Raw genomic sequence first — 72089 nt, forward strand, 5'->3', positions numbered from 1 at the left:
TAAGGGTAGTTTGTGAATACTGTAACTTTGATTCTTATGGCTTTATACTTTGCCACTTTGTTTTGGTGATTCCATTGGGATTGCATAGATTGGCTCATGCCAATCCTAGCGGTGTCACCGAACACACCACCACAAGTGGTTACCCGGAACTATAGCTAGCTACAGTCCAAAGTTTACAGACAATCGTTTTTTTTTTTTTTCAGTTAAAAAAATTGATTTAAATTACTTTATATATGTTGTGTGCGGTTTTTCCGTTAAGTTTGGAGAAGTTAGAAGCCTATGAGGAACTAGTTTGACCTAGAATCAGTTCGACTCAATATTGGTCCGACTAGACCTGGCAAACAGGCGGGTGTACCCGTGGGTCAACAGGTACCCGTACCCAACGGGCGGGTATGGGTAACACATACTTCGACCCGTGAGAATCTGACCGGTACCCGGCCCACCCGTGACTTTTGCAGATGGACCAGGTACTACCTGCGGGTACCTGCGGACCCGCAAATTTGAAATTAAAAAAAAAAAATTTAAATAAAAAACTTTTCACTCAAAGTCTCACTCTCAAAAACCCTAATCTAAACCAAAACTTATCACTATCAGTGAAAAAAAAACAAAAACGCAGCCGCTCATTCTCTCACACACAGGCCACAGCAGCTCATTCACGGCAGCTCCACAGTAGCTCATTCACGCATGACCATTCCTCTCACAACAGCTCCACCTCCACTCCCTCACTTTCTCACTCTCACAGCAGCTCCACGGCAGCTCATTCACGCACGACCATTCCTCTCACAATAGCTCCAGCCACTCCTTTCATAGCAGCTCCACCTCCACTCCTTCACTTTCTCACTCTCACAGCAGCTCATTCACGGTAGGTGACAGCTCATTCTCTCACGGCAGCATAACTCCTTCTCTCACGGCAGCAGCATATCTCTTGTCTCACGGCAGTAGCAGATCTCTTCTCTCACGACAACAGGCGGCAGCAGGGCATCAGCAGCACGACGACAGCAGGGTACCAGCAGCGCGGCAGGTAGGGTGTTTTTTAATAGATTTATTATTAAACTTATAATTTTATAAAGCATGGAATCAGGGTGGAAGTTGTTATTAAATTAAAAAAAAAAAAAAAAAGAACACAACACTCACACCAGCCAATTAGGATGTTGAAAATTGACAGCTTAAATGTGACGTGAGGGAGGCTTAAAAAGTTTTGTAAAAATTTTTTTATATTTACATATTTTAAAATAGTAATAAGATAATTCATTTTATTCTTCTTTTGTAATTTAAAGAAATAAGGATGATTCACAATTTCACAGCATATACCACATTATAATTTTTTTTTTTTTTGGATGAATTGTTATGAATTATGATTGGTTATACTTATTGGAGTTGAGCGGTGTTGATTGTTGAGTTGGAAAAATCCAGTCATTTGGTAGGGCTGGCTTGCTTGTAAAATATATGGGAGTGTTTTTATTTTTTTTTTGGGTGAATTGTTATGAATTATGATTGTTTAATTAATTTAAATGTAAATACTTTGTTGTGTCCTTTAGATTGGCTTGGTATGGAGGAGTCTACAGATTTAGGAACGGGTCGTAATGTAGCCGTAGGTCAACTTTCTTCTACTGGTTGTACTGTTTGTCCAAAAAGACATAAAGTTTCAGATGTTTGGGGTCAATTTACAACATATACAGAAGATAAAGGGGAGGTGAGGGTAAAGTGTATGATTTGTGGTAAGTCATATGCACATGGTAGTTCCAGTCATGGGACTAAGAATATGAGGCGTCATATGGAAGGTTGTCGTAAACGTACCATTACTAGTAGTGTAGATCAAATGATGATGGATTGTGATACTAAATTAAGACGTATGAAGATTTCTCAAGAAATTTATCATGAAAAGATGGCAATAGGAATCATAAAACATAACTACCCATATTCAATAGTGGAGCATGAAGGAATTAGGGATGTCCACATGTATTTGAATCATGAAGTTAAGCATTATACTAGGAACACCGCTAAGGCAGATTGCTTAGAGATATATTACAGGGAGAAGGAAAAGATTAAGCTTGCTTTAGAGAGGTTTCGGGTAGAATATGCTTGACTTTTGATATTTGGAGTTCTTGTACTACTGATGGGTATATTTCTTTAACGGCTCACTATGTTGATAAGAACTTGGAGTTACAAAGTAGAATTCTGAATTTTTGCCATATTCTTCCTCCACACTCAGGGGCTCTTTTGTCAGACATAGTGTATGATTTCTTAAAAGATTGGGGGATTGAAAAGAAAGTCTTCTCTCTTACATTAGACAATGCAAGTAACAATGATAAAATGGAAGACATTTTAAGGAGTCAACTTTGTGTGCAAAATGTTTTATTATGGGATGGTTCTTTTCTTCATGTGCGATGTTGTGCACATATCTTGAATCTCATAGTCCAAGAAGGGTTAAAGGTGAGTAGCATGGCTTTGCATAAAATTCGTGAAAGTGTGAAATATGTTAAAGGAAGTGAGGCTAAAAGAATCAAGTTTGGAGAACTTGTTCAAAAAATTGGTGTGATAAGCTCAAAAGGATTGCGAATTGATGTTCCCACGAGATGGAATTCCACTTATTTAATGCTTGAAAGTGCGTTAATATACCGTCGTGTGTTTGTTCATTTGGCACTGATAGATCCCAATTATAAAAGTTGTCCTTCAGATGAAGATTGGGCTAGGGGGTGAGGATTTGCAAGTTCTTGCAACCATTTTATGAGAACACTACTTTTTTTTCGGGTTCCCAATATCCAACAGCAAACTTGTATCTCAGAAATGTGTGGAGAATTCAAGTGCGTTTATACGAAGAGATGGAAAATGAGGATGAAGTTCTTAGTACCATGGCAAGTCAAATGAAAGGAAAATTTGACAAATATTGGGATTCTTACACTGTTGTTTAGCAATTGCAGCAATTCTGGACCCACGTTTCAATTTTGAGTTTGTTGAGTTTTATTACAAAAAAGTTGATAGCCCAGTAGTTGCAACAAGAAAGTTGGAGTTGGTCAAGCAAGAGTTGTATAGGCTTTTTGCTGCTTATGAGGGTCTAAGTGGCAATGAGGTTCAGGTTCCCAGCGATCCTTGCATGCAAGCTAGTGATCCTAATATCATTGGAGATGATATTTGTGTAAGTCAATACTCCCTAAATATTTTTATATTCTTGTGATTAATAAGGTTTTCTTTATTTTATATTCTTGTAATTTTGTATTTAAATGGTGCCGGAATTTGACTACTACAGGAGTGACTTTAGTGCTACTAAGAAGTCCGAATTGGATACTTATTTGGGAGAGGCAAGGCTTGATTGCATCAAATTTTGCAATTTGGATATCCTGGACCATTGCAAGAAAAATAGTGATCGACACTAGATACTTTCGATGATGGCCCGTGATGTGATGAGTATACCAATAACGACTGTTGCTTCGGAGTCCAGTTTCAGTATTGGTAGCAAAGCGCTTAGTAAATATCGAAGTTCACTTTTACCAGAGAATGCAGAGTCTTTGATATGCACCAGGACATGGATTTTGGATATGAAGTTAAAGGTAACATTTTAACTTATATTTCACATGTTTTAATATTTTTGTTTGTTAATATATTACGATAGTTAACTTATATTTGTTAATTGTAGAAGATGAAATTGATGATGTTCAGCTGCTTGTGCCATTAAGTCAAGTGCCGAGGAAGGAGATTGCATAATCAAGGGCGGCTTTGTTTGTTTAGTGTGTTTGGTACTTTGGTTAAACAATTATATATGTTTAATTGTTTAGTGTTTACTATGTTATGTATGTTGAATGTTAAACAATTTTGTATGTTTAGTGTTTATTATTTCTATTATCTATATGGTGGAGTTTGATATAAATATGAAAAATATTAATATTAAATTAATAATGTTTGGTGAAATCTAATCAAATTTAATTTAATCATCCATTTATTTAATATAATAAGTTAATAACTAATAAGTTTAATAAATAAATTTTATATCAAGTTTTTAAATTAATATAATTTAGTATGCAGTTTGAAATTTTGAATTAAAAAAAAAAGTAAAAAATAAGAAAAATATGGAAAAACAGTGAAAAATATTAAAAATATAAAAGGGTGTTGCCATTTTCACGGGTGACCTGCGGGTGACCCGTAACTGCACGAGTAGCTACGGATCATGAAAATGTCGACTTGTGAGAATTTTCCACCCGTGAACCCGCGACCCGTTCCACCTGTGACCCGTTGCTACTCGGACCATACCCGCCCGTTTGCTAGGTCTAGGTCCGACCCAGCATAAGCTCGTCGACAGTGATAGCTCAACCCAGCACAAACTAGTCATGACCAACCCTAACAGTTGTTTGACAAACCAGGGATAAACTCAAATATAGGATATTTCAGAAGTGATAAGATCAACACCGGTGGCAGCGCAATCTTAGCGCCCAATCAAGAAAATAATGGAATTGCAATTTGAATTTGATTGCAATCTCGATATTCTCTCTCTTTCCTTCATCTCAAACTTGTATAAATACCCCCTCCAACTATGAGAAAGCGGTTAGCAATTTTTACTTTTCAATTGATATACATTATAAGCTCTCACAGCAATAAGATAACAGTGGATGTAGGCTCAAGTTCTAACTTGCCGAACCACTTTAAAAATTCTTTGTGTCATTTGCATTACACGCATATTTATATTTAATTGCTGATTTATTATTAAATCATGCACACATCAGTTCCGATTCCACCAAGGTCAATCGGTTCTCTCAGGTTGGTGCGAATTTCATATCAACAATATAATTACATAATTTTTAATATTAAAGTTATGTTGTAATTTAAACTCCTTATATAGGTATATTTTTTACGTACAAAATGGGCTTTAAAAAGGATTTTTAAAAGCTAGTTAGGTTAACCTTTCAAATTCTTTTATAAAATTGATTATTTACAAAACACTTTTCTTGTGTAGTTTAAGAATGAAGGAAGAAATATTTCTTTAAGTTACAACTCAAACGCTTTCTTATATTTTTTAAAACATTTAATTTTCATACTATAAAATGATAAACATATATGATATAATAATATATTGTACTTTTTTATTCATAAATAAATAAAATTCCATATATATGTTGGTGTATTTCAATACACCAATTAGAGTGATCTGATCGACCTTGACGGGATTGGAATTGATGTGTGCGTGATTATGGAAAGGAAAACTAGCAATGAATAAATAATAAAAGTTGTAAAGTAAATGGCAAGAAACTTTTTTAAGTGGTTCGATGAGTTAAACTCTTTAGCCTACGTCCACTATTTTAGTATTTGCTGTGAGAGCTTACAATGACAGTCTTAGAATAATTTGCTAATCCCTTTCTCATCGTTGGAGGGGGTTTATATATAGATTTTTTACAGAGGAAAAAGTAAAAATAAAGGGGTTACAATTAAGTTTGAAATGCAACTCCGATATTCTTGCGATTGGGCGCTGTGATTACACAAAGATTGTTGTCGATCTGATCTTTTTCGAGATACCTGGGATCCAAAGTTATCTATTAATTGGTTGAACAACTGTAAGGATTGGTTGCAACTAGCTTGTGCTAGGTCAAGCTTTAACTCGACGAGCTTATGTTGGGTCAGACAATCGGTAGAGTTGAGTTGATTCTAGATTGAGCTGTAACCTTGCAATTCTCCGAGCTTGAAGGAAAAATCACACACAACATATGCCCCCAAGTGTTCGGTGCTTGTTTCAAGGTTCGAAGATTATTGCTCGATTTGATATCAAGCTCAGTATCCACCGGTAGGACACTGAATGCAGATTTGGTTGAGCTTCGTGAGTCGGACTCATCCCTAGTCGATGTACTCAACACTTGATGACCTTTTCTCTTCTGTGACATTCTTGACAAACTCGGAATTTGAAAAGAATCGGTATTTGTGTAAATTCCATGCGGTCATGTCGCATTAAATGCGACAGCCTTTGGTAGTTACTTTTTGTTGTGCATGAGCAAATACAACTGTCCACATGTGAAGTTGAGGCAACGTACGATGACAGTTATGATTGTGGCAGTCTGACTACTAATCGCCCATTGCGAATGATTGACATGTGGCCATGTCCAAGGGTCGAGATTACTTAATGAATAGAGGGTCGAGATTGCTTGACGAATGGAGGGTCGAGATTCACTGTAGATCGATGGCTACGATCAAACCCTGCCCTTCCATCTCCCATGCAAACCACTATAAAAGCGGACGAACTCGTCAGAGAACTTTCACACTTTGCAAAAATTCTCAGGCTTTTCTCGCTTGTTCTGTTGCTGCTCCTTTGTTTCACAATGCTTTTTTCGGCATGTTCGTCCCATTCTTTTACTCTGGTAAGGTTTCTTTCCCTTCTTTTACTTGTTTTTATAACTTTTGTGGTTGTGCGTGTAAGAATTCATGCTTAGAAAGGGTAAAATTGGTGTAAAACATGGTATAAGGTCATATGACATGTTATTGAAACTAAAAGGGTGAAATTGTTACCTTTTATGCTTTACAACTTTTGTAACTTCAAAAGGAGTTCAAGATCATCAACAAATTTGATGAAAATCCTCAAAGTAAAGTCCATCCCAAGATGAACAAAAGAGAGCCGGCCATGAAAGCTCAAGAGAGAGATTTTCAATCCAAAATGAAAAATTAGATTAAATTTGGGAATATCACTTATTTATACACAAGGACCATTTTTTAAATTGTTCTCAAGTCCTTGAATTAATATGAATCATATATTAACACTTAATACAAATTCAATATTATCTTCAAGTCCTTGAAATAATTTCAATTTAATATTGACTCTTAATATTAAATCATTATTGATCCTAAGTCCTTGAAACAATTTCAATTTAATATTAACTCTTTAATATTAAATCCTTGATTAGACAAATTTATAATCAAGACATATAAAATAATCCCATTTAATATTTAACCCTTTATTAAATCCAATTCAATAATATATTTTAGTCCATAATTGAATCTAATCCAATAATGACCACATTACTTTATTACCCTTGGTAAGTGCTAGCTTCCCATGAGTAATCATTTCTCACCAATACATAAATGCAGATGCACACGTTTACATCTGAATAGCGTTAACCTTTAACGATATTTATTACTCTATCTTCTCATACGTGGTTTTTAGGTGTGACCACTTAGGTTCATTGTAACCTAGCCGTGGGCCCAATATCACAATTTGATATGTTTCGTCATAACTCTTTATAATAAAAACTGTCACCGATTATGGTATGCATCTAGCAATGCTCCATAACCCCTAAGCCACAATGAAGTTAAACTCCAATGAACATTTTTCCCGATCGTACATTTTATGTAGTAAAATCCCTCCGTTGTCTAATCTTGATTAAGTATAAGTTCATGGTATGTCAAAACCCTTAACTTAATCTTTCTCTGAATTGTCAATCAATACAATGGAGCGTGTCATCATGAAACTCCTTTTCATATGACTATTTTGTACTCTGGCTAGAGATTTCCTTTTTCCAATGTTTATTGACATTCGTTTGGGAACTTGGGACCAAATCATTTCGAGTCAACGGATCCCATCTTGACCATCACTTGTCCTTGCACATGAATAACATATGACCAAATCGGCTTCTTACACAAAACATGACTAGTCTCGTGTATATACACCATATGAATCATATGCATCCTATTTCGAGTCCAACCGTGATATCTTAGGTCTAAGGATTAGTGGTACACAAGTACGATCCTACGATGTATCATTAACCATATTATAAATGTCCATGTGATTCATCGTAATTAGTCATATTCGATAAACAGTTCACCAACCTTTTATCCATGCTAATGCCCTAGTTATATACCTCTTATAATCACCTACACTAATACCATTATATGATATTCAATAAAGGTATTCAACATGCCTACTGCAATGTTATTGCCCAATTAACATTACTTAAGTAGGAAATGCTTTGATGATTTGATCTTTTAAAGATCCGTATCATCCGAACATTTCACATGCATTATAAATAGTATGAATGAAGCAACAAACAACATGTGAAATCATAACTCTTTCTTCCATTCTCAAAAGAATATTTACAAGATATAATGCCCTGAAACCGACAACACGATTGGTTTCTAGGGCATACACTAATAGATCTCCCACTTGCACTAGAATCAATCACTGTGGTATCTAATACCCATCTTCTCAAAATGATGGTCCAACTGCTTCTGTGTCATCGCTCTACTGAGTGGGTTAGTTACATATTTAGATGAAGGTGTCTACTGCACCCAAATTTCTCTAGCTCCAATGAATTCTCTTAAAAAAAAAAATTGATACTTACGTTGAATATGTATGGACTTCTGGTGTGCCCTTGGTTCATTTGCCTGTGCAATAACCCTGGTATTGACACAATACAAGGTTATTTGATAACCTTTATATTGGAACTACACCAAGTTCAGTTAAGAACTTACACATCCAGGTAGCTTCCATATTCAACTTCTGTAGTGGAATTGACAATCGTCGACTGTTTGGAACTTTTCCAATTGATTGTTCCTCCATTACATATGAAAATGAAATCGGATGTAGACTTTCTATCATCCACGTCTGATTGAAAAAAAAAATCCGAGTATCCTTGAATCTTCAATTCTGAATCTCCGTAATTCAAGATTAAATCCTCAGTTCTTCTTAAGTACTTAAGGATTGTTTTAACAATAGACTAGTGATTCTCCCCTAGGTCGGACTGATATATGCTCGTAACACTTACAACATATGCTATATCAGGCCTAGTACACAACATAGCATACATGAGACTACCTACGGCTGAATCATAAGGTATGCCACGCATCCACTCACACTCTTGATCAGTCTTGGGACTCATATCTTTCGAAAGATGAATTTCGTGACTTCAGACGAAAAACCCATTTTGGAGTCTTACATGCCAAGCTGTTTCAGCATCTTTTCTATATACATTATTTAGGATAAGCCTATTAATCATTTCACTCTATCTCTATAGATATGAGTTTCAAGGATATAGGTCACTTCTCCTAAGTCTTTCATAGAGAAAGTTCTGGATAACCACAACTTAACTTCAGTCATCATTCCAATGTCATTTCCCATCAGTAGTATGTCATCTACATACAACATGGAAAATATTATGGCATGATCCTTTGTCCATTTATAAACACAAGGTTCATCCAGATTCTACATGAAACCAAACGATTTGATTGTTTCATCAAACCAGATGTTATAGCTTCTTAAAGCTTTTTTTAACCCATAAATGGACCTATGCAGTTTGCACACCTTATTTCTTTCAAACTGGATACAAAACCTTCAGGTTGTTGCATATATATGTTTTCCTCAATAAATCCATTGAGGAATGCGATCTTGAAATCCATTTGCCAAATTTCATAATCATAGTGTGATGTTATGGCTAGCATGATTATGATGGATTTAAGCATTTCAACTGGTGAAAAAGTTCCCTCATAATCCAACCCTTGTTTCTGAGTATAACATTTCACTACCAGTCTAGCCTTATAGGTCTCTACCTTTCCATCTTTGCCAACCTTTCTCTTGAAGACCCATTTACAACCTATAGGAACTATTCCTTCTGGAGGGTCAACAAGTGTCCATACTTGATTAGCATGCATGGAGTCTGTCTCAGAATTCATAACTTCTAGCCATTTACCAGAATTGATATCTAATATCGCTTCTTCAAAGGTTCTAGGATCATCCCCGTGACTGACTTCTCTAATCATAATAGATTCAAAAATCTTCTCATGAAGATATCCATATCTTTACGAAGGTCGAGATACTATAGAGGATTGACGAATAGGGACCAACATTTCAGGCATTGGGATTTCTTGAAAGATACCATCTATTTGAGTATTTTGGTCTGAGGCTCATCGAACTCTTCCTAGAGCACAATTTTTCTTCCCACACCTCCTTCCTATAAGAACTCTTTCTCAAGGAAATGTGTGTTTTTACTGATCAAAACTCTTTGATCAGAATGAAAGTAAAAATAATATCCCAAACAATCTTTAGGGTATCCAATAAAACGACCTTTCTCAAAACTAACGTCCAACTTATCTGTCATGAAAATTTGGACATAAGCTGGACACCCCCAAATTCTCATACATTTGAGACTTTGAGGTTTATCATACCAAATCTCATATGGTGTCTTCTTGATAGATTTAGATGGTGCCCTATTAAGAATGTGCACAGCGGTAACAAGGGCAAATCCCTACAATGACGTTGGCAAGTCTATGAAACTCACCATCAACCGTGCCATATCTAATAAAGTGCGGTCCCTCCTTTCTGACACACCGTTATGCTGTAGTGTATTCAGAAGAGTCAACTAGGATATCATACCATTATCTTTAAAAAAAAAAATCTTGGAATTCCGTACTCAAGTGTTCACCACCATGATCTGATAGCAGAATCTTAATACTCCTTTTGTTTTGTTTCTCTACTTCATTTTTGAACTCTCTGAACTTTTCAAAGGATTCAAATTTGTATTTCATCAAATACATGTACCCATACCTAGAATAATCATCGATAAAGGTAATGAAGTATTGAAAAACTTTCTCGAGTCATTTAACTAAATGTCCGCATGCATCTGATGTATTAAATCTAACAATTCTTTGGATCTTTCCCCTTTACTCTTAAAGGGAGATTTGGTAATTTTTCCTCGAAGACAAGATTCACAGTTCAGGTAGGGTTCTGAACCCAATGGGCTTAAAAGCCCATTTGCTTCTAACCTGATTATCCTTTTATCTCCTATATGGCCTAATCAATGATGCCAAAGTAATTTAAGATTTATTTCCTTTCGAGTTCTTTTATTAGTAATGGTATTAATTATGTTATGATCATTCAATTCTTCAACATACAAAGCATTTGTATGTTTAGCTTTGTGGTAGCGTGCCGAATGCTCCAAATTAATAACCTTACTAACCTAACTACTAAATTGCATATAGGGTGAGCAAGGGTCGATCCCACAGGGAATGATTCGATTAAATCCTATGTTCTAACCAATAACCACAACGAAAACAACAAAAAAATAAAATAAAATCCTAAACAGTAAACATGACAACAAAATAATGAAAGGAGTTGTAGACAATGCAATCTAAAGTGAAACGAATAAATCTCCAATGGTAGAAAATATCAGACTAAAAACAACCAGTTCTTGGTTCAAGATCCACCTAAACATGCATTGTACATGAACTAACCGTAACATTATTCTATCTCATTATTATGGAATTATTGACCCTAGGAAACAACAAGCTCTGTTACCCGAATTTTCCCTTAATTGTCACTACTGAAATAAGCTCTTCAATTAGATCCTAATCTTTGAACAACCTAGAATAAGCTCTCTAAGTTTAATTCAATGGCAACCTTAAGAATTAGGAAAATAGATCAATCCAAGCAACAATCATGCAAGATCGGATTATTTAACTTAGGTTACGTTATTCAAGGTTACATATTGAGAACTTGTCTGTAATCATCTATCATCATGTGTTACTCATTGAATAGAAAGAGGACAATTACGTATCACAATTACTAATTCTAACAGATAAAATTCCGATTAAACAATTTAACAGGCCATTACTAAATCACCCAAACAAAAATCATAAACAATTAAAACAAAATAACATAAACAATTCCAATAAGAACGAGATTAAGAACAATGTTACTGAAGTTAAGTTACACCAATGACATGAATTCAGGCTTCAAAATCCCCTTGAACTGAAGAAGAAAGATCAGCCCCACATATTGATGTAGAAAGTAAAAAAACTAAAAAAACCTCCATTGTTGTTCTCCTTCCCCTCGTTTAACCTAATAACTCATAAATAAATAACATGTTTTTCCTAAATTCTGCCTCAAGAAAAATGGAAATTACTTTCCTAGACCTTTCCTAAACAATAGACTTCCAAAACTGTCAATTCCTTATCAGATATGAAAAACAGAATTCGTAATCCAGCCTGCACCAGGATTCTCACAGTGTAAAGGAACTTTTCTGGGCTTGGTCACTTCATAAAAGTTGTAGTCCTGGATGTGTAGATGAATTTGGGCTTTTGAATCACCTGCTTTTGATATCTGAAGCTCCAGTTAGGCCCATTCGAAGACTCAATACTCGGCTAGGAAATCCTTCCGCGAATAGGATTCTAGGTCCGGTTTTGTAACAACTAATGATGTCCCAAACGAACTTGGATTCTTGCCCATAATACCTTCCTAGAAGGCTTGATTCTTCTACTTTACTTTTTTCGAAGAACACTTTTGCAACCGAGAAATCTAACTCCATGAAAAACCTGAAAAACGCAACATTAGTCAGAATAACAAAAAATATGGAATTTCCTAATCTTTTCTCAATTATTTCATAAAGTCTATCCAAATATGCCAAACTTACAAAATAAACTCTAATCAACTCAACTAGGCAGAAAACATAACGAAAATCATAATATGGAAGGAATAGAAAAATATATAAATTACACTCTTATCACTTTGCCAACTAATTTATTTCCAAAATAAATTATATACTCATTTCCATTAAACTGTATTTTGTAACCAGATTTACATAAAACAAAAGCAGAAATGATATTTCTGGTCACTGCGGCAAAAAACAAAACTCTGTACAAACACAAACAGAAAATGTGTCTTGATGGCAATGTAAATGGCAAGTCCCTATGGTCTCGGCCACAACTTTTGCTCCATTTGCCATCTTCAAAATGATTTCATCTTTTGACAATGCAGAACTATTCTGCAATGCCGATAATGAGACACATGTGTGAGATGTAGTAGCTGAATCTAATATCCAAGAATGATCATTTGAATTAACACTTAATTCAAATTCTATAACATAAGAATGGAACATACCTACTCGAGCTTTCTTCAAGCTCTCGAGATATAGAGGATGAATCCTCTTCGAATGTCCATCTTTCTTGCAGTGGAAGCCCTACCCTTTATCTCTTTTCTGGTGTGGCATCCGGGACTGCAGAGAGTGGAAAGGGTGCTTCCATAATGTATGCCGCCTTTTCAAAGTTGAGAACAATTCTCGGGTTCCTCAACCAATCTTTGAAATTTGGTTCGATTAACTTCTTGTCATCTAAAATCCTCCAAAGAAGATTATTGCACATTTTCAACTAAATATCACACAATAACTATTTCAAAGAGGCTGTAAGAAATTAAAACATTTTATTAGTGTCTTGTAAATTTAAACCTTTAATGCTAATCTAATTAGCTCCCACTATTTTATTTGAATCCCATACTCTCTTAAACGACGATTCAGAAATTTTGTTGGAATAAATTTCTAGTGGGGAATCAAATTCTTATAAAATATAATAAACCTCGCATAATGGAATTCTTGGTCCATTAAATTCAATAAGTAGGAAACGTTTTCCTTTTATATCACTATATAAGCTATGATTCATTTCCTTGCGTCTAGTTTCAGATACCTCACATAATAGAAATCTTGGTACCCTAGACTAGTTAAATCCGACCCATTATGCTTTCTTAACATAGAATTCCCACTATGCCCTCACATAATAGAAATCTTGAGTACAATGGAAATCTCTATCCAAGAACTAAGACAATTAATTCCATGTCATAAAATTAGCATCCCTCACATAATAGAAATCTTGGGATCTCTAATTTTTATGCCAAATAATTAATTAACCCATAATGGAAGGCATGGACTTAATATTATTCCTTAGGGAGATTTTAAAGATTAGGTCTTGTTTTAGGTTAATGTTTTAATATCTACCCTATACATATCCACCATATGTATCAACTAAATATAAAGCATAAACCCTAAACTACAAACCTAAGACTAAATGTCATGCCATAAAATTAAGTTTAACACTTCATATAAACATTAAAACTTAACAATAAACAATGGCATAATTTCTATGCATAAATCATACAAGCATATTACATGCTTCAATACGGCATCATATGTTATCAAACATAACAACTATGCATTATGTTAACATAACACATATATATCTCATATATTTAATAAATTGCCCATTAATAATCATTAATAAAAAAATTATTAAACTTTACGGGATAATGTAACACTTACATTAAATAAGCAATTATACAACCAACATTTTGCAATGAAAAATTGGTGGAATAAATTTATGCTTATCTTATCACATGGAATATCAATATACATTAATGATGAATCCAATTAATCTTAGCAAAGACATAATTAACAATTAAAATATGTTCACACTACCTTTCCATGTTTTTGGTACAAAGACAATTTTACCCCTAACTCTTTAAGGCAAATTATCTTTTATGCTTTTGCAATATATATGAATTCAAGGACTTATGCAACAATTACATATAAATTTGTCAAAATTAACTATTTCACCGCCCTAACATTTAATGCACTTTAATCTCATTTGTTAATCAAATTAAATGAAATGATTGAAGGCATTAACCACCCATCAACCATGGTTTAGTTAATAAATCATCCTTATCCTATTTCATATCTCTAATTACACATCATTCATATTAATCAACTTAATCAACATGCCATCACCTTAGCACTATTCATGCATTATTTGATTAACATCAAACATGGCCGAATTTTGCAATTAGTATGCATCATCCATGCATTCAATTGTCACACGAATTTCAAGGATAATTCATATAGAAAACATATACACTATTCTCCATTAATCATGGTTTCTACACATAAACAATTCATGAATGAATCACCACTAAGACATGCACTAATCACCATTAAACATGCCTTATTCAACATGAAAATCATGGCCAAAATGCATAATTTCATCTTTAAAATTGTATTCACAACACAATTCATTTACATGCATCAATTATCCATGATATCACATATTATATCCATGAATCTTGCATTCAATAAAATTGATGCACACATCAAGTGTAAGCCGAATTCAACCCATGCTATAATCATCAAATTTTTTTGCATCAAATTGTGGATCTAGCACATACATGTAACAACCAAGAACAACAATTGTCCAAAGTCATGAAATTGCATCTATAATGCAACAACTCATCATACATGTGCATAACCAAACCCTAACATGAAATTCTTTGTTTTAAAAACATAGAACTTCATATACATGTTATCTACCATGGGCATCACATATCCATGATCATTTGCATCAAAATACACCGTAACACATATTTTGACAAAAATTGCCGATTTTACCCTTATTGTTCTTCAACAACTTTGATTCAATTTTTCACCCAAAATTGAACATATAAGCATAGATCTAACATGACTCTGATACCATTTGTAAGAATTCATGCTTAGAAAGGGTAAAATTGGTGTAAAACATGGTGTAAGGTCATATGACATGTTATTGAAACTAAAAGGGTAAAATTGTTACCTTTTATGCTTTACAAGTTTTGTAACTTGAAAAGGAGTTCAAGATCTTCAACAAATTTGATGAAAATCCTCAAAGTAAAGTCCACCCCAAGATGAAGAAAGGTGAGCTGGCCATGAAAGCTCAAGAGAGAGATTTTCAATCCAAAATGAAAAATTAGATTAAATTTGGGAATATCACTTATTTATACACAAGGACCATTTTTGAAATTGTTTTCAAGTCCTTGAATTAATATGAATCCTCTATTAACACCTAATACAAATTCAATATTATTTTCAAGTCCTTGAAATAATTTCAATTTAATATTAACTCTTAATATTAAATCATTATTGATCCTAAGTCTTGAAACAATTTCAATTTAATATTAACTCTTTTATATTAAATCCTTGATTAAACAAATTTATAATCAATGCATATAAAATAATCCCGTTTAATATTTAACCCTTTATTGAATCCAATTCAATAATATATTTTAGTCCATAATTGAATCTAATCCAATAATGACCAAATTACCTTATTATCCTTGGTAAGTGCTAGCTTCCCATGAGTAATCATTTCTCACCAATACATAAATTCGGATGCACAGGTTTATATCTAAACATCGTTAACCTTTAACAATATGTATTACTCTCTCTTCTCATACTTGGTTTTTAGGTATCACAATCTGATATGTTTCATCATAACTCTTTAGGTGTGTCCATGTGATTCATCGTAATCGGTCATATTCGATAAATAGTTCACCAACCTTTTATCCATACAAATGCCCTAGTGATATATCTCTTATAATCACCCACACTAATAACATCACATGATATTAAATGGAGGCATTCAACATGCCTACTATGCAATGTTATTGCCCAATTAACATTACTTACGTAGGGAATGCTTCAATGATTTGATCTTCTAAAGATCCGTATCATTCGGACATTTCACATGCATTATAAATAGTATGAATGAAGTAGTAAACAACATGTGCAATCATAACTCTTTCTTCCATTCTCAAAAGAGTATTTACAAGATACAATGCCTTGAAACCGATAACACAATTGGTTCCTAAGGCATACACTAACAGTGCAAACTCACCATAACTCGTTAATGAGAGCGCAAACTGGCCATAACTCATTAATGAGAGAGCGAACTTGCCATAACTCATTAGTGAGAGTGTGAACTCGCCATAACTCATTAAAGAGAGTGTAATCTCGCCATAACTCGCTAATGAGAGTGCGAACTCACCATAACTCATTAATAAGAAAGCGAACTCGCCATAACTCGTTAATGAGAGTGCAAACTCGAGCATGATACAGTCTGAATATGGAAAAATGTTAAACATAAGAGTTGTAGCCCTTCGAGTAAGCTTTCCAATGATCTAAGAATCGTCCAAATATATCCGAGGTATATAGCTCAAGTTATCATCAAAATACTGAGGTATGTTCAAAACTCATTAACGAAAGTGCTAAGCTCATCGTTTCAGAGCTCATCATTTTAGAGCTCGTCGTTTTAGAGCTTGTTTTAAGAGCTTGTCATTTTAGAGCTTGTCATTTAAGCGCTCGCCATTTAAGAGCTCGCCACTTTGTAGCTTGCCATTTTAGAGCTCTCCATTTTATAACTCGTCATTTTAGAGCTCGTTTTCAGAGCTCGCGATTTTATAGCTCGTCATTTCAAAGCTCACCATTTTATAACTCATCATTTCAGAGCTTGCCATTTTGTAGCTCGTCATTTCAGAGCTCACCATTTTATAAATCATCATTTTAGAGCTCATTGTTCCAGAGGTTTTTTTTTTAAGCGTCGTTTTTGAAGCTCCTATTTTTGAAGTCCGAACTCGCACTCCAAAAACTAGGGGGCTATTGTTGTGTGGGAAATTTGGAGAGGATAATTCCTTATTAGGAGAGAAGATATTTAGATTGGCTCAATTTGGAATGAAGATATTCAGATTGACTTAGCCTAAGATAGTCGAAGATCATACAACTTCCTAATTCTACATATTTGAATCTTACCTCAACTCTATCATGTAAATGGGTGCTATATAAACCCATGATAACTTGTTTTCTGGGGGTTGGGCAATTGTTCTAGGAAAAGATTCATCATTTGTAATTTTCATTCAATAAGAGAAATAGTGGACATATGCTCAAGATTCTAACTTGCCGAACCACTTTAAAAATTGTCTCTTATCATCACTCATTTTTGCTCTTTAACTATTCAATTGCTGAATTTCATTAAATCTTATACACATCGGTTCTGATTCCACCAAGGTGAATCAGATCTCTCAGATTGGTGCGAATTTTTGCATCAACAATACACACACAGATGTGTGTGTGTGTGTGTAGGGTGCGTTAGATCGGGGATATATAAGATAACAGGGTTAATTTTCGTTTATTTTGCAAGATTTCCGTGTTTGTTTTGCAAGTAATAAAATATTTCAGGAATCTTATATTGCAAATAGTGTTTACTGTTGGTAATATTGGGGGGTAATCCGATACCCTACCCCCAGGATAAAAACATTATCGAGTAATCTTATTTTTTTACCTATTTTGCCCTTAATTAAATGCCATTTTGGACAAAATTGCCCTCAAACGTCTACTAAATAACAATTAGCCCACCCCCCACATTTGAGAAATTAGCTAAAACACCCTAGGCATAAAAAAAGTTTAAAAGTTAACAAAATACCCCCACCCATCCAAGACTACCACTGGCTTCGATCGCCATAATGGTGCACGATCAGTAGGATCTGTCCAGTCATGCACGATCGGTGGGATCTAATCAGTCGTGCACCGGTAAGGCCTTTTTTTGGCCATGGATCTATGATCCATGGTTAGAAACGACCAGATCTGGCATTTCTATGGCTGTTTCACGGCCATATTTGTCGCCGTTTTATGGCCACATCTTTGGCCATGAAACGGCCACGGATTATGATCCATGGCTGGAAATGGCTTTGCCAGCGCACAACCGGCTATATACGACCAGTTGTACGCCATTCCGTTGATTACCAGCGGTGGTAGCTGGCTACCGACAATGGCTTGGGGGTGGGAGGGGGGGAGGGGAGGGAGGGTGATTTTGCTATAAATTATAGTTTTATATGGCTGTGGTGCTTTAGGTAAATTTCAAATGTAAGGAGTTAAAAGAAATGATTCAAAAAATAATAACAAAAATAATGATAAAAAATACTATTATATTAATATTTAAAAAGGAGAGCAATTTAGTAATGTATATAACATACCTACCAATTTATCCTCCCAACCAAACATATTATTTGCTAATTTATTTGAACTAACCAAACACATTTTCTAAATATTCCTAGTAATTTTCAAGGTGATCTATCTTTCCGTTAATATAATATCCCTTATAATAAAACATTATATGATCAAAACACCCTCGTATATATATCTCAAAACTTCAGTTGAATACATTAAAGTCTCCTCTTAATTAAAAAATTCACTGTTTAAGTTGGCCAGAAAATATTAGAAACCCAAAGTTGAGTGGGTTGTTGATGAAAATGATATGCCCTCATATATATATATATATATATATATGTATAATATCTCAAAACTTCAGTTGAATTCGTTAAAGTCTCCTCTTAACTAAAAAATTCACTGTTTAAGTTGACTGGAAAATATTGCAAACCCAAAGTTGAGTGGATTATTGAATATATATATATATATATATATCTCAAAACTTTTGTTGAATTCGTTAAAGTCTCCTCTTAATTAAAAAATTCACTGTTTAAGTTTACCAAAAAATATTACAAACCCAAAGTTGAATGGGTTGTTGATGAAAATGATATATTAACTGACTCTTTGTAAATACAATTTGATATTAATTATATATATCTAATCCAATAATATTTAAATATGATTCCGACTGGAAAATTATCGTGTAAAGGTACATATATGTTAAAATTATTTTTCTTAATTGATTAAGTTATAATGATAAAAATATACACATTTTTTGGAACATCAATTTTAAACCTATTTAGACTTTTAGATATTATCTTTGCCCAAAAATGGACATCATGTATGCACATAATTAATTGGGAGAAATATTATATTATACTTCACATAATTAACCACAATTATAATTTTGGTATCTAAAATAAGTATATATATTTTATTATAAAAATAAAATATATATACTTGTTGATACATAAATCTACACCAACCAGAAAATTCTGATTGACCCTGCCAGAAACAGAATGGATGTGCGCGTGATTTAATGAAAATCATCAATGAACAAAAAAGAAAGAGTCACAAATAAGAACACAAGACAATTTTTAAAGTGGTTTGGTAAGTTAGAACTTGAGCATATGTCCATTGTTATCTTATTGCTTTTGAGAGCTTACAAAGAATAGTATAATTCTTAGGAAGATTTGCTTAGAATAATTGCCCAGCCCCCCTGAAAACAAGTTATGATGGGTTTATATAGCACCCATTTACATGATAAAATTGAGATAAGATTCAAATACATGGGATTAGGAAGTTGCATGATCTTCGGCTACCTTAGTTGGAATCTAAGTCAATCTAGATATCATTATTCCAAATTGAGCCAATATAAATATCTTCTCTGCTAATAAGGAATTATCGTCTCTGGATTTCATGCACAATAATAGCCCCCCAGTTTTTGAAGTGCATAATCGCGCTTCAAAGACTCATGTCTTTGATATGGATGGCTGTCACACTATAGGTTGTAGTCTTGAACTGAAGAACTTGAGTTATGCTTGGCACGATCTAAGAGATCTAAGAGATCTTGAACACGTGATCTCAAGCGAATGAGCAACCTTATGAGCTTAATCAGGGAGCATAAAGAGCTCGATCTAAGAACATAAAGAGCTCGATTAGAGAGCTTAAAGAGCTCGATTTGAGAGTGCGAAGAGTTCGATTAGAAAGAGCGAAGAGTTCGATTAGTAAGAGCGAAGAGCTTGATCTGAGAGCATATCTCGATCAGAAAGTATGGAGAGCTTTATTTGAAAGCATAGCTCGATCAGAAAGCATGGAGAGCTTCATCTGAGAGCATAGCTCGATCAGAAAGCATGGAGAGCTTGATTTGAAAGCATAGCTCGATCAGAAAGCATGGAGAACTTGATTTGAAGTATAGCTCAATCAGAAATCATGGAGAGCTTGATCTGGGAGCACAACTCGATTAAAAAACATGGACAGCTTGACCTGAGAACATAGCTCGATCAGAAAAGCATGGAGAGCTTGATTTGAGAGTATAGCTCGATTAGAAAACATGAAAAGCTTGATCTGAGAGCATTGCTCAATCAAAAAGCTCAGAGAGTTTGATATGAGAGTATAGCTCGATCTAAAAGCATGGAGAGCTTAATCTAAGAGCATAGCTCGATCCGAAAGCTTGGAGAGCTTGATCTAAAGCATAGCTCAATCAGAAAGCATGGAGAGCTTGATCTGAGAGCATTGCTTGATCAGAAATATGGAGAGCTTGATCTGAGAGCATAGCTCGATCAGAAAGCATGGAGAGCTTGATTTGAGAGCGTTACTCGATCAGAAAGCTTGGAGAGGTTGATTTGAGAACATAACTCTATCAAAAAGCATAGAGAGTTTGAGAGCTTCAGAGCTCGATAGCTTGGGAGCTCGAGAACTCGAGAGCTTGAGAGCTCGACAACTTGGGAGCTAGATAGCTAACTTGAGAGCTCGACAGCTTGGGAGCTAGAGAGCTAGAGAGCTTGAGAGCTAAAGAGCTAGCTTGAGAGCTCAATAGCTTGGGAGCTAGAGAGCTAGCTTGAGAGTTCGATAGCTTGGGAGCTTGAGAGCTAGCGAGCTCTTTCTAATATGAGAGATTTAAGGATGCGATTTGAGTGATTTGGCCACGTGATCTAAAGATGAAGATCAAAGTGATCTAAGCACACAATCTAAGCGATCTGGCCATGTGATATGAGAACTCTAATTTGGAACAGGCTTTAGGATTTTGAAGATAACTTGAGCTATAGACCTTAGATTTGGATGATTCTTGAATCGTCGGAAAGCTAACTCAAAGGGCTACAATTTTTGTGTTAGACTTTATCCTGCTCAAATTTTCACATTTGATAACGTGATTCTAGAAAAAGAAGCTGGGATCTGCTGAAGAAGTTGAGACTTGCTCAAAAAACATAGAGAGTTGGTGTGAATTAGGCCATCATTTTAGTGTCAAAATATTGATACAGAAATCTGCACCAACCAGAGAATTTTGATTGACCCTGTCAGAATCGGAATTGACTTAGATATTCATATTGACTTAGATTCCAACTAAGGTAGTCGAAGATCATGCAACTTCCTAATCCTACATATTTGAATCTTATTTCAACTCTATCATGTAAATGGGTGCTATATAAACCCATCATAACTTTTTTTCAGGGGGGCTGGGCAATTGTTCTAAGCAAATTTTCCTAGGAATTATATTGTTCTTTGTAAGCTCTAAAAAACAATAAGATAACAGTGGACGTAGGCTCAAGTTCTAACTTGTCGAACCACTTTAAAAATCTCTCTAGCATTTACTTTATTGCATTTATTATTCATCTACTGCTGGTTATCCGTAATCACACGCACATCCATTCCGGTTCTGACAAGGTCAATCAGAATTCTTTGGTTGGTGCAGATTTATGTGTCAACAATACTTATTTTAGAAATTTCCATTGATGAATTCTATATGACTTCTAGTATAGAAATTTGACTCAAAGTCAGTCAAAGAGAGATCCTAATCAAAAGTGTTACTATATATATATAAACTTGATAGGGGAGGACTGAAGTTACAAATCCATCAATTAAGGGACAATTAACAGTTAGTTTAAATTTAACTTTATATGAGGGTAAAGATGTAATTTTTAAATTGTTATTTTAAAAAATAAATAATAAAAATTTAAAATGATAAATAATAAAATTAAATACTAAAAATTAAGAAAAAACTAAAAAAAGTTTTTAAATTATAATTTTATATAATAAAAATTATCAAAAAAAAAAACAACCAAAATTATAAAAAATAAATTAAGAAAAGCTATTATTATTTTCCTTTAATTTTGTAATTTTCTTTTAGTTTTAATTTTTTTTTTTATTCCCCTAAAAAAAATTGGTTTTAATCTTTTCCTATTATTATTATTATTATTTTTTTAGTTTTTAACATTTTTAATTTTAGACTTTAAGAACTAAATTAACTTTTTTTTTTTTGGGTAACCAAGATGTTCGAGTCAGCTTACGTGCACCTCAACTAATCTTTGTAGTCCACTGAACTCCGTATGAGTGACCTAAAAGGTTTGAACCCAAGAACTCAAAGAAGGAGCAAACCTTTTTGACCTAAAGAAAAAAGCAAGGGCATTTAAGTCATTTAGTCATTTTCTGTTGAAAGTTAATGGCAGATAACCATTGAAACATTAGATATTTAAATGGCTCCTTATTTTATGATTATAACTACAATCACATTTTGATTACATTTTCTCTATTGATTGGGAAACAAAAACATCAGGTGAAACTTTAGAACAAATCAAGTATACAAATAATATGTAATATCATTCAATTATTTGCGCATTGCCCTTGCTTCTTTATTGTTAGAAATTAGAATTTAAAGAAACATCCTGGCAATTTCGGTTGTGTTTGTTCTATTATTTTGAGTAGTATTTTTGAAAAAGTTGAGTTGAGTTGTTATTATGAGGTATAATTTAAAAATTAACAAAACACTCCCTAAGTTTGTTGATTTAGTTAAATACCCCCTACAATAAAAAGTTTATAAATTGACAAAAATACCACATCCGTCCACATTTGCCAGATTCTGGCCACCATCGTTGGAAGGTGGCTGAACGTCGACATGGTCTTTTTCAGCTAGATTCACCATGGATCTGGCCGGAAAAAGGCTAGATCTAGCAACATCTAGTCGTCAATGATGGCCAAATCTTGGTTGTTGTTGACAATCAGATGTGGCCAAAGATCTGGCTGTCAATGACCAGATCTTTAGCAGTAGATTTAGCCTTTTTTAGCTAGATCCACGGTTGATCTGGCCGAAAAAGGTTAGATCATCGCACTATTGATTAGATCCAGTTCGTAGTGTGTCATTACGAAAGATTCTGGTAACCTTTCGTTGGTGGTGGTCAGAATTTGGTAAATCTGGGTGGGTGGGGTTGTTTTTGTTATTTTATAAACTTTTTGTTCGGAGTGTTTTGTTCAATTAACAAATGTAGGGTATTTAAAATTAGTTGAATAAAATATAATTAAATTTTAAAAATAGGCAAACAAATATATATTTTGAGTAGGATAAAAATAAGGTAGGGGCAAACGCAGCCGAATCCTCAACAGCACATTGACTTTGATTATTGTGGGTCTAAGTCTATTTTTGTAGGCAGTCAAAGAAATAGACCTTTGAGCTGCCGTCACTGGGATAGTTATGGCTACATATAAGTCGATGAAATTCAATGAATATTCACAACTTTCACTCTAAACTCACAGCATTTCCCAGTGGGAAGATAATCATTTTAATTCACTCTAAAATTCTGGAGTCTCCATCCTGAAATGCTTGCACTTTCATTTCACATTAGTGTATTGCTGAAAATTTAGTCCATTGCTGAAAATTTAGTCCATTGCTGAAAATTTAGTCCACTCCTACTCAAAAAAAAAATTGTGAAGCATGGTTGATGCAGTTGTGTCATTTATGGTACACAAGCTTGGAGATTATATCATCCAAGAAGCAGTGTTTTTGCGAGATGTGAGAGATGAAGTGCAGTTGCTAAAGAATGAGCTTGAATGGATGCAATGTTTCATCAAGGATGCCGAAGAAAAACAAGTTGAAGATGCTATGATTCGCAAGTGGGTTTCTGCTATCAGAGACATTGCTTATGATACCGAGGATGTCTTGGATAATTTTATGCTCAAAATCGATCACAGAAAGACTCTGAATCCAGATCGACCGGCTCTCTTTGCTTCGATCAGGAAGTATTCATGCCTATTTGATATAGGCAAGAAGAAAGATCTGTATGGCATAGGCAAGGAGATTGAATCACTTCAGAAAAGGATCATCGATCTATCTCGTAAACGGGAATTGTATCGCCTTGAGGATATTGGTAATAGAAGGGAAGGAAAGAGCAATAATCTTGAGAGGTTGAAAGATTTAAGAAGAGTCACTTCCTTTGTTGTTGAGGGGAACATTGTTGGCTTTGAGGATGATGCTAAAATGTTGTTGGTAAACTTCTTGAGGATGAGCCACGCCGTTTTGTAGTTTCCATCTTTGGCATGGGAGGTTTGGGCAAAACCACTCTCGCTAAAAAACTTTACCACAACATTGATGTCTTGAATAAATTCAAACTACGAGCTTGGGTTTCGACGAATTATAAAGTCTTTTGAGATCAAAATTAACGGAGTGGAGTTAGAGAAGATGAGCGAAGAGGATTTGGAGAGGTGTCTGTTTAAATCGTTACAAGGACGCTCATATTTGGCGGTGATTTGTTGGCTTTTCAAGGTTCTAAAGTTTTTGAAAAAGGTTATTTGTGCAAGAGCTAAAAACGGAAGAGAAAAACTGACAGCAAAAGCACTTAGATTTTTCATTCAACAGAGAGATATATGGTCATCATACAATACTGTTACAAACACTTCACACCATATATATAACTTTTAAAATGATACAATTTGAACTACCCTTAACAACCACAATAGCATTGGGATTTTGTTGCCTTAATCACCGGCTGTCTTCACCTAAACATATATAAACATCACTTGACAGACAGCCCCTTTAATTCAAAAACTGCGCCAAACCTTCAAACCATCCATGCAAAAAGTTTCCAGCAAAATATCATTTGCTTCAACACTCCTCCTTGATATTTTTGCTGGAAACTCCAAGTCTAAATCTTAATTCTTCAAACTTGGATCTGCCTAAGGTTTGGTCATCACGTCTGCCACTTGCTCCTCTCCTTTGCAGTGTATCAGCTTCACCTCACCATTTTTCTCAGCCTCTCTCACTACATGATACTTGATTCTGAGTGTTTTGTGCGACCATGGAGTACTGGATTTCTGGAAATTGCATTGCAGCCTGTTGTCACAGTGTAGTACATTTCCTTGAGTTTGTTCCAGGCTTAAGTCTTTCAAGATTTTCTCAGCCAAACTAACTGGTTTACTGCAGCAGCAGTAGCAACATACTCAGCTTCACAGTTGATTGTGCTACTACCCTTTTGTTTTTTTGAATTCCAGCTTATGCACCTGCATTCCACAAGAAAACATAGCCGAAGTGGCTTTTCATGTCATCTAGGAGCCACCCCATCACTATCAGTGAACCATGCAAACTGAAATTTTCAGCTTCCCTAAACCATATTCCCAGGTCTGGACACCTCTAATGTATCTAAGGACTCTTTTTGCTGCTTGCAAATGCAGCTCACTTGTTCATTCATACCTAGAGAGTAAGCTTGCTGCAAACATAATGTCTGGCCTAGTTGCAGTCAAGTATAGCAAGCACCCAACTATACTTCTGTACTTAGTTTCATCAACCTTAGCAGCACCATCACTTTTACACATTTTTCACATTTGCTCAGAGGTGTGTTGACAGGTTTGCATTCTCCATTGCAAATTTTTTAAGTAGCTCATTAGCATACCTCTCTTGGGAGATAAATATCCCATAGGAGAGACTGCCATACTTCCATTCCCAAGAAGTAACCCATCTCCCCTAAGTCAGTCTCTCAATTCTCTGTGTAACTCCTTCTTGAATCCGCAGCCTAGTGGAGTTAGAACCTGTCCAGCAGATCATCAACATACAAGGATCACAATATCCTTTCATTATCAACCTTTCCAACATAAGAGTATGCTCATTAGGACTTCTTTCAAAGCCCAAACTCTTAGAAACTCATTAATTCTGCTATACCAGGCCCTGGGCCTGTTTTAGTCCATAAGACCTTCCTAAGTAGTACACCTTATCCTCTGTCCTCTAACCACATACCCTTCAGGTTGCTCTACAAAGATCTCTCATCAAGCACCCATTCAAGAATGCGATTTCACATCCATTTGAAGACTTTCCACTTAAAATGGGCTACAATTGCAAGAAGGATCTGATGGTGTCAAGTCTTGCAACTGTGCAAAGTGTCATAAGTCCACCCCAAACTGTTGTGCATAACCTTTTACAACAAGCCTTGCTTTGTGTATGTTGACTGAGCCATCAGGATTCAATTTTTTTCTTGTAAATCCATTTCACCTGGATAATCTTTCTCCGGCAGGTCTGCTACACAGTTCCCAGGTTCCATTCTTCTTAATCATGTCCATTTCTCTTCCATTGCTGCCCTCCACTCTTTGACCTTGGTTGCTTCAACATAGCATGTTGGTTCCATCAAAGCCAAATCCCTCTATCATAATTTCAGCCGAAGGTCTAATTCCCCTGACTGGAGATTCAGCTTCAGAATCAGAACTGAAACTGGAGCATCCTGGTCAGCAGTCAAACCTTCTCCTTGTTCCTGCATGTTACTCACTTCCATTTCATTTCTGTCCCAATTCCACAACCCTTCTTCATCTATCTTTACATCTCGATTGACCAAGAATTTTTGTGTCTTAGGATTGTAAATCCTATGCTTTGGATAGCTGCTATAACTAACAAAAATTCCAGTTTCAGCCTTTTCATCTAGCTTACTCCTCTTGTTGGCTGGAATGTGAGCATAACAAATACTTCCAAATATTTTTAGGTGGTTGATGCTTGGTTTTACTCCATACCATGCCTCGAATGGTGTTTTGTTATCCAGGCTTTGGTTGGCAGCCTGTTGAGAAGATAAGCTGCTGTATTTACAGCTTCAGCCCAGAAAGCTTTTGGAAGTCTCTTTTCAAACAGCATGCCACCTGCCATTTCCATTAGAGTTTTGTTCTTTCTTTCACTCACACCATTCTGCTGTGGTGTGTATGGGGAGCTCAACTGGTGCTTTATCCGGATTCTGCACAAAGCATTTGAAACTGGTTTGAGGTATACTCGAAACCATTGTCACGCCGGATGGTTTTCAGACTCAACCATTCTCATTTTCCACCATTTGCTTAAACACTTTAAACACTGTAGCCACCTCACCTTTTTTTTCAGAAGTAGACCCAACACAGCCTGGTGAAGTCATCAATAAACAGCACAAAAAATACCTGTTCCATTCAAGGAGGGCCCTGCATTGGACCACACACATCTGTGTGTATAGCTGAAGTTTTTCAAGCAGCTCCAGGATTGGTTTTCTGGAAATGGTTGCCTAGTGATTTTCCCTTGCTGGCAAACTTGACATATCCCTTCCTTCTCCTCAATTTCAGGCATACTTTGAACAAGTTCTTTCCTCCTCATTTCCTTAAGTCCAGAATAATGAAATGCCCAAATCTTTTGTGCACAACTTCAGTTTCAACACATTTGCAGACAAGGCATGAAACTTGAGTTCTTCCATTCAATTGGAAAACTTTTCCCTAACATACTCCACATTCATCAACCATTCCCGAAGTTGTCTAATATTATGCAGACATGTTTTGGAAATGCAAGGAGTATTTTCTTTTCTAACATTTGACCCACACTCAGCAAACTTTGGTTAATCTCGGTACAAAAAAACATTTGCAATATTTAGTGCCTAATGGAGTTGGAACCGCAACCTTACCTCTTCCTTTGACTTCCACAAATTTTCCATTACCAATCTTGACTTTGGAGTGGAAAGACCTATCAATGCTCACAAACTGATAGATTTGGAGTCATGTGTTTTTGCAACCACTATCAATCAGCCATACATCATCACATATTGTAGTTCATGCATGAAGCCATGAAGAGTTGTTCTGTTTCTGGATTTGGTTGCTGGACCTCCACCACTGCAGCCTGCTGCTCTTGCTGAGTTCCTTTGCTTTTATACACTTTTTCTATGTGTCCATACTGCTTGCATGACCTGCATTGTAGCCAGGTCTGAACCAACACTTATATTCTGGATGGTTCTTCTTTTTGCGCGTGCACACATGGAGGAAATGATCTTTGTCCACCACGTTTCCCTCCTTGATTGTAGCTCTTCTCTTTTCCTTTCTTTTCACCATATATTTCTTGTCTTCTCTTCCTTGTACTCTTCCTTTTGTACCTACATACATGGCTGTCTCAGTTGAGTCTTCTTGCCATAGCTGCCTCCTTGTTCTTGGGCTTGAAGTGAATGAACCAGCTCAGCAAGCTGATTCTGACAGATCTTTAGAGTCCTCTAGGGACGAATTTTTGCTTCAAACCTCTCAGGTAGGCTCACCAGAACCTTCTCCACCACTCTCTGGTTGGTTAGTTTCTTCCCCTACAGCTTGATTTTGTTCACCACAGCCATGGTCTGTCCACATATTCCTTGACAGATTCTGCCTCCTGCATCTTGAGTACTTCAAATTCTCTCCTCAAGTTCAAACCTGCATGTTCCTTGTCTGGTTACTCCCTCCAAACTCCCCTTGAGTTGTCCCATGCTTGTTTAGGGTCTCACCACGCCATGATCCTGGAGAAGACCTGATCTGTCATGGCAGAGTGTATACGAACATGCTCTTGGAGCTTTGGCTGTCTTCTTCTTCATGAACTCTCATCTGGTTCAGCGTAGGTTGGTCCAAGCTGGGAACTTGCTTCTCCTCTCCCACATATTGCCACAAACCATGGCCCCTCAGATATGTTTTCATCTTGACAGCCCAAACATGGTACTGGTCACCGTTGAAAACTGGAGCAGATATTGGAGCTGAACTGGATGCCATGGAGAACTTTTGTGTTGGTATTCTGGTCCCGAAAGATCAAGGATGCTCTGATACCAATTGTTGCTTTTCAAGGTTCTAAAGTTTTTGAAAAGGTTATTGTGCAAGAGCTAAAACGGAAGAGAAAACTGACAGCAAAAGCACTTATATTTTCATTCAAACAGAGAGTATATGGTCATCATACAATACTGTTACAACCACTTCACACCATATATATAATCTTTTAAAGATACAATTTGAACTACCCTTAACAACCACAAATAGCATTGGGATTTTGTTGCCTTAATCACCGGCTGTCTTCACCTAACAATATATAACATCACTTGACGACAGCCCCTTTAATTCAAAAACTGGCGCCAAACCTTCAAACCAGCCATGCAAAAGTTTCCAGCAAAATATCATTTGCTTCAACATGATTGATGATGTATGGCAGAAAGAAGCATGGGAGAGTTGAAAAGAGCCTTTCGGGATCGCAACAATGGAAGCAGAGTTATAATACTACTCGATCAAAGAAGTAGCTGAGCGTTCGGATAGAAATTCATGTTCATATACTTCGTTTTCTTCTAGGCCTGACGAGTCTTGGAACTTATTCTTGTAGAACGCTTTTCGAAAATCAAATGCAAACGAAGAATTGTAAAAGCTAGGAATAGAAATGGTTGAAAAATGCGGCGGTCTGCCACTTGCCATAATTGTATTAGGCGGGCTGTTGTCTACAAAAGAAACCACAAGAGTGCGCCTCGGTTCGTGATCACTTTTGGCAACATTTAAGGAATGATTCAATTCACATACCTTCCTTATTAACGTTAAGCTTCAATGATTTGCCTTATCAATTGAAGCTCTGCTTTCTCTATCTTGGGATTTTCCCTGAGGATTTTGAATTCTTTATAGAGAAAGCAATCCGATTACTGGTAGCAGAAGGTTTCATACGAGAAGATGATGATCGAGTAATGGAAGAGGTGGCAAAAAACAACCTGGATGAGTTGATCAATAGAAGCTTGATTCAAATTGAAAACATTTGTCAGGGGAGCGTTGAAACATGCCGAATCCATGATCTTTTGCGGGATCTTGCAATTCAAAAGGCAAAAGTGCTGAATTTCTTTCACATTTACGTCGGAATTCACCATCCAACTTGCTCTCTAACTCCAACATCATCATCTCGCCGACTTGTTTTTAATTCTGAAACAAGTTCTTCGTTCCAACATTGTAATTCTCTCTCACGTTCCCTCTTGTTGTACGATCGAGATCGGGACTCTTTCAGGCAAACATCAACCTCTATTTTCACAAGACTCAGGTTGCTCAGAGTTCTTCATGTCGAGAATTATGGAGGATCAATTGATTGCCATAGCTTACCCGAAGAGATTGGGCAGTTGGTCCACTTAAAGTATTTAACGGTAAGGATTACATTCATCAGAAATCTTCCACCATCGATTGTCAACTTACGAAAACTGCAAACTCTGGACTTATACTCTCGCAAATGCCCCCTAAAGCTTCCCATTGGAATTGGCAAATTGCAGGAGTTGAGGCATTTAATCGGAACATTTGAAGGGCCTTTGCCGATAGACAATTTGACAAACCTTCAGACTCTGAAGTTCGTAAGCTATGAAAGTTGGAGTAAAGTCCATCCTGAAAAGCTTGTTAATCTTCGCGAGCTGCACATCCATCATTTCTACACACAAGAAAAAGAACCATTCATATTCGACTCTATTGCCAAGCTGAAAAACATTAGAATTTTATCGGTAGAACTGTCCGGCGTTCAGTCTTTCAGTTCACTGCAACCACTTTCTCACTGTCCACGGCTCCAGGATTTGACATTGGGTGGGAAGATAGAGGAACTACCAGCAGACATGCACGCCATCTTGCCGAATCTCGAATGCTTATCGTTAAGTAATTCGAATCTTCAGGATGATCCGATGCCAAAGTTGGAGAAGTTACCTAACCTGGTAAGTCTTGAATTGCGGTTTCATTCTTACAATGGGAAGAAAATGATATGCAGGGAAAAAGGTTTTCCTCAGCTTGAAAGTTTAGAAGTTCTTGAACTGTCCGAATGGGAGGAATGGCAAGTTGAGGAAGGAGCTATGCCTATGCTTAAAAATCTGGAGATCAAGCCAACGAACTCCGAGCTGAGAATTCCAGAAAGATTGGTATCAATCCCTGCCCCTACCAGGAGATGTTTGACTCCAAGCACTCGTTTCTAATTAAAAATTTAATAATTAAAATGCATCATATATACGTTTTGATTTTCAACCGTTTTTCAATATTACTGCTAAAAAATTAAATTTAAGAAAATAAAGTAATGTATAATAATATTAAATTACTTTGATTCTATTTTAGAAATTATGTAAACATTTATAAATATTGAATAATTGTTAAGTTAATGTGGCCAAATGTAACATAAATTTAAATGATTAATTATGGATTAATCATTGTGAATATGTATTAACATTTGATTAATCCTTTTGTGAATTAATTATGGATGTAATCTCTTTGATTAATTAGGATATCTATTTGTTACACACTGTACAAAAGGTTCAAAACTGGATTAATTACTATAATTCGCGGCCCACCACGATCCAATAGACACGGTATAAATGGGCCTTGTTGGGTCCAAGCCGAGACATCAATGGATTATCAACGTTAGATAATTCCATAACATACATGCTAATTAATGAGGGAATTTGTTTAATTTTTAATCATGTTTATTAATTGGTGAAATAGCAGTTTAATTTGGAGACAAACCAATGTGCAAGAGAAGTGCATAAAGAAAACAATCAGCTGCGAGACAATAAAAAAATCAAGGAAGAAACTTAAAGGAAACTGATTACCACATACACAATAATCAACAAATGAGATCAGAATTCAAAGTAGCTTTAGGTATCTCCACATTCCCATTCGGCAAGGGCGAGATTGATCTTAGTCTTTTTGAAATTCGGAACTTGGAGATCTCTGGGATTTTACAAGCATTGGTAGTGCATCTTGATCTACATGCCATTGCTCCAGTTCATAGAAATCAAACTGTAGCTTTCTAGAAAACGAAGAGGAACAATTTGCTGATTTTTATTATTGAAACATCCATCAGTCAAGATATTATCTGTTTTGAGTCCAAACTACTATGCACTGGTATTTTGTTATTGAAACACCCGATTCACTTTCAAGATATATTATCNAATTAAAATGCATCATATATACGTTTTGATTTTCAACCGTTTTTCAATATTACTGCTAAAAAATTAAATTTAAGAAAATAAAGTAATGTATAATAATATTAAATTACTTTGATTCTATTTTAGAAATTATGTAAACATTTATAAATATTGAATAATTGTTAAGTTAATGTGGCCAAATGTAACATAAATTTAAATGATTAATTATGGATTAATCATTGTGAATATGTATTAACATTTGATTAATCCTTTTGTGAATTAATTATGGATGTAATCTCTTTGATTAATTAGGATATCTATTTGTTACACACTGTACAAAAGGTTCAAAACTGGATTAATTACTATAATTCGCGGCCCACCACGATCCAATAGACACGGTATAAATGGGCCTTGTTGGGTCCAAGCCGAGACATCAATGGATTATCAACGTTAGATAATTCCATAACATACATGCTAATTAATGAGGGAATTTGTTTAATTTTTAATCATGTTTATTAATTGGTGAAATAGCAGTTTAATTTGGAGACAAACCAATGTGCAAGAGAAGTGCATAAAGAAAACAATCAGCTGCGAGACAATAAAAAAATCAAGGAAGAAACTTAAAGGAAACTGATTACCACATACACAATAATCAACAAATGAGATCAGAATTCAAAGTAGCTTTAGGTATCTCCACATTCCCATTCGGCAAGGGCGAGATTGATCTTAGTCTTTTTGAAATTCGGAACTTGGAGATCTCTGGGATTTTACAAGCATTGGTAGTGCATCTTGATCTACATGCCATTGCTCCAGTTCATAGAAATCAAACTGTAGCTTTCTAGAAAACGAAGAGGAACAATTTGCTGATTTTTATTATTGAAACATCCATCAGTCAAGATATTATCTGTTTTGAGTCCAAACTACTATGCACTGGTATTTTGTTATTGAAACACCCGATTCACTTTCAAGATATATTATCCGTTTGGGGTCCAAGTTCGCACGAGTTTGTTTTTGACCTTCACTTAAATGTCCTTCACCCAAAAATAGTTTTGACAACTCAAGAGCTCATAGAATTATTCAGGCTCCGTTTAGTTCGCTTTTTTACATTTTTTTAGAAATTTTTTTTGAAAAAAGTTAAAAAAAGTTAAAAAAAGTTGAATTATGTGGGTATTACGATGTAGGATTTAAAAATTAATAAAAATATCTCATATGTTTGTTTATTTACTAAACACCCCTATAATAAAACATTAAAAGTTAACAAAAACACTCTTAATCCACTCATTAAATACGGACAACCGGCCACCACCGCCGGAGGGTGGCCGGAGTTGCCGTATCAGTGCATGACCGGCTGGATCTTGCCGGTCGTGCGCCAATATGACCTTTTCCGACTAGATCGACGGTGGATCTGGACGACAAAGGCCAGATCTACGGCTAGATCTGACCATTGACGGCCAGATCTGGCCACATTTGCTCATCAACGACGGCCAACATATGGTCGTCGTTGACAGATACGATCGTCGTTGATAGATACGGCCGTCGTTGATGGTCAACGACGACCATATGTTGGCCATCGTTGATGATTGGCTACGGCCAGATCTTTGATCGGCACATTATCGGCCAGATTCAGCCGATAATGCCCCATTATACTAGATTCCGATCATCTTCCAACAGTGGTGGTCGGAATCTGGTAAATATGGGTTTTTGAGGTGTTTTTACAATTTCTAAAAAAAATATTTAAGAGTATTTAATTAAATTAACAAATTTAAGGGGTTTAAAAAATGTTGAATAATATTGAATAATATTGTGAGTTTTTACAATTTTACTATTTTACTTTTTTGGGAATACTAATAATAATATTCCCAAAAGCGAATCAAACGGAGCCTCATTTCTTCTTCCCAAGTTATAAATGTGTAAGAAAGTGATTCACCTCAAGGATTCTGCAAAGAAAGCTGTTAAAACGCGGGGGTCGTTGGGTCACATGAGGTGTAGGATGGTNCACCCCTATAATAAAACATTAAAAGTTAACAAAAACACTCTTAATCCACTCATTAAATACGGACAACCGGCCACCACCGCCGGAGGGTGGCCGGAGTTGCCGTATCAGTGCATGACCGGCTGGATCTTGCCGGTCGTGCGCCAATATGACCTTTTCCGACTAGATCGACGGTGGATCTGGACGACAAAGGCCAGATCTACGGCTAGATCTGACCATTGACGGCCAGATCTGGCCACATTTGCTCATCAACGACGGCCAACATATGGTCGTCGTTGACAGATACGATCGTCGTTGATAGATACGGCCGTCGTTGATGGTCAACGACGACCATATGTTGGCCATCGTTGATGATTGGCTACGGCCAGATCTTTGATCGGCACATTATCGGCCAGATTCAGCCGATAATGCCCCATTATACTAGATTCCGATCATCTTCCAACAGTGGTGGTCGGAATCTGGTAAATATGGGTTTTTGAGGTGTTTTTACAATTTCTAAAAAAAATATTTAAGAGTATTTAATTAAATTAACAAATTTAAGGGGTTTAAAAAATGTTGAATAATATTGAATAATATTGTGAGTTTTTACAATTTTACTATTTTACTTTTTTGGGAATACTAATAATAATATTCCCAAAAGCGAATCAAACGGAGCCTCATTTCTTCTTCCCAAGTTATAAATGTGTAAGAAAGTGATTCACCTCAAGGATTCTGCAAAGAAAGCTGTTAAAACGCGGGGGTCGTTGGGTCACATGAGGTGTAGGATGGTACATTTGTAAGAGCGATTTACTATCAGCTATTAACAAACATATCATTGCCAAATTAATTATTAACCCACTTGTTACTTGTTCAGGAAACTTGTTCGAAATTCAATAAAAAACTATGATAAGCCCTACCCACATAATTATTCACCAGATAACTCTCCTTTGTGGGATGGCAAATAATAATAGATGAAGTAGATGAATAGTCAAGAATTTAAATGATATTTTAGATTAAGAATCAAGTGAAAGTTTCCAGGCGGGTTCTTGTTATTGTGACCCACAAATCGACAAAAGATGCAACATGCTTTACTTTTCATTTTACTATTTGATAAAGAGAGGAAACAAGGAAAAGAAAAGAATAACCTAAATTATCATCAAATTAATTAGTAAGATTATTAAGATCATATGGTTCGTAATTTACCTTCAGTCTCGGCCAAAAACTCTCTAACAAGCAGCAAAGTCTGAAGTATGGCTGATGCTGTAGTATCATTTGCCGTGGAAAGGCTTGGGGACTTGATCATCCAGGAAGCAGTCGTCTTAGGAGGAGTGAAGAATAAAGTAGAGTTGCTTAAGAACGAAACGGAATGGATGCAATGTTTCATTAAGGATGCAGAAGAAAAACAAAGCAACGATCCCATGATACGCCGGTGGGTATTTGATATCATTGATCGTGCTTATGATGCTGAGGATGTCTTAGATACATTTTTGCTCAAGGTGCAAGATGAAGAGATTTCGGATACGGTCGACGTGGATGAAGGAGTAACACTGAAAAGGAGGCTAAGATTCTTTTCTTCTGTGATGAGCTGCTCTTGCATATTCAAAATGGTAAATTTGTATAGCATTGGCTAAGAGATTGAAAAACTCAGAAAGAGAATCAGTGATCTCTCTCGGAAGCGAGAAGCATACAAACTTCAAGATACTCGTAGCATGAGTGAAGGTACCAGCAAAACTCTTGGCAAATTGAAAGATCTGAGAAGACAGAATTCCTTCACAGTTGAAGAGAATGTTTTTGGCTTCCATGCTGATGCTGAGAAACTGTTGCCCAAACTTCTCGGGGGCGAGCCTGGACGTTTTGTCATTTCGATTTTTGGTATGGGTGGTTTGGTTAAAACAACTCTTGCTAAAAAGTTTTACCACAACAATGACATCATAATGTCGTCGTAAAGCTTTTTATTTGGGAAGGGAAAGCTTTCTTTCGCTTCCATCTTCTAATAAGCTCTCTCGTTCCCTTCTGTTCTTCAATCGACAAACAAGCCAGTTCACACTCTTGTGCGAAAATTTTAAATTTCTTAGAGTGCTCGAAGTCCACCTTCCTGGGGGGAGTTTACCTAAAGAGATAGGAAAGTTGATTCATTTGATATATTTGGGGTTACGGAATCCATTGCTTACTTTTACCATCATCTATTGGCAACTAGCGGAGGTTACAAACTTTGCAGATAGAAGACCTTCAAGATTATATTCCTCTACCAACTGAAATTTCAAAATTGCAAGAATTGAGGCATCTAATTGGATTCTTTTCAGGGTCTTTGCCGATAGCAAATTTGAAAAAGCTCGACTCTAAAATATGTATGTCTTTCAAGCTGGGATAAGCTCAACCCTGAAAGGTTGGTTGATCTTCAAGAGCTGCAAATTGGATCTTATCAAACAACAGATCACTCTATTCCAGTGTTCAAATTTGAGACTTGCAAAACTTAGAAACCTTCGTGTTTTATCAATTTGGGTCCATCGGCCATCGCCTTCTCTACAATTACTCGGTCACTGCAGATGTCTTGTAGATTTGAGATTAAGTGGGAGATTGGAGAAACTACTAGAAAACTTGGACGAAATCTTTCCACATCTTGAAGGCCTTAAGTTAACGAATTCGTTCCTAAAGGAAGACTCGATCCCTCATTAGAGAAGTTGCCAAATCTCATGTTTCTAGCTTTATTCACTAATTCTTATACCGGAGAGAAACTGAGCTGTAGGGCCAATGGGTTTCCTCGGCTTGAAGTTCTACGTCTTTCAGATTTAGATCGGTTGGAGGAGTGGGAAGTAGATGAAGATGCCATGCAATGAGAGCTTGAAATTGAAAGAAAGGCAGCTAAGAAAAGTGCCAAGAAAGTGTGAGAAAACGCGAGAAAACGAGAGAAAATAAGTCAGAATATTTGTGTGCGTAAAATCTGATTAACCAACACTGTTACAAAAGTTTGTTAAAAAGTAAACTGACCCCAGTCAAAGTCAACTGGTTAGTCAGACTAGAATTACAGATTTACCCTTTGTCTAACTGAAATTACAGATTTATCCTTCAATGACTAAAACTCATATTCTAACATTCCCTTGTAAACATGACCTCTACTGAATTCTCAAATGCACTACCAAAGCCATATTCTAACATTCCCTTGTAAACTCAACCTCCACTGAAAACTTTCCAACCACAATGATCAACAGCCCAATTTTATTCATCCAGCAACCAGAGCAACCAGAAACACTCATCCTGCATCATAATACCAGTAAACTCTCCAGCCGCAATAATCATCAGCCCAATTTGCTTTTATCCAGCAAGCCAGAACACTTAGCACTTCAGTTCTATTTTACTTATTCACCAATCCAGAACACTCAGCCACATTCATTCTGCAGCACCAACAACATTCATTCAACAGTTCACAAAAAATTCAGCTCATGCTCCAGCATAACACCACCGGTCAGTAGCTCTCAAACTCAGAACAGCAACAAACATAGTCATCCAAAACCAGAATATTCATCCGCCATTATGACTACATCAGTCAGCTGCTCAAACTAAAAAAAAAATTCTGCTCAACCAGAAACATACCAAATCACTCACCTCCAGTCAAAACATCAACAATCAACAGCATAAAAAAAAAATCAGTCAGCTACGCCAACCCACTTATTTAGCATAAAAGAAAAAATTTAAGTATAACAAAATAACAATATCACCTCCAGTCACCTTCAGCAAATCAGAACAATCAGCAACTTTAGTTCAAAAAAAAATTCTGCTCAACCAGAAACATATCAACTATTCTCCTCCAGTCAAACCAGAAACATATCAACTACTCTCCTCCAGTCAAAACACAATCAGCACCGGTATACATTTTCCAGTATAACAGAGTAAGAATATCAACTCCAGTCACCTTCAGCAAACCAGAACAATCAGCAACTTTAGTTCTAAAAAAAACACTCTGCTTAACCAGAAATCTGTAAAATTATTCAATTCATTTAGCAGGTATATCAGTAGGTGACTTTGAAACATTAGCAGGTGATTTTGAAAGAAAGACGAGCATCTCGAATGGTGAGATTATCCCTCAAGTTTTCAAACCTGGACATGGTAAGAGCTTTAGTAAATATATCAGCATTCTGATATTCAGTAGACATATACTGAACTTTAAGTTTATTGGTTGTAACTTGTTCCCGCACATAGTGAGCATCCAACTCAATGTGTTTAGTTCTTCCATGAAAAACAGGATTTGAAGCTAATGATCCTGCACTTTGGCTGTCACACCATATAACAGGAACTTCACTAAGTGAGAGACCAATTTCAGTAAATAGGGTGTAGAACGAAGTTATTTCAGTAGCTCCTTGAGCCAATGCTCTATACTCAGCTTCAGGGGAGGATAAAGAGACCATTTTCTGTTTTCGAGAAGTCCACTGCAGTAGATTATTACCCAGGAAAACACAACACCCATTGGTCGATCTCCGGTCATGCAGACTGCTGGCCCAATCAGCATCCGTAAAACATTCTAGATTAAATCTCTGTGTTTTGCTGAAAAAGAGACCAAAATTCAAGGTGCCTTCAATGTATCAGAGCAGTCTCTTGCAGGCTTGCCAATGCATTTGGGTGGGAGCCTTCAAAAAATGGCTCAATTTGTTCACTGCATAGGATATATCTGGTCTGGACAAAGTCAGATACTGGAGAGCACCAATAGTGCTCCTGTATAGGGCTGGATTTTCATAGGATTCACTATCATCCAAGGAGAGTTTAGCACCAACCGACATAGGTGTAGAACATGGATTGCAGTCAATCATATTGGTTAGGGGTGAGCACGGGTAGCGGGTAGAACCGGAACCGGGGGTAAGAACCAGAACCGGAACCGGAACCTACCCAGAACCTGTACTGTGCGGGTAGGTTCCGGTTCCAATTTTTTGGAACCGCTACTGTGCGGTTCCGGTTGGTTCTTACCCCCGGAGGAACCGGAACCTGTAAAAAGGGTACCCTGTTTGGAACCTGTAGGGGGTACCCTGTTTGGAACCTGTTTGGAACCTGTTTGGAACCTGTTTGGAACCTGTTTTGGAACCTGTTTGGAACCTATTTGGAACCTGTTTTGGAACCTATATTGGAACCTGTTTTGGAACCTTTTTAGAACCTATTTTGGAACCGGACTATAAAGAAATATTTGTGAAATGTAAATAATGGGGAGTTTCTATTATTTTACATATAAAAAAATTTAAAATAGAAAAAGTTAAATTTTTAGAATAACCTAATTAATAAATTTGAATACAATTATACTTATTACATATAAATTACACCATATTAAAGCTTTAATATATATATACATTAATATTAAAGTTTTGATCAATAAGTGAATAATTGGAATATTGATCCAATTACAAGTGTTTTACATTTTTAATGTTATTAAAAGAATTATTTTTGAATAAAATAGTATATTTGATTGAGTAATAATTATTTAGTTATTTACTTCAATTATCAAGTTCTAAGTATATCTATAATAAATTAGTAATTAATTAATTATATATGATAAATTGATAACATTAATAAATTTATACTAGAAATTCATACTTAATCAATATAACATTACATTATAGTTAAATGATTACTAATTAATTATAATTTTATAACATTACTTAATTGATTTATAGTATAATTAATTATAGCATTACATTAATTGATTACTACTTAATAATGACTTTATTATAAACATTAGTACAAACTTAATTAAATGATTAAAATTTAATTAATTATAATATTACATTAAAAATTTATAGTATGTTATTAATAGTTAATTCACTATAACATTACATTATAGGTATGATATATAATTAATTATACATTACATAATTATAATTACTTAATTGATTATGAGTTATGATATTATGTTTTAAACATTGTAATTACTAATTTGCTACATAAACATTAGCACAATACTTAATTAAATGATAAGAAATTAATAATTATAACATTACCTTATAAACATTTCATTATAAACATTAATAAAACATTACATTATAGTTAAATAATTACTCAATTAAATTATATATAATATTACATATATTTATGATCACTTACTTAATTATAGCATTACATAGTTAAATGATTACATAATTACATAATTAGTTATGAATTTATAACATTACATTATAAACATTAGTAATTTACTAATTTACTATATTATTACATTACTTAATTAAACGATTAAAAATTTAATTAATTATAGCATTACCTTATATATTATATATAATAACTTAATCAATTATAACATTCATATAAACATTAGTATATTAATCAAATGATTTGAAATTTAATTAATTATAATATTAAATTATAGATTTATAGTATGATTATTTAATTCATTATAAATTACATTATACTATATAGTATGATCACATAATTAATATAACATTATAATTAAATAATTACTTAATTGATTATGAGTTATGATATTATATTTTAAACATTAGTAATTATAATTACTATATAACATTAGCACAATACTTAATTGAATGATAAGAATTTAATTAATTTTAACATTATCTTATAAACATTCATTATAAACATTAATTAAGCATTACATTATAGTTAAATAATTACTCAATTAAATTATAATATTATATTACATTATATTATGATTACTACTTAATATAGCATATATAGTTAAATGATTACATATTACTTAATTAGTTATGAATTATAACATACATTATAAACATTAGTAACTTACTATATATTAATTACTTAATTGAACGATTAAAATTTAATTAATTATAACATTACTTTATATATTTGTAATATGATTACTTAATCAATTATAACATTCCATTATAAACATTAGTATATTAATTAATGATTTGAAATTTAATTAATATAATGTTAAATTATAGATTTGTAGTATGATTACTTAATCATTATAACATTACATATATATTTATAGTATGACATATAATTAATATAACATTCATAATTAAATAATTACTTAATTGTTATGAGTTATTATATTATATTTAAACATTAGTAATTACTATTATACATAAACATTAGCACAATACTTAATAAATGATAAGAAATTTAATTAATTATAACATTACCTATAAACATTAATAAGCATTACATTATAGTTAAATAATTACTCAATTAAATTATAATATTATATATTACATTATATTATGATCACTTACTTAATTAAGCATTATATGTTAAATGATTACATAATTACTTAATTAGTTATGAATTTATAACATTACATATAACATTAGTAATCTACTATACTATTACATTACTTAATTAAACGATTAAAAATTTAATTAATTATAACAACTTTTAATTTGTAATATGATTACTTAATCAATTATAACATTCCATTATAAACATTAGTATATAATTAAATGATTTGAAATTTAATTAATATTATATAAATTATAGATTTGTAGTATGATTACTTAATTCATTATAACATTACATTACTATTATAGAATGATCATATAATTAATATAACATCATAATTAAATAATTACTTAATTGATTATGAGTTATGATATTATATTTTAAACATTAGTAATTACTAATTTATTACATAAACATTAGCACAATACTTAATTAAATGATAAGAAATTTAATTAATTATAACATTACCTTATAAACATTAATTAAGCATACATTATAGGAAATAATTACTCAATAAATTATAATATTATTATATTACATATTATTATAATCAATTACTTAATTATAGCATTATATAGTTAAATGATTGCATAATTACTTAATTGTTAGAATTTATACATTACATTATAAACATTAGTAATTTACTATACTATTACATTACTTAATTAAACGATTAAAAATTTAATTAATATAACATTACTTTATATATTTGTAATATGATACTTAATCAATTTAACATTCCATTATAAACATAGTATATAATTAAATGATTTGAAATTTAATTAATTATAATATTAAATTTAGATTTGTAGTATGATTACTTAATTCATTATAACATTACATTATACTATTATAGTATGATCATAAATTATATAACATTACATAATTAAATGATTACTTAATTGATTATGACATTATATTATAAACATTAGTAATTTACTAATTTGCACAATATTTAATCGAATTATTATAATTGTATTAATTATAACATTATATTATAAATTTATGGTATGATTATTTAATTAATTATAACATTCTATTATAAACATATTATAATACTTAATTAAATGATTAACAATTTAAAATTATAATATTACATTATATTAAATAATATATTACTTAATTAATTATAACATTACAATTTACTTATAGTATGATACTTAATAATTATAACATTACAATTTACATTGTAGTATGATCACTTATTAATTATAACATTACTTGTTTCTAATATTAAATTTACTAAATTATATTGGTATATAAATACCCAATTAACCAATTATAACATTAAATAATAAATTTAAACATTAATAATTTATTAACTTATAAATAGACCCCTGGCAAATGGCAATGTTAGTAATTGTATTAGAATTGTTGTTTGTTTAAATGATTTTGGTGAGTTATTTATTGTGAACTGTGATGAATAATTGTTTGTGTTTTGGTTTTGATTGACGAATTTTATGTGAATTGTGATGAATTGATTGAATTCAAGCGTTGCTTAGAGATTACAGGTTATGAGTTACATTGGACACAAATGAATGAATAACGAAAATGTTGGGGTGTCTATTTGTAAACTTATAAGGTGTTTTTGTTATTTTTTAAACTAATAGGGGGGTAATTGATTTTTTACAGGGTACCCTGAAAAGGAACCGGAACCTGCATTTTAGGTTTCGGTTCCTTGAATTGAAGAACCTGTACTGTGCGGTTCCGGTTCCGGTTCCTTTTTTTGGGAACCTGTACTGTGCGGTTCCGGTTCCGGTTCCCCGGAAAAGTGCAGGGTACCCGGAACCGCTCACCCCTAATATTGGTCTTAACAAAGAGATCCTTAGCATACTTTTCTTGACTCATATGGAGACCAAATTCATCTCGAGAAACTTCAAAACCAAGAAAATATTTTAAAGACCCTAATGTTTTCAAGGCAAACTGAGTATTCAGGTGTTGAACAGTTTCTTGAACCAATTGAGGATCATTACCGGTAAGTAGAATGTCATCCACATAGACTAACACGTACATAATGGTGTTCTTATTTTGGTAAATAAACAGGCTAGGATCAGTAATTGAGTGAACAAAACCCCATTCAAGAAATGCCTTTTTCAACTTATCAAACCAGGCCCTAGGGGCCTGTTTAAGACCATATAAAGCCTTGGTTAAATGACATACAAGATATGGAAATTTTGAGCTAGCAAACCCTTTAGGCTGAACCATATACACTTGCTCCGTAAGGTCACCATTTAGGAATGCATTATTAACATCCACTTGCTGAATGTCCCAACCATAACTCACAGCCAAACTCATGATTACTCTAATGGTAGGGGATTTTACAGCAGGACTAAAGGTTTCTAGGTAATCAATCCCGGGTGTTTGCTGAAAACCTTTAGCTACCAGCCTTGCTTTAAACCACTGAATAGTGCCATCAGGATTATGTTTAACCTTAAACACCCACTTACAGCCTACAGTATGCCTATCTGAAGTAGCTGGAATTAATTCCCAGGTATGGTTAGCCATCAAGGCATCAAACTTAGCTTGCATTGCAGCTTTCCAAGGTGGATGAGAAAGAGCCTCTGTAACTGTAGTTGGTTCCTTAGACTCCAAATAGGAGGAGGTTACTAAAGCTGTGTTGTAAGCCCTAGCTTTGGACCTAGTGATCATAGGATGAATGTTTTCTGCTGGGGACAACTGTTGAGGATAAGATAACTCAATTTCCAGTGGAACAGTATCAAATGAAGTATTTGATGGGAGAGATATTGGTGAAGAGATGGGAGAAAACACTGAAGGTATGGGCTGTGTTTGGGGCTATGTTTGGGGCTGTGTTTGGTGCTCTATTTTGGATGCAGGGAAAGGTAAGACCTGCTATGTTTGGGGCTGTGTTTGGTGTTCTGTTTTGGATGCAGGGGAAGGTAAGACCTGCTGTGTTTGGTGCTCTGTTTGGGGCTGTGTTTGGTGTTCTATTTTGGATGTAGGGGAAGATAAGATCTGAGATATGGATCCAGGTGAGGATGTTGACTGAGAATTAGACTGGCATTGTGTGGCCGAACAACCAGAGGACAGACAGTTAGTAGGTTGTTTGTGAAATGAGTGTAAGGATGAAAGAGGTACATGCCAAGCATTACAAATAGGAGAATTGGATGAGCTATTAGAAGAGGTAGGGACAATGACAAGGCTGGAATGTTTAAAAGGAAAATCAAGTTCATCAAATTTAGCACTTTTTCAAATGTAAATCCTGCCAGAAACATCTAAGCATTTGTATCCTTTATGATGCAAACTATAACCAATGAAAGTGCATTTGGAAGTATGGAAATTGAATTTGTGTGAGCTATATGGCCTAAGAAAAGGATATACAACATAACCAAACACTTTAAATATCAGAATAGTTGGGACTATTATGGAACAATATCTGAAAAGGTGATTGATTGGATAGCACTGGTGAAGGCAGCCTATTTGTGAGATATGTGGCAGTTTGGAAAGCATGCCACCAAAATTTGAGAGGCATACTAGCTTGGGCAAGTAGAGTCAAGCCTTGTTCTACAATTTGTCTATGTTTCCTCTCAACCCTTCCATTTTGTTGATGAGTGTGAGGACAAGGGTGCCTAAAATGGATTCCATGAGCCTTAAAATAAGGTACTAGACTTCTATATTCCCCACCCCAATCAGTTTGAACACATTTGAGTGTAGTGTCAAATTGTCGTTCAACTAAATTATGGAACTGTGTAAACACTATATAGGTTTCAGATTTAGCTTTTAATGGAAAAATCCATGTAAACCTATTGTGATCATCTAAAAACTGTATGTAGTATTTGAAACCTTCAGGTGTAGGTACTGGAGAAGGTCCCCAAAGTTTAGAGTACACTATATCAAGTGGCTTAAGGGCCTGAATAGTAGACCAAGATAAACTGACTGGTGTAATTTACCATACTGGCAGGCTTGGCAAAAGGGAACATAATTTGTGGCAGAATATGGTAGATTCAAGTCTTTAAGGATTTTAGTGAGAACTGAAATGTTAGGATGTCCTAATCTATTGTGCCACAACATAAGATCAGTTTTTTGAGCAGGAAATGATTCAAAAGTATGAATTTTATTGAGTACAGTTACAGCATCAGAATTGGATACATTGCTAGTCATTAATGTTTTAGTACATGCATTATTCAATTGAGTAAACTGAGCATTACAACCTGAACTGAACATATTCGAAATAGGAGCTAAAACAAACTTATTATTTGAAGTAACACTATTAGACTTAGTAAACTGATTAGACAAAGAAACATCAGGCTTATTAGCAAGCTTGGAATTAAAAGAGATAGCCAAGCTTGGAGAGGAGTGAAGAGATGATTGAGCTGGAATCTGAAGTTGATACAGACTAGCCTTAAGTGCCCCTTGAAGCAGAATTGTCCTGGAGGTTATGTCCTTAACCACACAATAGTTAGTATAAAACTCAACAAACACAGGATTATCCCTAGTTAACTTAGACACACTAAGCAGGTTTTTGGTAATGGTAGGTACACATAACACATTCCTAAGGTGTAAAGGTTGTAAAGCAGTAGGTAAAACAGTTGAGCCAATATGGGAGATAGATAATAACTCACCATTACCAACTTGGAGCTGCTCACCACCAGTGTAGTTAAAGCTTGTTGTCAACTGTGCAAAGTCAGAGGTCACATGGTCTGTAGCTCCAGAATCCATGTACCACGCAACATCCTGAATAGTAGAGGGTGTAGCTATATAATTGATTGCTGGAGAGGTAGGCAAATAGGGCTGTGATTGTGTTATGAAGGCCTGGTTCTGCCCTCCTGTAGAACCTGTACTTAATGGAGAACCAACATTAGGAGTAGGTGTATGTGACACTATGGTGCGTTAGAGAAATGGATTTTTGGAGGGTTGCAGAGAAGTTCCAAGATTAGCATTTTGTGAGTAATTATGATGAGTTGCGGGTGAGTAGTTGTTTTGGCTGAACTCATGTGATCTGGAGAAACCAGCAATATTAGTAGGACCAGGGTTGTGTGTGAAGTTAGGAGAACTGTTTGTAAAGCCAGGAGAGGAGGAATGTTGTCCTGTAAAGTGAACATCAAACCTATGGTAACAATTTAGTGCAAGGTGCCCAGTTTTTCCACATACTTGGCAAACAAATCTGTTTCTTCCTCCAGTCCTACCTCTACCTCTACCACCAGAATAACCATTATGAAACTGTTGACTATAAAATGAATTCTGAGCATATCCGGGTGTAGACATGGTTTGATTTTGAGTAGGTAGGGTATATGGTGAAGGGAAATTATAAAACTGATCAGTTTGAGGTAAGGTATTGTACTGAAGTTTTCCCGCAAGGTTTTGAGCATCCTGAGATAATTGGGATTTCTTATTGCTAGTGTTTATAGCAAGATTGACAATATTAGCTGAGACTCCATGGAACTCATAGGGCAGAATTTGCCTTTTCCAGTCTTAGCTCAAATTTTTGCAGGATGATTTGAGCTTCTTGAATAGAGATTGGTTCTAGTCTAGACTCTAACCTAGAGGTTATATTGACTACAACAACATCATAATCTGAGTCAAGACCATCTAATATGTAATTCAGTAGTTCGTAACACTAACCCCACTAGTAGTCAAATTCTCAGCAAATCCTTTCATCTTTAGAAAATAGGCATGCATGCTAAGGCTATCCTTCTTAGTGTTCTGTAACAAACTCTTAACATGTAATGTTTTGGCTCTAGATTCAGTAAGAAATTCCTTTTCTAGTGTTATCCAGATTTCAATAGCATGTTGACATTTAGCAATTACTGTAAACATTGATTCTGAAATCGCAGACAGCAACCAACTAACTAGAAGTTTATCAGTTTTCTTCCACAAAGTATACTCAGGATTAGATTTCTTGATTACCTCGGAGCTTGAAATTTCCGATTGAACTCTAATGAAAGGAGTTGGGCAAGGAACCAAACCAGTGAGATGCTCCTCAAGATCGTGTGAACCGACAGCAAAGATTATCTGAGACTTCTAGAACCTGTGATTATCTCTCGTCAGCTTGGGTGAGATAATTGGAAGTGTGGATGATGAAAAACTAGAGGAATTGCTGGGATTAGTTGAGCTAGTGGGAGATTTTGAGTTTGGGTTTGTTTTAGATCTGTCAAAGGAAGAAACAAAAGAAGTTTGATCGGCCATTATTGATGTTTGTCAATGGCTCTGATACCAGATGAGAGCTTGAAATTGAAAGAAAGGCAGCTAAGAAAAGTGCTAAGAAAGTGTGAGAAAACGCGAGAAAACGAGAGAAACTAAGTCTAAATATTTGTGTGCGTAAAATCTAATTAACCAATACTGTTACAAAAGTTTGTTAAAAAGTAAACTGACCCCAGTCAACAAGTTAACTTGTTAGTCAGAATAGAATTACAGATTTACCCTTTGTCTAACTGAAATTACAGATTTATCCTTTAATGACTAAAACTCATATTCTAACACATGCCAATGCTTAGAGGCTTGCATATCACAGGATGCTCCCATAATTTGAGAATTCCAGAAAAAATGAGATCAATTCCTCTCAGACAATCAACGTGGTAATTTCTCACTCAAGCTCCTTTGAACTTTGATCTCATTTGTTGATGTGGTTGCGTTGCCTTCGAAACTCACTTTATTATAATTTGCTTTGTTTTTGTTTTGAAATTGCTGAGCTTTGGCCAATGAGTTTTCTCTATGAGCTGTGTAATTTCCTTTCAGTAATAAGAGTGTCATATAGTATGGACATATATGTACGTATATGTCATCAAATAAAAATAAAAATCTATGTATGCAACTTATCCATATTAAATACAAGAATGTTTTATGTTCAAACTTTTTCATACTTAATGTGTTTTCAGATAAGAAAAAAAAAAATATACATTTAAAAAAGACACGGTTATTATATTAGTTTATAGGAAATAATTTGTATAAATAGTTTGTATATGTAATTTTATTAAATAAAATATCAGAAAGAAGACCGATTTGCAAAATTCCAATAATGAATGGGAAGATATTAACAACGGGGAAAATAGGAAAAGAAAAGAGTGAATGCCAATTCTTTTAAATATTTAGAAATGTTGATTTGAGATTTTTTCTTGCTTTTTTGGTTAACATATATACTACACTGATTTTATACAAGTAGCTTTATGACAAAATATGTTGCAAGACAATAAATATAGTATTGATCCTAGTTAGTAAATACGGGTACGTTAAAAAAAGGGTACATGAATTTTACGGGTATAATATGGCAAACGGTAAAAAATACATTTATAAAAATTTGGCCATAAAATTCGGATACGGAAAAAATATGTGACGTGTATATACGGGTTTAATGCGGTGCATTGTCAATAATACGTTTTGAAAAATATAGCAATATCAATCTTAGTTTTAACACTTTTATGGACTATCTGGTTAAAATTACTATAGTATTTCAAATGCAAAGTATTCAATTAACCAATAACACAAATACACAATATATAACTGATATTCAAATTATATTTTTTAGACTTAAACACAATATTTAGTCAAGATTTAATTATAGTGTCAAACCAAACACATAAGTTATAACAAAATCAAAATTCAAACTCAGAATGCATGAAAGCTTAGGGGTGGCAATATGATTTTACCATATTTTGTTGGGAAGAAGTTTTTAAATAATGGTCAACTGGATGCAATATAAAATAAGATCTTCTGAGATGTATCAGTCCAATCAAATTAAATTGCAAATAAATTTCTCTTTTTTTTTTTTTTTTATTTGATTTACTTTATTTGCTTCTATGTCTCAAACGTGCTATCCACGATATTATTACTTCAGATCTTATTAGAAAAAGAAAATAAAAGATTAAGCAAATAGAATACTACATAAAAAGGACTGAAATTTTAGTGTTAAAAATAGAAAATTCCAGCAATTAAAGCAATCTACTTATAGCAATGCTTAACCAGAATTATCCCATTATTAAATCTATCAATTACTATAACAAAAACATAATTTAATTGTTTCTTTGATATTTTTAAATAAAAAATAATTATTTAAAATAATATTTTTTTAACTTATCCTTCAAAATCATTGAGAAAGTTCAAAAAAAGAAAAAAAATTATTAAAAAAATATCAGAGAATCAAGAATAAAAATATATATTATAATTTTACTTTTACTTTTTCTTATGTTGAGGACATTACATGTGGGGCCATAGTTGCCACATGGCACTATGACAGAACATGTTGGGTTAAAGTTTTGTCTCTTGGGGCCCCACTTTAACTGCCACAGGTGCAGGCCTATATATATATATATATATATATTAAAAGAGTTACTACAACTAAACCTCGATCAATTTTGAGATTTTAAAAATTTATTAATTAATCAATATATTATTTAATTGTATAAATCAATTTATTGTGACATTCTTTATTTTCTTTTTCCAATATATTTAACTTAGTTTATGTACATATTGTGTATAGTTAATGTGATATAGGGAATAGCTGTTGAAAATAATACCAATTTTCTTACAATACGAGAATACTATACCAAAACTTCTTAATGCACTAAGAAAAGTTAGAGATGGGGTTCAAGAAGACACCAATTTCAAGAGAAAACAAGTAATGCATCTTAATGCACTAAGAAAAGTTAGAGATGAGGTTCAAGAAGACATTAGTTTTAAGAGGAAACAAGTAAGTTGGAGTTATATTCTACAAAGGCCTCCTAATTAAGTCATGTATAGATATAATTTTCAAGTATAAGGAGGTTATTAATTTGTACATCAAGAGATACCTATGTGTGTGTGTGTGTTTTTTAAATGTATTATCTTATAAATTTAGTGAATTATTAATTTACTATATTGGTCCTAAGTCAGGACTGGCCAAAAATATTATTTAATCAATGTTATTAATTTATCGAGATTTAACTGTATTTCATTACTTTTACTTTCCCAAATAAGGTACCTTTAGTTCATTAATAGGATGCCAATCTATCAACTCTTTCATAAAACCTAATAATATATTATAATAATCTGACAATCAATATAAGTCAATAATTATAAGGAGACCGAAATTTTTCCACTCAAGGTTTGGCGAAACGACACTTTTTCACCCTTTGTCAAGTTCTTTAGTGTTTTCTATTAATTTTTTACTAAAAGACGTAAATACACTGAAATAGTTTATTATAAATTAAAATTTAGTTAAGTTAAAGTTTTTACTCAATTATTTATTAGTTTAAGTGTAAAATATCTTTTTTCTTTTATTTATTTAATTAATTAGGAATATTGATTTTCTATGTTAATTAGTAAAAACAAAAAATATTATATTATAAAAAACATTATAAATTTAGTATATTATTGAATAATAGTGATAAGATATTGATGATATTATAAATAAATAAATATTAAGGTCATATAACTTTAAATAATTTCATAGTACTCCAAACTTTTTAGGTGGGACTAATTATTTTTTCTTTTTTTACTTTTTAATATTTGACTTTTTGACTAATTAAAAATAATAAAAAATTTATAAAATCAAATATTTAAGAGTATTTTTATCTTTTTAGTAAAATACTAACAAAAAAACATAAAAATGTCATTTTGAAACTTAAAGAGTGGGAAAGTGTCGTTTCACTAAACCTTGGGTGGGAAAATACCGTTCTCCCATAATTATAATTCAAACAGTCCACCATCCCAGATGATGCGATGATATCACGAGTGTTTTCTACTTTTATTTTTATTTTCATTTCTATCTTGATTGAACACTGCAATCACTATTAAGGGTAGTTTGTGAATATTGTAACTTTAATTTTAATCAACTTTGATTCTTATGGCTTAATACTTTGTCTCTATTTTTTGTGATTCTATAGGGGTTGCATAGATTGGCTCATGCTAGTCCTGGCGGTGTCACCGGACACACCACCCAATATGGTTATAGGCAACGATTGCTAGCTACAATCCAAAGATTGCAGACTGTCAGTTTTTTTTTTTTTTTTTTTTTCAGCTTAAAAAAATTATTTAAATTACTTTATATAATTACATAATTTTTTTATATTAAAGTTATGTTGTAATTTACACTACTTTATATAGGTGTATTTATCATTTTTTTACATACAAAATCAGTTTTACAAAAGACTTTTTTTTTTGTGTGTCGCTAAAGAATAAAGTGATTAATATTTCTTAAATTACAACAATCTTAAACGCTTTCTTATATTTTTAAAGCATTTAATTTTCATACTATAAAATGATATAATAATATATTGTACTAATTTTCATAAGTAGATAAAATTCTTAATAATTTATAACCTTATGAATTTTTATATATGTTTCTTCACAATGGTTGCAATTAAAGTTGGAATTATATTGAAATATGTGTAATATTCATAATTTTTTTTAAACAAAAAAAAGAAGCAAAAACTTCAGTGGAGTTCGTTGAAGTCTCCTCTTAATTAAAAAATTCACACGGTTGAGTTGACCATAAAATATTAAAAACCCAATGTTCAGTGGGTTGTTGACATTTATAAATCAAATCTCATAAATTCTCTCTCACAATCCGTACGTGGTAGCTCCCAGTTTTTTTACCAATTAATTTTGAATTTTGGGAAATTTATTAGCGAAAAACTTTAGCTGTCACCTAAGGGTTGTGAGAGAAAGTTTGTAAGATTGAGTTGTAAGTGTAATACCTATCTACAGTAGAACCTCTCTATAGTCATAATATTGGAACCAATTAAATTTATTATTGTAATGAGGTTATAATTTAATAGAGATATAGTTATAAGAATTATTATTTTGATTTCTTATTTTATAATTCATGTTTTAGTAGTATTAAAATTTCAATTCATTGTTTTAGTAGCATTAGGATAGTACAAAAATGAACATCAAAGAGTTATTGTAAAATTGAGTGATCAGATTCGATAACTTCTTTACATTAATCAAATGGATATTAATATCTTTCTCAATAATCCAAATGAGCAATAAGTCATGTATGTTTTAACTGAAAAAGAAATCATTACTAGAATTAGACAAGAAGATAAAGGAGATAATCTTAAGGATGATAGTATGGAAATACCAAAAATTTAATGCCAAGAAGCTCTAAACATGCGTAAGAGCTAGAAATATTTGGGTTTCAACAAGAAGGTGTCCATACTGATGTCTTATTATGTACCCGCAAAATAAAAGATATAGTAACAACTCTAAAACACAAATCATTATCCAAAACTTAGATAAATATTTTATTTCATCTTAAACCTTTAATATAACATAACATATATTTTTTGCAATATGCATATAATATTATTACCATGTAGAGGCAAGTTCCTTAAGATGAACCTAAAAAATTTATAACTTATTACAATGTAAAATTTATTTTTATTTATAACTGGTCCAAGTTGGAACCGAAAGTTTTTATAAGTACATAGAGATTATTCCTATATACGGTATCACTATAGAGATGTTCTACTATATATATATAAAAGAGAGAGAGAGAGAGAGAGAAGTTCTACTCTATAAATCCCTTATATATATATATATAAGGGATATTATCAATTAGGGGCTGTTTGGATCGGGTTGATATTATATAACGGGGGTAATATATTTTAAATTGGGTAGATAACCATGTTTGGTTGTTTTGTAAAAAAACATTTTCGGAAAAAAAATGTCAAAAAGTGCCAAATTAGGGGTAAATCACCAGGAATAATATTACCTGGGAGGAGGGTGGTATTAAAATATTACTTCGGTAATCCAAATTTCTATCCAATTTTGCCCCAAAACAGTGGACAATGTGGACAAAAATATCCTTGGCTTTGTTAAAAATTACAAAACACCCAATTTGCACAAGAAGACGGATTTGTACTCAGTTTTTTAATTTTTCAGAGAAAATTGCCCTACTTATTATCAATATTTCAATAAATGCCACAAAATATTGTTGTGCCCATATTATCCTTACATATTTGCATATTGTGACCAAAACACCCCCACCCACCATAGTGCCAGATTCCGGCCACCACCGCTGGAATCTGGTCAGAATCTGCCGTTACGACTCAGACTAGTCAAATCTGGTTGGTGGTGTGTCGACGTGGCCTTTTTAGAAAAAGGACAAATCTACGGCCAGATCTAGCCGTCGACGGTGGCAAAAGGCCAGATCTAGCCGTCAGAGACGACTAAAGAGTTGGCTATCGTTGACCGTCAACGACGGCCAAATCTGGCCGAAAAGGCCAGATTGGTGAATAAACAGCCATTTCCGATTGTTTTTAAGGCAGTTGTGACAGATTCTAGCTACCATTGATGGTGGTTACTGGAATCTAGCAACTATGGGTGGGTGGGGTTGTTTTTGTTAATTTTTAAACTTTTTTCTGGGGGTGTTTAATTAAGTTAATAAACTTAAGGGGTCTAAAAATAATTAAAAAAATGAATAGTGTTTCCCAAATAATTAAACAAACAAGTATTTTGGGAATAAGATAGGGAATAGGGTTTGAAATAATAAAATAAACAAGCCCTTAATTATTTATATCTCGTAATCATCTAAAGGACATTTAGTAAAATGTAATCAAGACATCTGCTCTTACAGCCAACCAAACAGATTAATTAGTAATACAAGTAATCCCTTAATTATTTAATCTCGTAATCATCTAAAGGACATTTAGTAAAATGTAATCAAGACATCTGCTCTTACAGCCAACCAAACAGATTAATTAGTAATACAAGTAATCATCCCAAGGGCATTCTAGTAAAAAGGTATTTCAAGACATTTGTTATTACTATCAACCAAACACATTAATTATTAATACATCCCAATTGAACCAAGCACAATAATAATTTAAACCTGGTAATCTACAATGTAATCTTTCTTTTCGGTAATCTTATTACTAAGATTAAAAAAATTATATGATCCAAATGCTCCCTTAGGGTATAAATTTTTTACACTTTAGTCAAAGGACAGGAGTTGCAAATCCTTCAATTAAAGGACAATAAACAATTACTTAATGTTAAATTTGACTTTATATGGGGTAAAGATGCAATTGAATAAATTTTAATTATTCTTTTTACAAAATAAACAATAAAAATTAAAAATGATCAAAAATAAAATTAAAAATACTAAAACTTAAAAAAAAAACTTAAATTATTATACTTTTAAAATAAATAATAAAAATTAAAATTATGAGAATTAAAAACAAAAAAACCAAAGTTTTTAGAAAAAAAGTTATAAATAAACTAAAAAAAGCTATCATTATTTTCCTTTAATTTTATTAGTGTTTAACTTGTTAATTTTTCTTTTTGTTTTTTGATTCCCCTAAAAAAATTAGTTTTATCTTTTTATTTTTAGTTTTTTAACGTTTTTAAATTTAGATTTTACAAACTAAATTAACTTCATAAAAGGAAAAAAAAAAAAAATCAAGAGCATTTAAGTCATTTGGTCATTTTTCGTTAAAGTTAATGACAAATAACTATTAAATATCCCTTAATTTAACTATTCGTAACTTCTATCACCATTTAAAAGTTTAAAAACTTTAAACCTTAATTGACAATATTCTGATAAAAAAAGAGTAATGTTACGGTCATTAAAAGTAGTGCACCGAAAGTATGCACCAAATGACGTGGTAAAATCATGACTGTCAATTAATATTAAGTTATAATTAATAGACAATTAGGATTATGTCACGTCATTCGGTGTATACTTTTGGTGCACTATTTTCGGTGACTGTATTATTTTCCATATAAAAATATCTCAATAACTTAAAATTTACGGTACCTAAAACTCACCCTTTAAATTAATTTGATAATGGATTGATAGTGATGTAATTAATTTTCAGTTCACTCTTTGAATTCTTTGATAATTAATAGCATTTATATTGACGTTATTGATTTTATTTACATATTTGATTGATGCATACTAAGATTTTCATTATCAATTGTTGCCCCCTCATTATTTTTAATTTTAAAAACCACCCTCCTAATTTAACTTTTGCAATTACGGACAACTAGAATAAGGCTTTACAATGTAAATACTATACTGTAACTATACGTAACTTATGACTTTATATAATACACCATTCTTTAGAGAAAATTAATAATTTTTCTGTTATATAAATATATTAGATTTATGCGAAATTTTTTAAGTACAAACATCCTGAAATTTTTGAACTTGTAGGTGATAGACTAGTGGTTGGTTTTGATTTTTGAGTTAATGATGGCATTGATTTTTGATCTAGTAGTGATCAATTAGGCCTGTATTTCTATGGCGGAGCCCATCCCGTAGAAGATCCACTTTATGAGGGTGGCCCATTCTATAAGTTTGTCAACTCTACGGGCAAGCCTATTCTATAAGTTGGTCCGCTCTATGGCCCAACCCATTCTACAGGTTGGTCCACTACATGAGTTAGCCCACTCTACGAGCTGGGCTACTTTACGAATTGGGCCATTGTATGATTTGGGCCACTCTACGAATTGGGCCAATGGGCTACAAGTTGGGTCGCTCTACGGGTCGGACCATCCAATCAGTCACATGACTTGTCATCGACTTTATGGACCAGGTCTCACATCCCTTAGACTGAGTCACAACTAAATTTCGGGTCTCCAGCCATGTAGCGTGATACTCGAAAGGGGATTATAACGTCTTTACCAAGTCAACAGACGTAGAGTCGACACTCACTCCCCTATGGGACTTCGAGTCTCATGGAAGCTCTAACCACCACAGCCTCCCATAAATATCAAGGTCGACCCTCTTAGAAAGGCATCAAAACATATGCTTGACTTCACTTTTACATTGCTTTATTTACTCTCATTCTCTTTCTCGTACTTTTACTCTACTGCTGTTTCACACCGTAGAACCGAGTTTCAACCATTCTACGACAGTTGTCTTGCCACTGCTCCACATTCACGGTGACTTTTGCCATCTTTATTTCGTTTCTTGCTTATTCAATTTTTTATCAACCTTACTAACTTCAGTATCAAAGTGGCCACGGTAGACATCACACAATGAAAATATATTCCGAACCCTTAAGATAAAAAAATATTATCTCGGCAGAGAGTCTGGGCTATCAACACATTTCAATTGATCTTATTCAATTCAACGATTGACCAAAATTAAAGACAAGAAAACATTCTCTCGGAAGAGCCTAGGCTAAGGGATATAACCAACTGTGGGTGTCTAATAACATGTCAATGCCTTAAGGCTTGAAAAACTCAAAATGAAAAACTAGGCAATATCTAACAAGTAGAACCACACAAAACCGTGAGAACACAAACAGAGAAACACAAGCGGGATCCCGATTGTTACAAAACATATATTTAGTGGCTCTTTATTTTATGATTATATATGTAATCTCGTTGCAATTATTTTTTCTCTTTGATTTGGTAAACAAAAACATTAGATGGAACTTTAGAACAAGTTAAGTACACATATAATATGTAATGAGTGAACGACTTGTTCCCACCCAAAGTTTAGCGAAATGACAAGTTCTCACTTGGTTTCATAAATTTCAGATTCACACCCTTAAAGTAATATGTGATGGTTAGATTCTAACATAGATGCAGAGGATGTTATTTCCAAATTGCCCTCTTAGCTTCTTCTTTTTCATCTCTCCTCCTCTGCTATCACCAAACTACCCTCCCTTCTTCTTCTTCTTCTTCTTCCCTCCTATCTTCATCTTTTCATCCTAATCACACCCGATCGGATGCGATTTGGTTGGAATTGCACCCGGCCAATTTGGATCTCGCGATTTATAGATTCTTACTTTTTTTTTGTTTTTTTTTTTTTTTTTTTTTTCACTAAAACCCTATATCAAGTCCACCACATATCGAGTCCAAATCAACACTAACACACATCATCCAAATAAAAAAAAAAAAAAAAAACAAAAAAAAAAAAAAAAAAAAAAAAAAAACCAAAAAAAAAAAAATAATAATAATAATTTGTGGGTGTGGGAGTGGTAAGTGTGGTTGGGGAAATTTGTCAAACAATTGGTGGGCGTGGGTAGTGGTAAGGTTAATAGCAACTGGCGATGAGGAGAACAACCAGGGTAACAACTAGAAATGTCAAATCAATCAGCCCACCATTCAAGCAATTCCAATCAATAGTCAAAACAAACACAACAACTTGATCTTCAAAATCCAACAATTTCAACCACACACAATCACGATAGCGGGTGGCGCGTAATGGTGTCATGCGATGTTGTCGTGCGGTTGGACATCCAGCTGGCAGGTAAGGTCAATGACAGGAAGCTTGGAGGCGTCGGCTAGGCAGTCGGGTTTTTGCGACCGATAACATGATGTCTAGGCAGGATCAATCACACAGAGGGTTGCTACAACGACGAGGAAGAGAGCTGGTTGTAGCGCGAACATACTGGGAATGACAAGGAGGATTGATTTGAGTTGTGTGTTGTTTAAGTGATGGCGACAGTGGCTAGGTGATGGCATTGTTGTTGGCTTGTCATAAACAAGAGGGTGCGGTGGTATCGGTTAGGCGATGAGTGAGAGTGATGTTTTTGCATAAACGAAAATATCAAAATATAGTAAATGATCATTTTAGCCTTTCAACTGTTAAAAGAAATGAAATGGTGTTAATTTAAAGGTAAGAATCAGAAATTTATGAAACAAAGGTGAGAACTTGCCATTTCACTAATCCTGAGAAAATTTAGCTGGCCGACCATCCTAAGTTTCGATTTAAGAAAATGGCCTTGAAAATGTTTTTCATTTTTTTTTTTTTAATTTAGAGAAGTGACGTGGCACAGTTAGGATCCATTAAACATGTAAAATGGGTTAAAATGAAAAGATTAAAACATATAAGGACAAAAATAATTAATGAAAGTTTTTAAAATTTGAAATTTGAAAAAGAGCCCCACCCATTCAAATCGCTTAATCGAAACTGATTAAGGCAAAAATCGATATCTTCAATCCCTAAACACATTCTATGCAATTTTCGACAATAACAATCCATATTCCTGCAAATTTTCACACCCAAATTCAATCCTAAAGCTTCTTCCTTTCTTAAGACCATGGCTGACATTCACAAAGAGGAGGAAAACCCAACACCTCTTCGAATCGTAGAGTCCAGCGGTGCAAGCAGTTTAATGGCTGCTCCAGTGGATCCTCCGATCAGTAAAGGTGTTCCAGCAGCGGAGATGATGGTGGCACAACAAGAGAGAGAATAGGAGCAAAACGGTTCTGAAGAGAAAAAGGAGGCTGGGCAGAATTCAGGCTAGAAAGAGGAGTCCGGCGAGAGTTCAGGCGAGGAGAAGGAGGCCCAAAGAGGAGGAGGACACCGAAGAAAAGGTATTTGTACTTGCCGAGACCTAAGATCGCTTAAGCGATCCTTTGTATCACTTAAGCGATTGATGCCTTTTACTCTTGGTCGCTTAAACTATTTAGGATTGCTTAAGAGTAAAAGCGATGAATCGCTTAAGCTATATAAACGATCGCTTAAGTGATCTTTGATCTGGCAAATGTTGATTCTGCCTCGTACAAGATCTCTTAAGCAATTTAAGATTGCTTAAGTGATCTATTCCGAGGCAGAATCAAATCTGCCTAGATCTATAATCGCTTAAGTGATCCTTTGCATCGCTTAAGCGATTTCAGATCGCTTAAGAGTAAAAGCTTCGAATCGCTTAAGCGATATAAAAGATTGCTTAAGCGATCTTAGATATGGACAGATGTTGATTTTGCCTTGGAAGAGATCGCTTAAGCGATCTTAAATAGCTTAAGCGACCAAGAGTAAAATAACCGATTCGTCGCTTTTGCTCTTAAGCGATCTGAAATCGCTTAAAATCTTGTGTAAGGCAAAATCATTTGCCCATCGCTTAAGCGATTCTTCTGGAGCGTATTTTGTTTATATTTGATTTGTTTTAATTTTTTTGCTGATATTTTGTTTATATCGATTGTGCAGATTTTTCGGAGCGTAGACTATAGAAAGTACGGGTTGGAGTATGTAAGCGATACGGTACCGTACTTCCCTGTGAGGGTGACAGTGAGGTCAAGTTGGGATGTTTTAACGAGAATAACAGGAATTTTAGGGACAGTGAGGAATGGTGAAAGGAGGTTCAAAGAGACTTGTTTCAGTCATTTTTGGGATATGGACACAAAATGGAAAAAGACATTCTAGGGATTGGGAGTGCATTATATGTTGTTGCACTCAATAAAAAGCAACAAAAAGCACGAAATGTGGTTCATAGTGGATGGAAAGCCACTACATTTTGGGATGATGGAAATGCGTTGGTGACTGGTTTAAGATGTGGGGAATTGCCAGGTGAGGTTGAGGAAAAAAGAATAAAGGACAGTACGGGAGCCAAAAGGTTGTCTAACAAGGTTTTGGCGGGGAACACGTCTATTAAGGCACAGGAATTAGAGGACAGGTTAAAAGATGGTGAGTTTAACGATTCAAAGACGTTCAAACTGTGCTTGGTATTGTTCTTACATTCGATCCTAATGGCTGGTGACTCAACAAAAGCCGTTGATATTGATTGGGTGAAGTTTGTAAGCAATTTGAACTTCTTTAATGCTTTTCTGTGGGGACGGGTATCATTTAAGCGAACCATAGAGTCTCTGCAAGCAAAAGACCTGGCGTTAAAGCACTCCCAATGGGCTGAGAAGAATAAAGCGGCCACGTACAATTTGTTTGGCTTCCCATAGGCAATGCAGGTAAATATTAATAGCTTTTTGTTATATTTTTTTTTAATATATGTGTTTGAATTATGATATGGACTATTTTTTTTAAAATGTAGGCTTGGATGTATGAGGCCATCCCTGTCCTGACTAAGGCAGGGGGGAGGATTAGGGCTTCAGTTGTGCAACAGACATTTCCTAGGATGTTGCGGTGACACGACCAGAAGTGTACCCATTGGGATTATGAGCAAATAGAGATTGAAATTCAATCAGCTCGGGTAAGATTAAAGGATTAAGCTTTTGAATATGCACTTACTTTAAAATGTCTCTTAAATCTGATTGATTTTGTTTCTTATTGCAGGGGGTTGTCCGTCCCTTCCTCACCGCTACTGGGGGTGAAACGCAATAGCACTATGTCACATCTTTCCGAGCACCGAAGGATCAAAGGGATGAAGGGATAGACTGCCTGACGCGGGAGCTACAAAAGGTCACACATGTGAGGGCAGTTGCAGGCCACTGCTTGAGAATGTGGTTGACGCCGAGGAGGATGAAGCCGTAAACGGTGGGAGGGAGGATGAGGGGAGGGAGGAAGAGGTTCATATGCCTCAGCAAACCGGTACAACAAGTACCACTTTGCCAAGGTGTCAGGATCGGGAGAGTGAGGTGGTTGACCTCATAAACAGTTTGTTTGATAGTTGTACAACAACTGTTTATGGCAGGTTTGATAAGATGGAAGAGTAGTTGAAAAGGGTGGAGGAGAAAGTGGATAAGGTGGCAGAGAAAGTTGTTAGGGTGGAAGAGGAAGTTGGTAGGGTGCAGGAGGAAGTTGGTGGAGTATTGAAGGCGGTTGAAATACAACTTGGGCTGAAAAGAGAGAGCCGAAAGAGCAGGTTTGTGAAATCGCCTTACACCGTACTAACACATGGAATTAAAAGGAAAACAAAGAAACAAATTAAGGAAGAAGCCAAAATTGAGAGGGTTAAAAAGGTTGTTGGAGGAAGTGGGGCAGTTATAATGGAGGAGGTTGAGGCGAGAGGTGAAGGAAATGGGGACGTATAAATGGAGGAAGGGGGAGGAAGCGGGCAAGCAAAAATGGAGTCCACTGTCGATTTGTACAGGCCAATAGAGGAGGAAAAGAAAAAACCCTTCTATGCCTATTACAATGAATCCGGATGTGATGCCCTTGTAAAGTGTAAGTCCGTGGATTATTCTCAGGATTGGTTTGAAAAGATTTTGACGATGGGCAGCTGGCTTCACGACTTGGTGAGTTATTTTCGCTTAATTTTCCTTATTTTTGCTTATGTTTTCCATGAGGTATTGTATACTTATTATGTTCTTTTTATTTGATGCAGCACATCGATGAGGTATTGGCATTGATGAGGCTGCGACAAACCAGCAATGGTGATATATTGTATCCCGATTGTGCTATCACCGATGTGGCCTTTGGCCAAACGTTGGTATCGACATATCACAATTTATTGAAAAAGGCCATTGGTACATCTGTAGCAAAAGGAGCCAAGCGAAAACGATCGGGCATAGAAGACTTGGACTGCATCCCTAATGATTTTAAGTTTGATGATAGGATGATGTAGTATGTAATACGGGACATGCCCAAATATGGCCACAGTTGGGCAAAGGTTAAAAGTGTCTACTGCATCATCCTGGTCAAGGAAATGCACTGGATAGCAATCGTCGCACTCTTAGAGGAGAGGTTGCTGAAGATCCTTGACTGCAACCCAACAATTTGTCGAGACAGGTAGTTGGAGGCCGAGTTGGAGCCACTGTCTGTGTTGTTCCCTTGGATGTTATGTGACAGCTGGATGTTTGAGCACCTCGGTGATAAAGCATTGACGGAAAAGTGGCCACTCAAGTGCATTCCCGTCCCAACAAATGAGTCAAGGTAAATTTTGTATATAACTTACATAATACAATTGTTCTATAAGCTGATTCTAATGCTAATGTCATCTTCCTATTGCAGTGCTGATTATGGGGCATATGCCTTGAAATTTATTCAGTTTGACATGACTAACAGCCCGATGGACGGATTGAATGACGAAACAATGACCATCTTTCGGGAGTGCTGTGCTATTAAGTGATTCCATGGGGAAATGGATCCGTTTTGAGTGACCATAATCTAATCAAAAGGTTTGGAACTTGTACTTTGAATTTTGTAGTTTATGTGATGTTGATGTTGATACTTGGGTTGTGGTGCTGATGCTGCAGGTGTCATGCTTATACAGAGCTTTACCAAAATAGACGGACTCAGTGAACTTTTCAATCTTGCACTCCATAACATGGGTTCGTGAAGAGAGAAAATTTTACTCCCCGAACATCCCAACTTTCCATTTAACAAATTGGCACTGAAAAACTTTTTGTTTTTTTTGTGTTCTATTTAGAAAAGCTGACATGGCTGTGGGTGTGCCGGATAATTTTGCAAGTTGTTGGCAAACAATGAGAGGGAACTTCTCAAACTGGCTTGGGCTATCAGAGTAGGCTACCGAGAAGGCATCTGCAATCAAGGCTAGTGGCCAGGAGAAGGCATCTGCAATCAAGGCTGCTGGCAAGGCATGGTACCAAACAATGATCTCAGATAGTGATTATACCGAATTTGAAAACTTCTCAAAGTGGCGGCATCTGTAATGAAGGCTGTTGGCAAGGCATGGTACCAAAGAATGATCTTAGACAGCGATTATACCGAATTCCAAAACTTGTCAAAGTGGCTTAGGATTTATTATGTTTTGGCATTATTATGAATGATTTTAAGTTTAAACTTTCAATTACATTGATGTCTCTTATATTTTGATCAGTGATGGATTCGATTAATATAAATGACTTCATTTTGCTGCTTATTCTTTTCGGATTTGGGAGGAGAATGAGTGAGGTCGAAATGTATCACAATCACAGTTATTTCGAAATTAGCTCTATAAAGACAGATTATTACATAATTCAGGAGAAATGCAGGATTCTTCTCTTTTTTTCATGATCGCTTAAGCGATATATGAGCGACCACATATATCTCTTAAGCGACCAAGATTTTTCCTCAAATGATCGCTTAAACGATCTGAAATCTCTTAAGCGACCAATAGTAAAAGCGAAGAATCGCTTAAGCAATACTAGAGGATCGCTTAAGCGATCTGAAATCTGGGCAGATTTTATTCTGTCTTGGAAGAGATCGCTTAAGCAAACTAAAATCGCTTAAGCGATCAAGAGTAAAAACGAAGAATCGCTTAAGCGATACCATAGGATTGCTTAAGTGATCATAGATCTGAGCAGATTTTATTCTACGTCGGAAGAGATCGCTTAAGCGATCAAGAGTAAAAGTGAAGAATTGCTTAAGCGATACCATAGGATCGCTTAAGCGATCATAGATTTGGGAAGATTTTATTCTGCCTCGGAAGAGATCGCTTAAGCGACCAAGAGTCATCAGGATGTGTCACCAAAGCTCGGACTTGATCATGGCCAGATCTATTCGTTGCTACCAGATTTCGGTGTGACCAACAGTTCGGTGCGACTCGATTTCATTGCGACCAGATTTCGTTGCGACGAGAGTTCATTGTGACGAGGGTCAAAGCGGTTGCAAAAGGCCAAAACATGGCCAGATCTGGCCGTTGCCGGACGAAAAAGTCCACATTAGGTCGTCTGCAACGGCCAAATACATGGCTGTCATTGTCTATCAATGATGCTCGTCGATTTGGCCATCGTTGTCTGTCAATGATGCTCGTCGATTTGGCCATCGTTGACAATCAACATTGGCCTTTTCTTTCAAAGTCAGTAATTCACAGATATGGAGGTCACAACTGTTAATTACCGGCCATTTCCAGTTGTTTGTAGCTGTCGGTGGTAGCCGGAATCTAGGAAGTTGGGTGGTGGGGGTGTTTTTGTTAATTTTTAAACTTTTTCAGGGGGTATTAATGAAATTAATTTACTTAATGGGTCTAAAAATAATTAAAAAAAATACTAAAATTTCCTAACTAATTAAACAAAGAAAAATTTTGGGAATAAGATTTGTAATATTTATAGAAATGTTCAACTAAACGCACCCTTTATGTTATAAACAAAGAAGAACAACATATGTTTAACATTGACATAATGGTTACTACACCTGATATGTTTCATACTGACGTCAAAGAACTATATGTTTAATATTAATATAATGACGATCACGGTCCACTGAACGAATTGTAAACCCTATATGTTTAGCATTGACGTAATGGTTACTACACCTTATATGTTTCATACTGACGTCAAAGAACTATATGTTTAATATTAATATAATGACGATCACGGTCCATTGAACGAATCTTAAACCCTATATGTTTAGCATTGACGTAGTTACTACACCTGATATGTTTCATACTGATGTCAAAGAGCTATATTTTTAATATTAATATAATGACGATCACGGTCCACTGAACGAATCGTAAACCTTATATGTTTAGCATTGATGTAATGGTTACTACACCTTATATGTTTCATACTGACGTCAAAGAACTATTTGTTTAAGAGTTCGAGCAATAAATTCAGTTTAATAGTCAAAGGAACTTTGTTTACACAGGGTCTCTTAAGCGATCTTAGATATCGCTTAAGCGATGCTTTTCTTTTTAACCTGGTCGATTAAGTGATCATAGATATTGCTTAAACGATCATGTTATTAGCGGAATCGAATGCATGATCGCTTAAGCGATCAGTGATATCGCTTAAGCGATTCTTGCCTTTTTCACATGGTCGATTAAGCGATCGTAGATATCGCTTAAGCGATATTTCTGAATGCAGATCCAAATCTGCCTAGATGCATGATCACTTAAGCGATCTGATATATCGCTTAAGCGATTTTTGGCTTTTTCACATGGTCGATTAAGATATCGTTGATATCGCTTAAGTGATATCTATGAATGCAAATCCAAATCTGCCTAGGTGCATGATCGCTTAAGCGATTCTTGGTTCACATGGTCGATTAAGCGATCGTTGATATCGCTTAAGTGATATCTGTGAATGGTAGAATCAAATCTGTCTAGGTGCATGATCGCTTAAGCGATCCACGATATCGCTTAAGCGATTCTGGACTTTTTCACATTGTCGATTAAGCGATCGTTGGTATCGCTTAAGCGATATCTGTGAATGGCAGAATCAAATCTTCCCAGGTGCATGATCGCTTAAGCGATCCTGTATGAATAACCCTTTGTCGCTTAAGCGATACACTTAGTCGCTCAAGCGATCATGGGTAATATATACTTTTCCATCTTTTCTCCTAAATTTTGACAAACTCAAATTACCAACACGTATTAATTCCATACTTTCTCCTCAATTTGACAACCTAATACCAAACTAGAATCATCAAAAAATATTTAGGCCATGTAACAAGAATACTAAATATAAAGAATGATTTATTAAATGAAACAATCAAATTTATTAGGCCATGTAACAAGAATATTAAATATAAACATCAATAATTGAAAATAATTTAAAACATCAACGGTTGGCCTTGGCAACTCCCTGAATTTTATCCTTCTTCGAACCTAATTTTCTGGATCTGCAAGTGATTGCTTTTGGCAACTGCTTCTCTTGTGGCCAGGTTGCTTGCAAATTAAGCACTTATTCATCTTCTGGGGAACCTCAAAGGCCAATGGAATACGCTTAACTATTTTTCTCCCTTTTGCTGTCTTCTTGAATGGCGGGTGGATGATAATGTCAGCCATCTCTGGCGGTACTACCCACTGCTCTTCTGGAGCCACCGGATATATCATTTCTGAATAAGCTAGCATGTAGTGATCTATCATATAGAGAGGAGACCAAAATTCCATGTAAATTCTTGAACCAAAATCCGGCTCCCGTTGGTGTTTCAGTGCTGCAAGTGCATGAGGACAAGGTAAACGTTGAATGTCAAACACTTTACAGCTACAAGTTTTTCTAACAAGGTTAACTAGAGCATCCGGACCATAGCTGCGCACAGTGAACTCTTGAGCATTAAGAGGATAGGCAAACAGTGCATTTGACAATTCCATACGTTTTCGCAATAATTTTTTAGCTGACGAAACAAGGGTTGTAGTAAAATTATCTGACTTAGTATGACGCTCATGGAACCACCTTAACAATGTCCTTTGGATTGCATCAAAAAGTGCAACTATTGGAAACTCTCTTTCTATTAACAACTTTGAATTTATGGACTCGGCTATGTTCGTGGTCATGACATCAAACCTTCTTCCAGGAAAGTAAGCTCTACTCCATCACTCGAAACCAACATCATTCTCAAGATACTTAGCAATTCTATCATCCTTGATTCGGATTTGCTGGAAGTGCTCCTCGAACTCATCAACCCGATAAGCTTTCACTGCCATGTAGTATGTCTGAAGGAGGCCAGAACACTTAATCTTTTGTTTTATGTTCTCACCAAGGTGCCTCATGCAGAATCCGTGATGTGCTTGACGGTAAATAGTGGCAATCCCCTTCTTTATAGAGTTTTGCCTATCGAATATTATACACTTGTTAGTGTCAAGCACTATCGTATGTAACTGCTGAAAAAACCAAGTCCACGACTCGTCATTCTCAGAGTCAACCACACACCATGCAACAAGATATGTGTGATTCTCGCTATTTTGTGCAGTGGCCACCAACAATGTACCTCCATACTTTCCCGTCAGAAAGCAACCATTAACAGCCAACACCTTTCTCATGTTTACAAAACCCCTTATAGCAGAACCGTAAGCAACAAAAAAATATTTAAACATCATATTCCTGTCCCACTTCAAAGCCATCTTGCTACCTTGGTTTGTCAACTCAAGCATATAACTGTACAATTCTAATACTGCGTACCCACGCTCCGGCGTGCCCCTCACAAAATCTTGTGCATGTTGTCTCCCTTTCCAGCATTTCCAGTAACTAATAGCACATTCCAACTCTGTGCGCACAAGTCTCTGAATGTCTTTAGGCGATGGACCTTTCCCTTCAACGAACCGACTTTTGACAAATTGTCTAATAACATCAGTGGACGCTTATCAATACTCACCTGAAATATGTCCCAAACAACATGTGTGCTCATGGGTATATGTGTTAAGAATAAATTTTTCCGACTCCGCCAACGTTCTACAATAAACCCGCCACTTGCACTTTTGGTCACGACATGCAACCGTCACAGCCAATGAATTTGACTTTTTGGTGATGAACTCAAAATTATCTCTCACGGCAACAAGTTTGAGCTTCCTCACCACTTCCTTTTTGTTGTCAAATAAATACCCTACATGCAACTCCGATCCATCCGTAAAAACATGAGCTAATTCACTACTCCTCCAATTGCCTCCTCTAAACCTACATAAACGACCATAGTGTTCTCTTCCTCACAATCTATGGCTTCTGCATAATCTGTATTTAAAGGAATCTCTACATTTGTGGGAACATGTACGGGGTCCTCCTCCTCAACATTTTCATTCAGCCCCCCATCACCAACCTCTTCTACAGTCTCCTCCTCACCACCCAATTCACTGTCTACTCTTGATTTTTCAACTAACAAATCAATGCCCTCGTAGTTCAAATCAAAACCAGGCAAATCTCCGCCTCCTTCCTCGTTATCCCCTTCCTTTGAACCAACTTCCAACGGTTTTTCTACAAAAGAAACCCTTAAAATCGCCCTCGAACCATTATCGGCCACATCAATCATATATAACTTTACACTTTCATCCGACTTTAATATAGCAGGAGGTACCTTATAATGTTCAGGAACTTTGCTTAAAACATACTTCACAACTATATCACTGCGTGAGTAACTCAAATTACCTCTTCTAATTATTTCATCAATCAACTCATCAAAAGTAACCTCTGTGCTCACAGCAATTGGTATAACTTCTTTGCTCTTCCCAATCCACTTCCAACTACTTTCTTCCTCTACCCACTCACCAAAATATTCAACACCCAAAACAACTTGTCCCATGTCTAATAATAGCCAAGTACCTATAATGCAAGAAAAAAAATATTCTTAACAGATGTACTAAGGGTTAAAATATTTTAAAAAACATCTGCACAGTCGCTTAAGCGATCTGGTATATCGTTTACTGGATTGCTTAAGCGATATAATGGATCGCTTAAGCGATCCAATATAAATAAGCATGATCGCTTAAGCGATCTTATGCCACATACCTGATCGCTTAAGTGATCTATCTGTTGTATTACCAGCGTACCAGATCGCTTAAGCGATACACCAGATCGCTTAAGTAATCCATCATACCCAGAACACATTTTCAGTCTCTCCACCTACAATCGGTGCTACCACCCCCAGCTACCCACAATGCAAGAAATTTTTCAACGAATTTCACTGCTTTCAACTTCCATTACATCAAACACAACCTAACAACCTAAACAACTAAATAAAAATCATAACCCAAACCCAATCCATCATTAAATCTTTGTAAATCGAAAGGGGAAATACACATACCTGGACGAAATGTCAGGAGGAGGAGGAGGAGGAGGACATTGACGATGACGATCTGTCTTGGAGAAGATGTTAATGGCGGAGGAATGCGTTAATGTCGCTGGAGGAAGAAGAAGGTATTGTTTGGGTTTTTTGCAAGATTTTCAACTCTTTGGAGGCTTATTATAATTTTTAAAAGATTACACAATTATTCATTAATCTCAATTAACCCCCTAATCATGTTTAATTAAGCTTAATAAAAAACAAGGCCATTTAGTTAAAATTTACAAACTCTATAGCCTTTTAATTAAATTTTAAGTTTAAATGGTCTTTTAATAAACTCCCCTGCTAATCCTTGTGTGGGAACATGTCGTTTAGGTTTTACTCAATATGTAATTTCATTCTTTATTTTGCTAATATCTAAGTTGTTGTGTATTGCCTTTGCTTCTTTATTGTTAGAATATTCTGGGCAAGTGTCGAGAAGTCAAGTCCGCTTCTGTAGGCAATCAAAGAAATAGACATTTCACCCACCCTCACATGGATAGTTATGGCTACATGTGTGAACACTTCATAGAAGTCAACGATGAAATTCAGTGAATACTGACTGCAACTTTAACTCTAAACTCGAATATAAATATAATCATTTTAGTTCACTCTAAAATTCAGGAGTCGCCATATTCAAATCCTTGCACTTTCATTTCATATAAGCATATTGCTGAAAATTTATTCCACTTCTTATGACCCATGGTTGATGCAGTAGTCTCATTTGTGGTACAAAAGCTTGGAGACTATATCATCCAAGAAGCAGTGTTTTTACGAGATGTCAGAGATGAAGTGCAGTTACGAAAGAATGAGCTTGAATGGAGGCAATTTGCCATTGCTAGATGTAAACCATGAAGTATGGTTGACGCAGTCGTATCATATGTGGTGCAAAGGCTTGGGGACTTTCTCATTGAAGAAGTGATCGACTTCCTAGGAGTGAGAAAGCAAGTGCAGTTGCTAAAGAACGAATTGGAATGGATGCAATGTTTTATAAAAGATGCAGAAGAAAAACAAGTGGATGATGCCATGATTTGTAAGTAGGTATCGGACATCACGGACACTGCTTATGATACTGAGGATATCTTAGATAAATTTATGCTCAAAATCCATGAAGAAGGGATTTCGAGAAGAAGCTCAAGGACGTTCTTTGTTTCCATCAAGATTGTCAATAAATTTTTCTAGGTGAAGGTGAATTCATATAGCATAGGGAAAGAGATTAAAGAACTCAGAAAGAGAATCAGTGATCTCTCTCGTAAGCATGAATTATACCACCTCGAGGATCTTGGTAATGCGAGGGAAGGAAAGTTCAGAGCTATCGACAGACTGAAAGAATTAAGAAGATCAACCTCCTTCACAGTTTAAGAGACTATAGTTGGCTTTAATGACGACGCTGACAAATTGCTAGCCAAACTTCTTGAGAAGGAGCCACGACGTTTCCTGATTTCAATTATTGGTATGGGTGGTTTAGGTAAAACTACTCTTGCTAAAAAACTTTATCATAATATTGTTGTTATCAGTAATTTTCATCTTCGTGCTTGGGTTTCTGTGTCTCTGATGAGCAACCAAGGGGAAGGGTCTACCATAGGAAGAAGAGTGGTAAGAAGCAGGGGAATAATTTCCATGCAGGAGGTTAGAATTTATTATGAGGGGACATGTGGCTTGATGGGATTGGAGTGAAGAGAATTTCTGTTAGGAGTAAAAAATGTGCTAGAAGGGAATAAAAATGAGGAGGAGAAAAGGGAGACATCATTCAGAAAAGTTGATTAAGGATTTGGGAAGGGAGGTGACTGACACTCGAAGTTCAGTCTTACCATTCTATTTTCTGTTTGTACTTAGTCTTATTTGTTGTGACTCTCATTTGTTGAATTATTGATTGAACAAGGTCTGGATGTATTATTCTGGATGTACTGTTCTGCTTATATTACTATAGAGATTTAGTTCTGTTTTGGTTGTGGATTTGATTATGAATTGTGGCTAGATTGTTGGCGTTATTCAGTGAATTGCAGGTCAGGTTCTCATCAAGTGGTATCAAAACATTGAGTTCTGGGTTATGGTATTGACAAGAATAGATACTAGAATGGATAATGTGGAAAGAGAAGTTACGAAGTTGGGAGTTGAGATGGGTACCATTCGAGAGTGTTTGGTTGAGTTACGGTCATGGGTGTGAAGAAAGGATGAGGAAGAAGCCGGTAGAACTGAGATGCGTTCATCGGAAAATGTTTGATCTCACGAGGAAGAAAATCCAAATGGAGCGAGTGGGTCTCGCAACAGTAGCCAAAACCGTTATGACATGGGTGGAAGAAAGTTGGAGATGCCGTTATTTTCTGGTGAAGACCCTTACGAATGGATTTTTAGAGTAGTGCGCGACTTCCACCTCAACGGAATATCTGAGGAAGGGAAATTGATAACAGCAACTATCTATATAAAAGGTGAAGCCATTAACTAGTTCTAGTGGATGGAATCCAGAGCTTCGACGAGTCCATGGGCCATGTTTAAGCTTGCACTACTTCAAAGATTTAGTGGATCTCAAGAGCTCAACCCCTATGAGTCGTTAATGGCCATGAAGCAGATTGGTTCAGTTATGGAGTTTCGTCGTCAATTTGAAGCTGTCGCTGCACTTCTGGTAGGGGACAAAGAAGGGATATTACAAGTAGCATTTATCAATGGGCTGAAGGTTGAAGTGAGAGCTGAAGTCCGTTTAGCCCAACCCACGTCATTAACTCAAGTAATAGACCTAGCCCAATGAATTGAGGAGAGAAATCAAGTTATAAAGGAAGCCCAGGTGGGAACAAATAAACCCTCACATGTTAATGGGCCTGGATATTCATATGGATCCAGCAACCATGGATCCAGACACATGACCCAATTGGATAGCCCCAGCTTGACCTGATTTGAGAGTAACCCAAACCCAAAATTTCCTAATACATCCGAATCCCTAAAATCACAACAATCGTCCCATTTCAATCGACGATTGCCAGAATCCTCAATACAAGGCTCATCGACTCACTTCTCCAGTCGCAACCAAACCTCGTTGTCTTTTCGACCATATGAACGACCAAACTTCCAACGAAGAGACTTTCCCTTTCCATGAATGACAGATGCGGAGATCCAAAAGAAAAAGGAGAAAGGTCTTTGCTTCAGATGCGATGGTAAGTTTTCGTTTGGGCACAAATGTGGGGAAAAGCAATTTCAAATTATTTTAGTTGATGAAGAGGAAGATGATCCAGACTCAATTGGTGGTAGAGAGTCTATCGAATCAGGAATGGAGCAACAGTAGGAACATGTCGAGCTTTCTCTTAGCTCGGTGGTGGGGATTCATGGCCCAAAAACAATGAAGCTCAAGGGAAGAATCCACAGTAAGGAACTGATTGTGTTGATGATAGTGGGGCTTCCCACAATTTTATTAGTTCAAAGGTGGTTGAATGTTTGGGAATTTCTGTGGTGGGAACTCAGTCTTTTGGGGTCAGAGTAGGTGATGGATATAGTGTGAGATGTGAGGGAAAATGTAAGAATGTTTGCATGGAGCTACAAGGGGTGACGATTATTCAAATTTTTTTTTTTTTTTCCATTTGACATGAGCAGTGCGGATGTAGTTTTGGGGATTGCATGGCTGGAAACTTTAGGGGAGACAACCACAGATTGGAGGAAGTAGACCATGCTGTTTAAACTGGAAGACCAGATTGTGTGTCTACGTAGGGACCCATCTTTGAACAAAACCATGGTTTCGCTCAAGGCTATGGTCAAGGTGTTGTAGAGTGAGGGACAGGGGTGTTTGATAGAGTTTGGTCAAATTCAAAAACAATGTGATAACAGTAGTGATGTGGATGATCGGTTGCTGGAGGTGTTAC

At 35.1% G+C, this 72089-nt stretch overlaps 1 pseudogene; it reads left to right on the forward strand.

The window, feature by feature from the left end:
- Nucleotides 1–23934: 23934 nt before the first annotated feature.
- LOC116139763 lies at nucleotides 23935–36928 on the forward strand (annotated as a pseudogene).
- Nucleotides 36929–72089: the final 35161 nt, after the last annotated feature.

The sequence above is a fragment of the Pistacia vera genome, unplaced genomic scaffold (genome assembly GCF_008641045.1).
Source record: "Pistacia vera cultivar Batoury unplaced genomic scaffold, PisVer_v2 Contig359, whole genome shotgun sequence".
Taxonomy (NCBI): Eukaryota; Viridiplantae; Streptophyta; class Magnoliopsida; order Sapindales; family Anacardiaceae; genus Pistacia; species Pistacia vera.